The sequence below is a fragment of the Tasmannia lanceolata genome, unplaced genomic scaffold (assembly GCF_043159265.1).
Source record: "Tasmannia lanceolata isolate RefF3 unplaced genomic scaffold, GAP_Taslan_0.1 ptg000013l, whole genome shotgun sequence".
In the NCBI taxonomy this organism is placed as follows: domain Eukaryota; kingdom Viridiplantae; phylum Streptophyta; class Magnoliopsida; order Canellales; family Winteraceae; genus Tasmannia; species Tasmannia lanceolata.
In genome coordinates, this window is record NW_027518690.1 from 9,923,178 (window position 1) to 9,994,109 (window position 70,932).

Sequence of the window (70,932 nt, forward strand, 5' to 3'; positions counted from 1 at the left end):
AGATGAGGGGTCCGGGTTCAAACTTAGTGACCCGTAAATTTTCTGACCTGTTATTTACCCGGCCCGTTTGACCTGGACCCGTACCGGTCGGGTCAAACCTTGCCCGGCCCACCTGTTTGCCAGGTCTAGTCATGTGGAGATGGGCACACATATGACTACGTGATCACATGGACAGTGATCTAGACTGTTCATAAGATGGGTCCCACTATTTTAGAAAAAATCAGAAACTGATATTTTAAGATCTACACTCCCCTCATTAGATTTTTTGGAAAGAAAAGAAGTTACAAAATCAAACCCTCTGGCGGACTTTTGTATTTATTGAAAAAATTATATGGTTAGAGGCCGTGCATGTACGTGCGGCCAAGAAAACAGCTGCTCCAGATTGGTTAGGTGATCAAACCATTCATTTGGTAGGCCTTGACATAGATAGGGTGTGCTCAAAAATATTCACCATTAGACCTGGCAAGAATTGATCCGGACCTGCAGGTCGACCCGGCCTGCCCATAATTTCTGGGTCCGGGTCAACCCGGCCCATCAAAACTGGGCGGGTCCGGGTTAACCCACGGGTGCCGGTAGAAGTGAAACAAAAAGTAGTTTTAAGTAATTGTCATATTTCTATACCTCTTCTTTGTAATTTTTTATGTAATTATCATATAAAGGAACCCTTTTCATTACTTTTTTCCCTAATTTTTCTACTTTATAGCACTTTTTTGATAATTTTCCTCTAAAACTTTAGTACATTATGATTATTATTGCTAGCTTTTTTGGTACTTATTATTGCTAGCCACCTTTCCAGAAAAGTATTTCCTTGCAGTTTTCACCATAGCTAATAAGACAAATACCTATAAAAACAAAAACAAAAGAAAAAGTGAAAATTTACTAAATATGCAGGTGACCCGCGCGTCGACCCAGCCCGTACGAGCCGGGTGAGGGTCCAAGCTAGCAACCCAACCCGGCCAAGCCCGCCAGTTTTCTGGGTCATGTTGACCCGGACCCGTATGGGCCGGGTCAAACCCAACCCGGGCCGGCCCGCCAGTTTGCCAGGTCTATTCACCATAGGATAATCCTAATCCTCTGATTTATCTACGACCTCTAGGTTTAAAATTGACAGTACACTATAAAAATCTCAACAGATCAAAGGGTTGGAATCATCCTGTAGAGAATATTCTCTGTCACACCTATCTATGCCGGGGCCCAACAAATGAATGCTTCAGATCATCTAAACAATTTGGGCCCACTGTATATTTGGGCTGCCGCGCGTGCACGGCCGGTCTACCATATAAAATCTCGTATTTGATTTTCCGCCTCGTGGGTAAACACCAAAAGACACGGCGTCAGAGATTTCCCAGTCAAACCGTCAAACTTCAAATACACAGACCCATTTCCTAAAGATTCTTTCTTCCTTAGTATATTAAAATACACCTGTAGTCCAGTATATTTATATTCACAACCCCTCATTAAACCAAAGCAAACATACAGAACCCCTTCTTTCTCCTTCCCCCTCTCTCTATTCAATCAGAAAAGCAAACCAAGAAACACAAACCTTCAGTTTTCTCATCTGGGTTTCGTTTGTTTTCTGTTTTCCTGACTTGGGAAAAAAATATTTATATGAACTAATGGGACTCAAGTTCATAAGCTTCCACATGATCTCATGGTGCTACCATCTAATGAAGAACAGATTATCCTGCCACCACCACATTCCACAAAACCCCACCTTACAAACAGTAAAGCTAATCAAATCCGATGGACTCATCAAGATCTACGATCGCCCTATCCACGCTTCAGAACTCATGCTAGAATTCCCAAAACATCTAGTCTGTCACTCAGATTCTTTCTTCATTGGACAAAAAATCCCAGCTCTCTCTGCGAAGGACGAGCTTAAGCTCGGTCACAATTACTTCCTCCTCCCTATTCATTTCTTCCAATCTGTCCTCTCCTTCGCCTCCTTAGCTTCTGTTTCTGACTCTCCTTCGAAGGCCGCATTCTTAAAGAAGGTTGCATCTTGTAGGCCATTTTTTGATGTACAAAAAACGCCTGCAGGGACACTACAGATACGAGTCTCTGATGAGTTTATTTCAAAGTTGGTGGAGAATGCAAAGCTAGAAGAAGATGGGGACTCTAACAAATTGGAGGAGGATAAATGTAGAGTGTGTACAACTCCACAGTTGGAGAAGGATTACAAGCAGTTGGTAGGGTGTTATCGGTCTAGGCAATGGAGGCCGAAGCTGGAGACGATAAGGGAGTCGGATAAGAGAATGAGACTTGGAGTTTTGGGGATGAAAAGAAGGAAGAAAGAGCAAATGAAAGGGACCCAGAAGAACAAGAGATTGGAAAAACATATTCATTCTCCTCCTCCTCCCTATCCTACACCTCTTCCAACTTTACTGAATCGAAAGATCATTGGGAGAAAATGCTAAAGAAAAAATAAATCTTTTTTCTTTTGTGGGCTTACCTGAATCTTATGTAATTAATTTTCTTTTCTGTGTTAACCTGAAGGTAATGTATGTGTAAAAATGGTTTTTAAGTTACAGATACAGAATTGATTCAAGCTTTGCTCTCTCTCTCTCTCTCTCTCTCTCTCTCTCTCTCTCTCTCTCTCTCCTGTGATTTTCTGTGCAAAAGGCCTGCACGTGTACTGTTTCTCTCGTTATTGACACTGTGTTTTTGGTCTTTGACTAGTTTTAACAAAATCCCGGATACAAAAATGCACTGAAAGGCGAAAGGCCAGTGTATATGCCATCTGCCACTTCTTATATGATGAATGCAGATATTTGAGCAGATAGAAGTTTAAGTGGGCACATTATTTGAACGATCCAAACCATTTACTGTTAGTCTGTTAGGCCTTGCTATGGATTGACCGTAAAGCAAATTGGAGGGCTATGATTGTCTGATTGCGATCAATTTTGTGCATTGGCAGATCCATAGCAAGGCCTAACAAATAAAGCGCTTGAAGTTTAAAACATTTTTTGCTCCACTTGTAGTTCCACCCGCTGATTCTTTATGCTCATACGTCATATAATTAGGTGGCAAAATTGGCCGAACCGAACAGGAACTGAGCCGAAACCAAACCTTAAATTTGATTTTGGTTTGGTTAAACCAAACCGATTCAAATTTCGGTTTGGTCCCAAAACCGAATATTTCCAATTATTATGAGTAAGGGGTGGCAAATTTGGCGGAACCGAACCAAAAATTCGGTTTCGGTTTGGTAAAACCAAACCGATTCAAATTTCGGTTTGGTTTGGTTTGGGGGTCGAACCGAACCGAAACCGAACCATTGCCACCCCTACATATAATACCTCATATTTTGTAGTTTTGTAAGTTTGTTATATTTGAATCTGACACTAGATCAACTGCCCTGATGATCAGTTGGGATTCAATCCTGATATCAAATTTTGGGTCCTACAAGGCTCAACTGTGATAGGACCGTTGATCTGATGAACTACAACAAAGGAAGTACATATAGAACTAATTTAAGATCTGAGGGCCTCTCTCTTTCACACAAGTTCATTTGTTAATGAGTCTCATTTTGGGAGCTGTGACAGGACCCCATGTTCTTTATAAGAAATTAGCACAACCATGTTTTAATAATAGAACTAACCCATCTTGAATAGATGTCACTTATCATGAAGGTTCCCAAAAACCTATTAGAATTCAATTTGAAAAGAGAAGAGAAGCTGAATTAGTGCAATTAATAAAACATGGTTGTGCTGATAATCATTTTTCTTTTTTTTAATTGTTTTATAGGAGTTTTGACTTTGGTCAAAGTTGGGGGTTGGCGTTTGAGTCAGAGGACAGGTACGGGAAGCGGATATTGGGGAGCTGGCATTCCATTCCGCATTCACAAACGACAAAATAGCGGTCAAGATGCCTCATCGTACAAAAAATCTGGGGAAGACCACGCGCTAAGACCAAACAAAGAACTATAGTCATTCGATCCTAGCCGTTGGATCAAACAGATTTATCTCCTCGAACGGTAAACGCTAATACCAAGACACGAACTAGAACCACATGATCCTAGCCGTTGGATCAATTAGATTTACATCATTTCTGGCTTTTGGTTGGGCCCCACTATGTTTTTACATCACTATTTTCACACTTTTTTAAACTAGTTTTCACGGCTATGCTATCAATGGATAAATAATAAAGTAGGTGAGTGGTGCCATTATCATAATATGGTACCTGGAATATCAGTACGCATTGAAAATTTCCTTGGCCCCACTATAGTTTTACATCACTGGAATGATAGGCTAAAGGGCGGCGTTGCAAAAACCAGTTACAATGGCACCTCCATTTGTCTATCTCAAGACTGTGATACAGAAAAGGCTTTGACAAATACAAAATTAAATGAACAATAAATGCACTTTATTGACATGACTAATAGGGGGTGCCCTTGTAACTAGTTTTTTGCAAGGGCGCCCTTCACTCTATCATTCCTCTCATTGATATTCTAAGTTTTGTTATAGATTGATTATGGGGCGAAATTCAAACACAATTAGATAATTCTAACCCTTTAATTTGTAACTAATCTGTGAAGTCACCTCTACCAAGTAGTCCTATGAAAATCCTCTGCCAAAAGCCTCATCATCGGGCACAACCGGAATAATGGCTGTAAATGCTAAAGTGTCCTGAATAAGAATCTCCTCGGGCTCAGCTGAAACAATCTCTTCAAGCGCAATAACCCCATGATCGGTATGTATAAGAAGCTCCTCTGTGTCGCTAAAATCAGATCAACAGTCGCCCCAAATATCATCTGATGTACTAGAAACCTCTAAATCGGTACCGAGCTCATCGGTCAGGATACTCGCATCCGACTCATAACACACATTTGTCTGCTCTGCTAATGTCTCATCAGGTAGCTCTACTGATGCATCTACCTCATGTAGCTCAACCACAGTATCTGCCTCGACTGTGGAGATATCACTCTGCTCTGTACGCGAGAGTTGAGCTGTCAACAATGCCACTTAAGGGTGTCAATTTTGGATCGGGCTCGGAAGCTCGCTCGGCTCGAATCCTTAACGAGCAGAGCCCGATTTAGGCCAGGCTCGGCTCGGCTAGTTAAGGCTCGTTAAGAAATTAATATATTTAAATATATATATTATATATTAATATATACACTAAAAGGGTTGTCCAGGGAGTGAAAGGGGGAGGCAAAAAATGTCACTTCATTTTTGGAACCTCATTTGTTACTTGGACCAACCCCCATAATGTAAAAAAAGTAGTCAAATTACACTAGATGGGGCTGTCAGGGAAGATGAGGGGTGTGAACTTAATATAACCCGAGCTAGGTAAGGCTCGCAAGCCGCTCACGAGCCTGACCGAGCCGAGCTTTTGAGCTTAATGAGCCGAGCCGAGCCTGGCCAGGCTCGGCTCGGCTCGGCTCGTTTACACCCCTAATGCCACTAGTGCCAATCTCGTCTCCATCTGTATCAGGTACCAAAACAAGGGTCTAAACACCGTTGCCTAGATCGCCATGTGAGTCATCAGAAGAAGAAAGAGAAGATGCGGCTAATTGACTCTGCTGAGCAAACAACTGATGGGACCTCATCTCTAGCCACTTCATACGAGCCTGATAATCGGCCTCTCACTGACGATGCGTGGTCTCCTCACGATACAATCTCTGACGGCACCGATGATAATGCACTGGAGCGTAGGCCCGCATGAACTCATCACGAACCTCCTCTCATCTACTAACACGAGGAAACCTACATCTCAGCGCTCAGTTAACGTACCTAACCAATCGATTTGGCATCTCATACCATGGCCTCCCTGAGTCACCAAAGAGTCGCTAGATGATCGAGTCCGTAGTACTCATGGTATGCGTCGAGTGAGTCAATCCATCGCAAACATGTTTTCTCGTAGTATTCGTAGTGATGAAATCCCTCAAATGTGGTATAAAGGGTGGATCTATCTCAAAAAAATGTCAATAATAGCCAATGTAGCCTGTGTATAAAAGGAGGTGGAAATGAAGTGGAAGCACTGTATGGTCCAAACACTCGATTAAACATGGGAGCCAATATCGCCATCACTCAACAAATAGCAAGGATAAAATCAATATCAAACCAACTAATAGCAGCCACGGTGAGGTCCCTGTCCAATCAAAACATGGTGGTCCACAAACAACCAAACAATGTCGAATCAGATCCCGAGACATCACGAACCGGAGAGCTATCTTCTATTGCCCTATAGCGGGGTGATACCTCAAAGTCTGCCCCCTTTTACAGACTAGAGTCCAAGGCATTAAAGGAATCTTGTCTTCCATGGAGTCTTACTTGATTGGTCGGGTTTCCTAGAATATCTCTTTCTAAGTTTATCCTGCGGTTTTTAGGGTTTCAAGGGTTTGGGTTATGAAATTACCCTTTTGCCTTAACTTCCTTTGAATCTCCAAGTGCTATGTGTGGGACTTTCCATTGATTGCCGAATTTTACCCCAACATGACAAAAATACCATTAATCCTCTCGAGAACTTCGATAATGTCTACAAGCTACCAAGAAACCCCATACTCTCTCATGTCCACCTGATACAAAAAGCAAGTCTCATTCCATATACGATCCATCCTCTAAGAATGATATGTTGAATCTTACTCCTAACCAAAGTGCTAACACTGCCACTTCCGTAGATTTTTTATCAGTAATCAAAGGCAGCTGATATTTGCACTACCATATTTTGATAATGCTACTACTCACTATGTTTCACACTTTTTAATAACATCTTAAAGTATTGTAAGAGACCTCGAAAGCTAATTAAAAGGTGTAAAATAGAGTAGTGCCATTGTCATAATAGGTATGGCGTGGTCAAGTACTCGGTTGACGTGGCGCGGCTGAGTACTCAGTTGACACGGTCATAATTTGGGAGTCAAAGGAGTTTTTATTGACTCTGTCGGGCAAAACGGGGAACACATAGGGCAAAATGTGGAACGCGACCAAGGTAACAGGGAGTCGACTCAAGGGAGTCCACAATAACGCAGGGGAGTTTTAAAACTATGCTCGGCCTGAATTCCTCCAACTTGAATTGTATAACTTCAGTTTTATCAGTCTTCAACAGTTTCCACCTAGGAACAAGTTTTCTTTTCAGAAAAGCGCAATGGAATAAGACAAAAATATCTAACTATGAGGGACTGATACAACTTGAATTCCTAAAACTGACACAAAATTTGGTCTGCACCAAGTCCTCCAAGTTGAATTGTATAACTTCATGCTTGGCCTGAATTCCTAACACTGACACGAAACAACCAAAATATTTTCATCCCCACTGGAATGATCCAAATGCATAAACCAAAATTTTAAGCGTAATAGATTATATTAGTCTGTATTACATAATTATATTTATATAAATTACCTATAAGATGCGGCGCATGTATTATGTATACATATTTATATAAATTACATATGAAATTTGGTATACAGTGAATCATTGGACATGCACGACAACGCATGCCACTAGGCTATGAAGCACGCGTGCGGGGTGCGGGTGCGACACGACACGGGTACGTGGGTACGTGATTTTCCAAAAAACTTGGGTGCGGGTGCGTTCGGGTGCGTTGAATATAATAATATTTTTTATTAAAAAAAAATTTAAAAAATAGGAAAGCAATCAAATAACCATAACATCACCATTCACCAAAATGGAAAAAGGGCTTTTATAATTTAAACCCCCCCACAAAAAAATGTTATTGGCAGCCCTCCTCTTTTTTTCTTTTTTTTTGTTTTAAAACACTTAAAAACGTGTCGGGTGCGTCGGGGTGCGCACCCCAAGCGCACCCGACACGCACCCGACCGTCAAAATTTAAAAAAAAAAAGGGTTTTTGAATCGGGTGCGCACCCGACACGCACCCGAGCGCACCCGTGTCGGGTACGCACCCGATACGGGTACGCGGGCCATTTTGAAGCACCCGTGCTTCATAGCCACTAGGTGCTCGATCTTTTTAATCCATTATGGATGGTTGTCTTACTTATGTGATGGTTTCTAAGTGTTTGTTTGTGTTTATCTAGCATTTTCTGGAGTTTCATATTCAAATTCTATTATTTCATATGTTTTCATAAGTTTTCATGATTTTCCAAGATATCCACCTAAATTTCCAACTAAATGTTTCCCTGAAACCGAAAACCTTCGCTATAAGTGATTGCAATATGAAATTAGATAGAAACACGTGGATAAAGATAACTTGAATACTTTCTTCAGCCAAAAACAAAAAGGACTACATAAAAACGTACCCAAAATTAAGACTCAAGGAAGACCTTTCAAGCACATTGAAAGAGCCGACTCAACCTATTGACTGAAACACAAGGTAGGTGGTGAGGCAAATGGTCATGACGCCCCCATTGCAAAAAGTAATAGTTAGCAAGTCAATATGGGTAATAACTACAAATCAAAGCAATTCTATATCATAAACAAAGCCCCTCCTACTTTCTAGGAGAGGGCTAATTAAAGTGGATTTCATAATTGAACACATTAGAAAAACCTCTTTTCTTCAAGCAGACAAGAATCAGATTTAGAGCACCAAATTATCTCATTTACATTCGAATCCTACTAATTTCAAAAGCTAACATTAAGAGAAAATAACTAGAGAGAACATTTCCTACACACTTGTGTAGGTAAGTTACCTACACACTAGCTTAAAATACAGTGGGGGCCCACATTGTTTGGGTGATCCAAACCATTCATTTGAATGGTCCTCACATAGATAGGGTGTCCACAAAAAATCAGATCCATAAGATCATCCCAACCATTCAAACTATGGAGGCAAAAAATGGACTAATTTGTGAAGGTTTATACACGTCCATTTTACCTCCACAAATCGTAGGGTTGGGGTGATCCTATGGATCTGATTTTTTGTGGACACCCTATCTCTGTGAGGACCATTCAAATGAATGGTTTGGATCACCCAAACAATGTGGGCCCCCACTGTATTTTAAGCTAGTGTGTAGCTAACTTACCTACACAAGTGTGTAGGAAATGTTTTCTCAAATAACTATGAGTTACATAATATCTCACCTAAAAACCTCATGTTCTACTAAACTAAGTTTCCCGTCTAGGCCTCCGTGCTCGAGGAGCAGTGACATCTTCTTTGTCATTTTCGTCTTCCTTTTCACCACTAGTTCCTTCATCAGCCTCAGCAGCAACAGCAGTCTTTGTTTCCCCAGTGGCCTTTGGAACAGCCTACACAGGACTAATAATAGTAAGAGAAAGCTTCAAGTTTTCCAAACAGCATAAAGAGATAAAAGAATAATGTCACCCCATTTTTATCCTCGAGACAACAATTAATAAGATAAAGAGTGGTAAACGATATCCAGAAAACTCACAGCTGGCTTCTTTCCACCAAAAAGAATCCTAAAAAAGACTGTTAGAATCACCACCAGAATAGAGACCAGAATGCCAATTGTGAGATTAGGCTGTTTCTCTCCCTTCTCAATGACATCCTGCACAACAAGATCAAATAACATAAGAAACAACTTCATGGTGTATCACAATTATTATTATTTTTTGAAATGGCAGAAGTATATTATGAAAGGGAAGGGGACCGAGATAGTGTATCACAATTATGTAGTAGAAAAGAACCAAAACAACTAAAAACAGGGACCAAAAAAGGGAGATGAAAAACGGTCAAATGGAGCAATCACTAAATGATGCAAGACGATGAATAAACTGGAGCACTTACAATGATCTTGAGCTTGTAGGCTTCCAAGAAAGGAATGTCAGCTATCTGGTAGAGGACATCAAATATTTTTTTCTGAAACATCCAAATAATAGAGTAGAGTTAACATAAAGAGGATTTATAACCTGAAAAAGGGATAAATAGATGCTGAGAAAAGAAGCATCACCTGGAACCCCGCAAGACCATCTGAAAGTCCACTAGCTGCTTCCTCCACTTTCTGCTTTTCTTTCTCAACCTCGAACTTCGGCTTCCATGTTTTCTCCCTGTATGATTCCGCATCCTTCTCATCACTCGCTATCAAAATATTGTCGAACAAAATTCCATCTTGCATTGTCCAAATCTCAATGCCAATAGCAGCAATAGGCTCAAAGTCAGGCTTCTCAAGCTCAAAGTAGTGAGGATTTGGTATCTGCTGTGGCTTCCAAATGCCCTTGTAGTTCGGGTTATCAATTAATGGAGCGTGCCATTTTCCCTTGTAAGCCGGGTTTCTCTTCATTGGCCTCTTCCATTCTCCACAACCAGGGGCTGCCTCACACTTTGGGTTATCAATTTTCAGCGCCTCCCATTCACCATCCTCCTCGTCATCCCAATCTTCAGGCTTAGTGGCTTCAGGGTCATCAACTTCCTCAGGCTCGTCATCTAACCATCCTTCTGGCTTCTCAGCTTCCTCGTCTTCAATTTCCATAGGTGCATCTTCATCCCAATCATCAGGCTTTACTGCAACTGGGTCTGGAATTTTAGCCCTCTCATCCCAGTCCTCAGGCTTCTTATCATCTGGGTCTGGAATTGTCTTGGCGGGGATAAGTGGCGGCTCAAAATCGTCAGCAGAAAGAAAACTCGTCTTTTTCTTCTCCTCTCCGTCAATCAATATCCGTAACTCATTATCGGGTGTCAGTATAGCGGTATACAGATGAGTCAGTTTGTCTGACGGGACAGAAGGTGGGTACTTGAGATGATGCTCAACATACTCCCCAGTTTTGGGGTTTTTATGCTTGAAAATGAAATGAACCTTGTTCACAGATCCACATTTATCAGGTCCAAACATGATGGAGTAAGGAGATTCATTGTCAAATTCCTTTGATTTCCATCCAGCTTCCTGGGGTCGAAGGTATTTCAGATATGCGCCTCCGCATTCAAGCCCATTCTGAAGACGAGTCTCAAATTGCAGGACAACTGTTCCATCCCTGAGATCCACAGCCTCATCAATCTCTTTTACTATTGCATACTTCCTAGCCTTCTCACCCACGAGAAGCCCATAATCTTCATGTCCCTCACTTTTTGAATACTTCCATACACCTAAAATCAAAACATATCTCAAACCATTGTACTATTTATAAGAGATTATACGATGAGTGGGCGTATTACCACCCTTGATATTTGACCCAACAGCAGCTTCTTAAAAAGTGAAGTGTTTTTTAATCAAATATCAAGAATGGGATGATGAGTATGTGTTTATACGCCCATACACCATATAACTTTTCCTATTTATAATCCAGATTGCAGGAGCAAGCCTCATGTTCTAGGTATTAGGATGCAAAAGTAACACCAATAAGATCACAGGCCCAATCCCACCTTACAGATGCATATGCAAATGAAAAAGAAAAACATAACATATATTTTCAAGCCCTGATAAGCTGAGTATCCCATCAAACATCTACCAAAGTAGAATTGCCAATCCAGGCAACCTAGCAATTCAAGCTGAGTCAACCAATCAAAGAACAAGATTTTCCTTTGCACTTTTCCTACTGAGGAAGTTGCCTATGAGTTCAAGGGCTCTATAGCAGAGTTTCACATGGACACAAACACAGACCTAGTAAAAGACATGTGCATAGCTTCAAAACCTGGAAATTTTAGTAGACAACAAAAAAGCCAACCAAATCCAAACAGTGCCTGAATAAACGACGGGCAACAAATGCTAAGTAAATGGAGAAAAAGCATCAGTTCTTCTCATCAAGCTGCTTTACAATTTAAAAAAGTAGATTACTCCGTAATCAAGATGCAATCCCAAGCCTCACAACCATGATCAAGGTTGAAGGGAAGCTAAATCATAAAAAGGACCGAACGAACCTCGTATCTACTTTGCAAGAACCGATCTACTAAAAAGCAATTATAAGATGAGAGCTTCAGAGCACTGATCTATGTTCAAAGAGACTTAGATTCTTACAATAGCATAAAATATACAAATACAATCTACTGCAAACCTAATTCAATTAAAAGAACCATGAACTCGAATAATTAAATTCAATTTCACACATTTTCTATGACTTTAGGTTCAATCTAACAAGTCGAAAGCTGTGCTCTCTAAGAATTTAAAAGATAAAATCTCTAATTTCCTTCAAAAATCAAAGAATTGATATTTTCTGAAAACGTCTAAGAACTAGATCTACCAAACAAAATACAAACATAAAATTCAGATCTGAAATCGTACCTTGATAATCAGCTTTCTCCGACACGATCCATCTCCCCTCGAACGATTCCTCAAAAGGCTCGTAAAACAGCTGAAAAACGACCGATTTGCATATTCAATACCGAAAAATCAACGAAAAATTATTCAAAACAGTAAAATCTAACAAGAAAATAAAAAAACTCACTGGATCCGAAGCGCAGAGCTTAAATGTGAGGCCCGCAATCAACAGCAGAAGAAATTTCAGCTGAATTCGTTCCCGATCCATCGGAAATATCTCCAAAATCCTAACCCTAACCCTCACTACGGGAACTGTGATTTCAAGAGCAGTGGTGTGAAAGGGCTTTTTTGAATGGTCTTCTACGTTGTAATTAATAGGGCTGCAAATGAACCGAGCCGGCTCGCAAATATGTTTGGGCTCGGCTCGTTAAAAGCTCGGCTCGAACTCGTTCGTTTACTAAACGAGCCGAACCTTAGCCCAAAAATTAGGCTCACTAAATAAACGAGCTGAACTTGAGCTTTGTATAGTTCGGCTCGAAAAACCTCGCGAGTTTTTTAGGCTTGGTTCATAAACGAGCCAAGCCGAGCCGAGCTTTAAAGCTTGGATTATATTTGTTTTTTATACATAAAATAAAAGAATGTTGGTTGTTTATCACAAATGAAAGTTTGGCTGAATGGATGAGGTGTTGGATTTAAAGGAGGCTTGAGTTCAAATCCCACATATGTATGTTTTTATCATTCTTGAGATGAGCCGAGCTTATGCTCAGTTGTTCCTTACTCGCTCGAGTAATTAAAAATCCTAGGCGATTATCAAGCAAGAGTAAGTAATTGATTTTTGCAATCAATGGTTGAGATGCCCTAATGGTAGACTAGAGAATGGCATACTAGATCAATGGCCCTAATGAACATACACACGTTAGTGAGTTAGGAAATTCTTTTCCATGATAAATGAGTTTTCCATAGGTTGGTTAGCTCATTTTATGTGGATTTTTTTTTTCCAGAGTCAAATTTTTTATATTTTTTTTATCTAAATAAAAAATTTCCCTTTCTTTTCATGGAATTTCTTTAACATCGGTAGAAAAAATCGTCATAACTTATTTAGCCTTCATCCAAATAGGGATAGAACAAGGAAAAGAAGTTGAAGGGAAGAGAAGGATATTTGAAGGAAAAAAGAGTAAAATCTACGCAACCAAATGCAAAATTCTACTACTCTTTTACATGCAACCAAATGCAACATCTCCCACTTTTTCTATACATTCTACTAGTCCTTTACCAAACAACTAAGCAACCCTTTTGAACCCTAACTATAGAAGACATGTTTCATTGTTGGGGGGATTTGCTAGCGTCCATCGCAGAAGGAATTTCGCGGATGGTCTGTTGCATCTGACAGCAGCCGCCTATTGAATGAAGACAAAACATACTGAAAAGTGAGCAGATGCAGTAGACCATCAACGAAATGCCTTCTGCGATGGACGCTAGCAAATCCCTTCATTGTTTTACTTGTATCCCCGTTGAGTAGTGGTCAAGTGGTCTCCGGGTGAAACAATAGTTAAGTTGTCTTTAAGTAGTCTTAGTTCGAAAAACTTGTTTAGTTGTCTAGTAAAGAGTTAGTAGAATATAGGAAAAGTGGAATATGTTGTGTTTAGTTGCATGTAAAGGTTAATAGAATAGCTATAATAAATTTATATTAAAAGCTATTTAATAGTTGAAGGGAAATTTATGTTTATAAAGTTCTGGGAGTAGGTCAAACTTACCTAACAAAAAAGAGAAAGCAATTATTCTAATTTCTAAATTTGAATTCATAGCTTTATGGCATACATCTAGAAAAAGAACATTGTGTTCCTCATATTATTATTAAAATTTGAGAAATGGTCCTCCCCTTTTTTCATTAATGACACTCCAATCTTTGGTTTAAATTTTCTAAATTGCGTTTAATTGTTGTTATAATTTGTAAGATGCTCTCAATAACCAATCAAAAAAATTTATTTTGCAAAGTATCCAGTGCCATTATCAAATAGGGAGTGTGGATATCATTTTTCTGATTGTTGAGGAAGATTCTTGTGGGATTATTTGTACGCATGACGTGACATTAAGGGGTCGTTCGGATACGCAGATTTTAGAATCTAGGTTTTAGTTTAAAAACAGTGTAAAAGAGGATTCATGATCAAGCTATTGTGTGCTGTCCTGACAGCGTTTCTTGGATTTTAAGTAAGAAATCCAGGTTTTAGAGTTCTCTCCCCCATCGTGAGATTTCTAAAACCTGGAAACATGGGATGATCTCCTCCTCTCTTGATGTTGGAAAGAAGGGTGAGAAATCAAAAAATCGCGGCTAGACTCTTTCTTCTCCCATCTACAATTTTGAGGAAATCCAAGATTCAAAAATCCACATATCCAAACAACTATAGATAGGGCTGTCAACATATCCAATTAGGAGCGGACCCACGTATGCCTATGTCATGATTCATTTGAATCCCATCTTCGTTTAGGTCCTACCTGATCGGATAAAAAACAATGATGTGTTGCCAAATTATTGCATGGTACAACAATCCCTTTCTTCACCTTGGTTGGGCCTACCTATAATATGGCCAAGAAAACTTTGAGTCATACAAAGTCTTTCTGGGCCCACCCCATAAGATGGCTTGTAAAACTTCTCATAATATTCTCTAGCCTATTTAGACCCCAATAGTGAGTTAGCAATGCATGTCTCTTAGAGGGATTTAAGGCCAAAGCATCTTCAAAGGAAGACAAATGCCACGTTAGAGATGTTCTCAGCGCCATTGCTATGTAGAGTGTGGACCAACATGAGTATTTTCCAGTTGTTCTCTTTAAGATTTAATAGTGATAACAAAGCTAGCCCAAAGCACAATTCACCATGTTAGATTGTTAGCTTTGGAGCTCAAATTGCATTATCACTACTGATTAAAGCTAACCATTTAAAAAAGCTTCTTTACCAATTGAAATTTGAAACTCCAAACTTTGGAGCTTCTTTCGAAACCTCCAAGCTGTATCTGCATCAAAATCAGTTTAGAAATCATTTTGAAAGTTAAATATGATTATTTTCAAATAATGATTATAATAGTTTTTGAAATAATATAGTTGATGGCTTGGAATCAACCCAATGGAGTTGAGATTTTGCTTAAAAAATGAATAGGAATCAACTCAAACCAGACCTGATTTTATGTTAAAAGCTGAACCCAAACTCCCAAAATTCGACCCAACAAATGGTGTTAAGGGATTCACCTTCTATCCAAATTAAAAATCCCTTGCTCAAATACAAGCTTAACCCCATTCCACAAGGCCATCACTTCGGCGCCCACTGCAAGCTCATCCCTGCAAGGACCTACATAGGATAATGGGCGTTCCTCTTCAATTTGCTAATTAACCTTTATCATGATTCCAAGTAATTGATTATTGCAAAGAGTGATATAACTTTTCCTTTTTCTTTTCTTTTTAGTTTAATGATTGTAAATGGTTGTCTAATTGTCAAAGGAGCTCATTCATGTCCATGTTGCTTCAAATTTAAGATTCGATGAAAACCTACATGTACATAGCCACATGCCTTTATGTTGAATCCACCCACTAACCCACAAACGCAAGCTAGAAATGATTGTTATCTTCTTTTGTAAAGGTTACTTGTGCCATCTCTCGAGGGGGGTGCCCAAAAGAACAATATGAATTTAAGCAATTGATATAGGATGATAAGAGAAGAAGGATATGACCCATGAAACTACTCAAAAAGAAAAAAAAGAAAAACTCCCCACCTTGAAAGAGGGAATACAATTTTCACATTTAAGGGCAGGAAAAATTTTCAACAGAGAAAATTTTTTTTTTTTTAAAGAAGAGTTTCATAGTCCTCTAATCTCATGTTGATTTGAAATGGCTCTAGATTTGCAGGGTTTGAAAAGTTGAAACTCAGACTTGGACATGATGAGCCAAGTCGAGTCAACTTGAAACTCAGCGGAGTATTCGATCGAGTTTATCAAGTTTAAAAGGCTTAACATGTTGCCTGAGTTCCCAAGTTCTATAGTAAATATTGAGTTTTCTCAGGTTGTATGAAACTCGAGTTAGAGACCTTAACTCAACCAGAGTCTTGACTGAGTTGAATAAGTATGCAAGTTTTTCAAGCATCCAAAAGAGTTGCTATGGTACAAAAAGGACATGGGGCTTGCCTCAACTGAACAGACATGATTAGATTCTTAAACTCAAACCTGATCAAGTACTCAGTAATGGTCAAGAAATCTGAGTAACCTCTTAACTCACCCTTATCATGTAGGAGATGAGTCAATTTGGCGAGTTTTAAAGTACACGGACCGACATTTTGGAATTTGAGATGAGGTTTGCCTCAGCTAAAGAAACACATGACTTCTACACAGAGGCATGACCTGTTTTTTTTTGTTGTGAACATAAGCTAATTGAAACAAAAAACAAACTCATAAGACTGACGAGGAAAATTGGTATTTAATGCAACATTTATTGCTCAGTAGTAGTCAAGGCTTTTTACAAGAAAACACTACACATGCATCCTTCATCTTCTTAATGGTTTGCATGTTCTCTCTACCAAAATCTATAGAACTTGATTCAAGCAAGTTAAGCAGACTTTCAAGCAAGAAAGTCGATTAATCTAGCTGAAAAGCTGAGAATGAAATAGATGGCCAGGTAATCCTTACTGTTTAGAAGCTATAGGCAGCTGCTTATGTCTTGAACTACGCGACTCCCCTTTGGTTTCTACTAATCTTGCCTTAAAACTGCCATCCCTCATTCCTTTCACCACCTCTGCAACATTTGATCTTTCGCCAACTGCATCAACTGGGTCTTGTAATGAATATCGTTGAGTCCGATGTTTTGTCGGACTAGCAAAACCTTGAGCAGGTGACATCCTTGAACTGGACAATATGCGGTCCCTAAGATCCTTAACAGAATTATATCTCATCACTCTGTCATCATAATCCTCTTTCTGAGCCTGCTTTTCCACAAGGCCATTGCTCTCAGACAATCTTCCTCTATCAGACCCATCTCCTCCACGACATTGATAATTTTCACTATTAAAGTCCCACTCAATTCCTTCGGACGAGCTTCTATTAAGAGAGATGCTGCTGCCCCTTGGATATTTTTCAGATATGGACTTCCTCCCCTTTATCTCTTCCTCAATAGAAGCTCTCTTTGGATTGTCTTCTCCAGCTCCAGTAGCGCAACTCCAGTTGTAGCTTTTTCTCTCATTGTCCATGTTTAATTCAATCGAATGGAGATCACTTTCAGCCGAGTCATCTTCCTCTTCTACTTCTTTGCCCTCTTCCCCATTTTCTGTGTCCCCTTCTTCTAATTCCGCACCTCGATCAATGCCCAAATAGGTTTTGCTTAAACCCGAAAGTTGCCTTTGCAACTCAGCCTCCACCATGCCCCCATGATTCTTATACAGCCCTCGGGTTTCTTTTGTCCTTTTGGTTCGCAAGAAAGCTTCAAGCTCGCTCCTCAACTTGTCAACGGCCGCATTTTTCTCCTCTAACTGAAACTTGGCTTCCGAGAGCTTCATTTGAACTCGTTCCTCTCGCCACACATCCGCAAGCTGCAGCATTTCCCTCTCCTTCTCAACCTCTTCTTGAACCTTTGCACATTCCATTTTCAATTCTTCCACCTCCGCCTTGTCGTCTCCAATTCCCCTAGCTAATTCATCACACACTTGTTCCATTATCCCTCTTGCTCGCCTTTCACTCTCGAGTTCTTTCATTGCCTTTGAGAGAGATGCCTTTGTCTCAGCTAACTCTTTGCTAAGCTTCACATTCATGTTCTCTGTTCGCCTCCTCAACTTCCTCTCTACCTCCAAGTCTCCTGCAATGGTTTGAATAGTAGCTCTGATTTTCTCTTGCTCCTTGCCCTTCCATGCCGCCTTCTCTTCAGAGAATCGTTTCATTAGGTAATTTATTTCGTCCCTCTCGGACTTTTGTTCTTGGATTAGCTGATCAACCTGTATGCGGACTCGCTCAAGCTCACCACGAAGAGCTGAAATAAGTGGCACGCTAGATGAGTGCTTCTCCTCGAGACCCCAAACGCGATTCAGAATTTTCAAAAGCTCCTTAGATGTTGTTAAACCATTACTAACATCCCTTAACCGGTTTTTTGCACCAACAACAGATCCCGATGGAGTAAGGCCTCGAGAACGTGTTTCGATCTGCAACATATTCAAGCGATTGTAACATGATTTTCCTAGCAAAAAAATCCCATACAAAAACCAATAATAGATACAGTTTTATAGTTCTTTTTTATTTCAATCCAACAAAGCATCAACCATGAGAATTAGCAAAAGAAATTATTTTGAAAGTATCAAGATATAGGGGCCTTGTTAAATACTCAGAAGTCTAAAGGTGATATGGAAACTTTCAAGATGTAATGCTTAAATTTTCAAAATTTCAAGTTCACCTGGTGATACTTTATGCTTATGAGCAATTAAATTATCCAACTACTCCAAATATCCAAAATCTTCAGATTAAAGATATCCTATAAAGATCAAATTCTCAAAATCTACCACATACTCATGAACAAACAAATGGAAATTAAAGGAGATATATAGGGGCACAACAAAATAATCGGTCTGGTACCTCCATTAAACTGGCATTGCTTATAGAATCTAGGCCTCCACCGTTGTGTTCATGAGACCCAATTCTCTGAGAAATAGCTGACACTCTTCTCCTAAGCTGACTGACTCCTGATCGATCCTAAGAATAAAATATAAAACAAGAGAATTAGAAGCTTCCCAAGTATCTCTTACATAAACAAACTTAAAGATAAGCAAAAAATATTGAACTCAACATAACCTCAAAATTCTAGAACTGGTGAACCCAAATTATCAAAGAAACACTAAAAGAAGAAAAACCCACCTCTGAGACAGGGCTATGTGATGGATCTGATAGATGTGTTGGAATCCTCTCTCTTCCTCTCACGTCTTTCTTATTCCTTTTCTCCTTCAAATCCTCTTTCGCTCGTGGTGATAGGAAATCATTCAACTCCCACAATGTGGCAGCGAGCTTTCGAGCAGAAACTGGGGCTTCCTGCATTTTACTGCCTGTCTGTGATGGCGGGTACTTCAGAGATTCATCAATATTTGCCATTGAAGCTGGTGATCTTGAGCTCATCTTCCATGTGGGGACTGGTGTGCTTGATCCTCCTCTTTTCCCAATCAAAATCGCACGTTTAAATCGATAATTATGTAACACTGAAGATGAAGATGATGTTGAAGAACACCCACGCTTGCGGATCTTGCAACCTCCCCCAATTAGATCCTCGATCGCAAGATTCTGCCTTGGCATTTTGTAGTTGGGTTTTTTCAATTCTCCCTAAAATGAAAGAATAAGGTGCTTTGAGAGAAGGGTTTTGTTAATATTTGAAAGATGGAATGCTTAGACCCTAGACAGAGAGTTGAAGGATTTTGTGGAAAAGCCTACGACTAAAAATCACTTCTGAATTTCTCTGAAGATAAAAAAATCTGGCCTTTGATCAAAATGGCTTTTGATTGGAAAATTCTGATGAATATTTCAAATCCATTAAAGTGATCATTTTAGCTTTGATTGAAATGTGATTTGCAACCTTAGAAAGATTAAAGCATACATGCAAAGAAGATCCTAAAGTAATTCAGTAGATTAGAAAAATAAAAAACAGAGATTCCACACAGTTCTTTGAAAAATTATGAATGTAGAGCCTAAAATAAAAATCAAAGAATCAGAGAAAGATCATACCTACTTATCGGAAATGAGAAAAATCTGATCTTTAATCGAAATAGGTTGTGTAATCCTCAAAAAGACAAGAAGCTCAAACCCTAACAAAAGGGCATAAAACCCATTCCAGGAAATTCTAAAAAATCATAGTAATGACTGAGATGGTTCTCGAAACATTACATAATCAAAGCCTTAAATCCATAAAAATCCCAACAAAATCGGATTCCTGATTCTCCTAAAATGAAAAAAAAAAAGCCAAAAAGAAGAAACAACATTATCTCCTCTTCCTTTTCCTCTTCCTTTTCCTCTTCCTCTTCCTCTTTCCTTTCTTATGAAACGTATAATGTGGAACACTGCAGAGAATAGTAGAGCAGAAGAGCCTTCTTAAATGGAAAGGTTCAGAGTCTTCACACGGGGGGGGCGATTTTCTTTAGAAACTTTACATCTGTAACATCACGGAATCTCGAGGTTTATCATTTATGCAACAAAATTACTAAAATACAATTTAATGTCCTTTAATTTTACATAAATAACCAACGTACAGCGATTTTTTCCACTACGCCTTTGTTTGACTGGACATGGGGCTGAGGGCATTATCGTTATTAAGTTAGATTTGAAACCGGTTTTCGTTAGCATAATTGCAAGAGAAAAGGGTTCCTTCAAACGTGTGCACTTAAGCTTACGATAGGGACACAGGGTGTGGCCCAAAAACATGGTGGTGTCCACTTTTTTGGGGTCCAAAGCATTCATTTGAAAGGCCATTCCATGGATACATAGGGTGTGTCCCAAAAATCAGCCCCATTGGATCATCCTAACTCTGCCATTTGTGGAGGGGGAAAATGGGCAGAAACATTGACACATAGTGTCTGTCCATTGCCCCCCTGATTGGGTTAGGACAATCCAATGGGGCTGAGTTTTGAGCCACACCTTATCCATAGAAGGGCCTTCCAAATGAATGGTTTTGATCCCCCAAAAAATATGGGCCCCATCCTGTTTTTGCAAACGTGTGCATGTTTGCAAGAACCCTTTCCTCTAATTGCAAATATAGTAAAACAATAGGGGCCAGAAAGAAGGAAAAATACCAACTTGGTGTAAGCTCTTATAGTCACGTATTTTTCAAAAGGTACTCTACGGACCACACTACTGGATGATCTAAACCGTCCATGTGATGGACAAAAATGTAAATAGGTTGTGCCCAAAAAAAAGATTTCTATAGGACAATCCCAACCCTCCGATCTATAGAGGAACTCCATATTATAGAGACCTCTATGGATCAGAGGGCTAGGCTCATCCTATGGAAATGATTTTTGGGGCACAACCTATTTACGTTGTGTTCCTTCACATGACGGTTTGGATCATCCTATAGTGTGGTCCGCAGTACTTGTTGAAAAATACCGGACTATGAGGGCTTACACCATATAAAATCTCGTGTCCCGCTTACCATGTAATTTTTAAATGGTGGGACCCACATTATTTGATGATGCAAAGGAAAATGATATATTCACCCCCATTTCTTCCGTGGGCCAACCCCTTGTAGCGTGAAAACTGAAAAGCATAGTCATACTCATTACTCATAAGTCATAAATACACTAGATGTGATGGCCCGGGGAAGGAAAGGGGGCGAACGTATCTCCTCATTCATTTGTTGTAAATAGGTCCAGCCTCAAAAATCATCACCTTAGGATGATCCTAGTGCTACTAGGGGTGGGCATTATTAGGTTAAAATCTAATTAACCGACTGAACCGAAATAGTTCGGTCATCAGGTTAATCGGTTCGGTTTCGGTTTTCACATTTTACAAAATCTGGTTTTCAGTTTCGGTTTATGTTTTCCCAAAAATTATTTTGGTTTCACCGAAAACCGAAGTTCTATAGTCCCATTCTTTCTTAGGAAAGGTAAAGAGAGAGGTTGTGCTACCAGGTAGAAAAAGGGGCGAACATATAATTTCCAGCTTTTAATGCATAGTTGAAAAATCATTGACTAGCAACCTGTGAGAGTCAAAAGTGCTGCAAGGAGTTACATCACATTAATTGTCCATTACTTTTCAATTTATGGAAAAGTGATATCTCCACCCCTTTTGTTTGCAAAAAAAACATGAAAATACTTAAAAGGGAGTGGAAATATCACTTCCTTTGAGAATGCCTAAACTTCCGTTGCAGGAGCTTTGATTAAAGTTTATTTTCTTTATTTGCACTATACACAAACATCTGGTTTGTTCTTGGGATTTTCTTCTTTACATGAGGAGAAGATATGGCAGAAATAGCACAAGTATTTGTATCCCATCTTCTTGATGCAGTGTTTGGCAAAGAATCGGCATTACAAGACATTACATCCATATAGAGTTTTGAGGAGGAGCTCTTGAACGTTATAAAAAAAGGGGTAACAAAAAACTAGAAGGTATTCTCATGCTCTCTCTGACTCGATTTAGTTAAGAAGAAAGAGGAGAAGAGGCTTGTCATCTCTCTCAGATCCTTCACCTCTACAATCACTGTAAGTCTCTCTCTCTCTCTCTCTCTCTCTCTCTCTCTCTCTCTCTCTCCATCAATTTGGTCTTTTGCTTAGGAAAATTGCTGTGTTGTGGTTAGGTTGTTCAATTCGGTTTTACCCGAACTAACCGAACAACCAAAAATTTTATTCGGTTTTGGTTCGGTTCGGTTTCAACTAAATTCGGTTTCGGTTTCGGTTCCAATTTTGGATAGCCAAAATAATTTTGGTTTCACGATTTCGATTTTTTCGGTTCGGTTATAACCGAATACACACCCCCAAGTCCTACATGGCATGAAATGCATGATAGAGAGAAAACAATCAAAAGCCAATTGATCGAACGGTTAGGATCATAAAACAAATATAATAAACGGGCTACTAGTGGGCCCTACCACATAAGTTAGGCCAATCAGTTTACGATAGAGAATAGGACGGACTACCACCTTTGGTAGTCCAAGGTCTTCTCTTATTTCGAGTTTTTATATGGTGTAAATAGTCCCTTATTTTTCAAAAATACTGTACATACCACATCATAGGATGATCCAAGCCATCCATAAGATGGAACACAATGTAGATAGGTTGTTCCCCAAAAATCATTTCCATAGGATAATCCTAGCCCTTCAATTATAGAGGTTTCCATAATATGCAGTTCTCTATAGATCGGAGAGTTGGGACCATCCTATTGAAATGATTTTTTGGGAACCACCTATTTACGTTGTGTTCCATTTTATTGACGGTTTGGATCATCCTATGATGTGGTCCGTAAAATACTTTTTGAAAAATAAGGGCCTAAAGTGCTTACACCATATAAAATCTCATCTTCCTCTTATTTCATTCCTCTTGGGGAGATTTTAATGTGTAAATGGATATTCGAAAATTCGATTACCGTTCGCATCCGAATCCGTTTAAAGCGAATATTATCCGGATCCGTTTCAAACGGATATTATCCGTTTATGAGATATCCGGCTCTTGGCGGATGCGAATCTGGTAAATGGTATATCCGATCCGTTTAACATCCGAATCCAAAAAAAAATCATTTTTATTTATTATTAATAATATCATTAGTATTTATTTTTAGTAATGACACACTATCTTTTGTTTCTAAAAGAAAAGTGAATTTTATTTTTAGAAAAAAATAAAAACAAAAGGTGTTTTCGGTAGGAAATGAAGTAATCTCTCATTTTAAGGGCATTCTTGGAGTTTGACATGGCTTCTTTATGAAGCAACAAATGTAGGCTGTATGATGAAAGAAACAAATGGATGATGGTGATTGAAAGAAGATGTTATAGTTTCTAGAAAATTCTAGAGCAAAAAAGCCATAGTCATTGATGGTAAATGGACGGCTCAGATCAATTTTTCGACTTAAGATTATATAAAAACCCAAAATGCAATTAAAAGAGGGGACTTCTAAGGTCTGCAAGGAGAAGTAAGAGAGAGGAGAAGGGAGGAGGCTGAGACACCATCTTCGGCCTTTTTTGGTGCCTCCAACCTCACCAAAATCCACCACCGCCCCTCGCCACCTTGTCACAGCCACCTCCATCACCGCCAGTCATCTCCATCTCTAACCCAATCCTCATCTCAATTCCCATTTATCTTCATCTTCCACAATCAGCACTCACACTTCCCCTGTTCAAAATAGCCCAAACCCATTCCATCATATACATAAAAAAAAAAAAAAAAAAAAAAAAAAAAAAAAAAACCCAAAGACCGTACCAAGACCATCATCCATCCCCACCGCCTCTCTCTTTCTCTCTCTGCCTTTGTTTTAAAAGGAAGAAGATGATCTCATATACTTTAGGGTTGGAGAGTTAATTTTGTGAAGAGAATGTAGAGGTCTGGTTTTAGGGTTTGAAAATTTTAGTCGAGTAAGAAGGAGAAGAAAGATAAAGTGCTGCCATAAAATGTTCGAATTTATCGGATAAACGAATACGGATAATATCTGAATTTGAATAATATCCGACAGATACGAATTCAATAATAGATATTAAATATCTGTCAAACTGTACTCGAATTCGGATATAGCCATATCCGATTCGAATTCGATCCAATTACACCCCTTATATGATGTATGCCGTTATAAAAAGAAATGCATGCAGAAACTTCATGTAGAAAACACTATGGACAAAAACGTACAGAATTTTGGAATATCGGACAAAAATAAAATATCGGCCCCGAAATTTCAAACCCGTTCCCCCCGTTTTCCTCTGTCGTACAGCGGACAAGATAGTCGGACAGATTGACTTGATCTACGTTGGAATTATTGAAGAGAAGTGACACTTATGTCACGTCAATATAAACAATTATTCTATTTAATATTATTTTAATAGCTTCGAAATTCTAAATTATTATTTTATTTTTAATGCGAACAACGCTACCGACTCGAACAATAATAAGCAGTTGCTTGCCGAAACAGCCCATTAGTTTTCACTCTACACTTAACACCTCCATTTTAAATTGGCCAAATTTACACGTGTACATAATAAGGATCGTTCATCTCAAGCTCCACATTGTGATTGGATCATGACCGAACAATTATCAACTATCTGTTTCACGATCCTACAATATATAGCTAGGATCTTCTAAGAGAAGATTTTGGTGCATGGCCTATCCGTGGGGAGGACAAACAGATCAACGATTTAGATCCCAAGGGGTGACGGAATACTCTATCGTATTTTGAATAGAGTTAAGGGAGATGATATTTCAGTACTCCCCTTGCATTACGCGTGCGCTCCCCTTATAACCTGATTTGACATGAACAGTCGGCAACTTTAACGCTTTTTTACATCAAATCATGATATAAGGGTGGCCGTGCCTACTGTAGGGGTGAAAATATCAATCCCTTTTTTGTTGGGTGATGATATTTTCATCCCCTACAGTACTTACGCACCCCCTTATAACGTGATTTGACATAAAGTTGTGCACTTTTTACGTCAAATCAGATTATAAGGGTGGTGTGCACGTAATGCAGGGGTGAAAATATCATCTCCCTTTTTGTTTCGTGATTTTTAGTTGGTGAATCCAAGGGAATTCTGTCTCCCGGCATGCATTCCCATTTCCAAGTAGTGGGATTTTGAATGTGACAGAAAGATCCTCAGAAGAGTATTTTCATACATTAGAACTTTCTATTCGGATCTAAGACGCTCCATTGGATTTTGTATTTGTAGTTGGTTTGGGTCATGATCTAAAATGAGGCCCTGTCAGGATGGCAAGAAAAATATTTCTTGTGAAAAAAAATTCTTAGGAATTTATTATCATCCCGAAGATTTAAATCGAAAAGCAAGAATTTTCTTTTACAAACTTCTCTACAAAATTCCTTCAATCTAAACAGGGCCTTATTTCAGGCCCTAGGATATGGATCCATTAGACACCGGCTGTAATGCCCAATTTCGGTTCATTAAAGGTTCGGATCCCTGGGATCCATTGGGCCGTCCGGTCCATTGAAACCCTGGGGCAATAAATATCAACGACTACTAAACATTAAGCCGTTACTGGGACCCATACGCTGGTTGACACGTGTCAGTGTCCCATTCCCTTGTGGAAGGAAAATTTCACTCTGATTTCTGGCAGCGAGTGGTTGTCTGGCAATTAATATTGGGAAATGGTAAATTCGCACCCGCTGTAGAATAATTCGCACCCCTTAGTCTGTCAATTGACGTTAAAAAACGTTCCTTCAAATATCCTGCAGGGGGTGCGAATTATCCTACAATGGGTGCGAATTTATCATTGCTCATATTGGTTACTCTACTTTTCCATTTTCCAGAAAATCATGCCAAATTAACCAGCTGTTTGAGGACACGTGTCGATATTATAGTACTTGTAAGTGAATTTGTTCCGAAGCAAAGCTTAAAAATCAAGACGCCCCTATTGATAAATACACCCACGCCAGCTGTTGCAAGCATAGTTATAAACTCCTCCCCGTAGTTGTGGACACCCAGAGTTGAATACCTTTTACATTGGCCGCGTTCTTATCAGAGTTTGCATTTTGGCCTACAAAGTCGATCAAAATTGCTTTGACTCTCCTGAGCTATGATCGTGTGAACCTAATTCTTTAGCAGCATCATGCCTGAGTCAACTAGGATTTTCTTTGACATCCGCGTTTTGAAACACTGGTCGCAACTTTGTACTTGTTTGATATGTGTGTGGGCTCAATGGGGATTGACCATAAAAGCACACCACTTATGATGTTAATATTCAAATCAGTTGCTGGAAAATTGACAATAAAATTTGTTAAAATAAGCTTTGAAAACTTGCAAATCATGCCCTACATCATTTCTGGGATCTAGGAGCTGGATGGATATAGGGGGGGAAATTCTCAAAAAAAGTTCAATGGAAAGCAAGTTTTCCTGTGGTTGGCTAACTCATTTTTCCATAGAAAATTTTCTAAAATATCAAAATTTCCATATTTTTATGATAATTTCATTCCTACAAGATCCCCAAAAATCGCGAAATTTCTCTTTCTATAGAATATTTTGTTTCATGGAAATTTTATAGTTCAAAGATATGTTTTTCTTAGGGCTACTGTTATTACTGGCACCACCATGTTTTAATAGTTGCACTGACTCGTCGTGTCTTTTGTTATTTAAACAACTGTCAAAGGTTATTACACTTGTGGGATTGAGCCTCTAGGCTTTGCTCTTTAACCTACCCCCCAAAAAAATTATTACAGTTCCCAAAAAGCTCCCACAAGGTAATTACAAAAGAAAAGACAAGTTGAGTTCATCTAATTATTAAGTTCCCAAAACACTCTCACTAGGTAATTACAACAGAAAAGACAAGTTGAGTTCATCTAATTATTAAAACAAGGTAGTGCAAATATCAGTAACCTTTTCTTAGTAATGACTAATTGAATACTTTAATGTATTTATAAATAGAAAAATAGGGAATAAGCCCTTAATCTAGAAACTAACCTCTGCGTAGATACCCGACAGCTTAAACTCATTGATTTAGGCTTCATGGTAAAAAAAGAATTCGAGAAATCAATCAATTAGGATTGACCAATTAGAATCCGAAAGAAATGGTTGGTATTGGGAGGAGACATATGGCTGAGTTTTAAGAGGTCTTGTTTTCCTCCGGTCGACTTCTGACCATTGGTGGCATTTCTACTTTCTCTTATAACTAAGCTTCCCATCGGGAGTGCCAAAAAGAAGGTGTTGGTGTAAAAATTCTGCATTCTACTTATGAAAAATATAGAAAATATCCGTGCAGGGAATCTAACCGGGTAGAACTCGCCCCTAAAAACTAGCTGTTAGAGGGAGGGTGCCCATTCCCTTATAACCCATCCACATCCATTTCACATTTCCGATGTGGGACTATTGCTTTTGCGTGGAACCCCAACAGATTGCTTTATGAACAAGTATTTTAAGTTTTAACAATTCGTTCAGTGGAAAGAAAAAGAAATTCAGCAAAGAATAGGAGCAGAGAATACTTTCTTTGAGGCAATATCCATTGATGCCTTCAACGTGCACAGTCAAATTGCAGAAAGAAAAAAAAATGAAAGGAAGCAGAAGATCTAACTTACAAACTACTCCTAAATAAAAGAAGATACATGTTTTACGTTGATGTGTGATGAAAGTCCTTGAAATTCTTCTCCTCCTTTATTTATAAACGTTGGCTCGGATAATTGTTGATTAACCATTTTGTAATTGCTCTACCTTTTGTAACCACCATGTGATCTATCTTTCAAACTTTTAGTGTTAGCCTTTAGCAGTTAACATGTGCCCCATCTTTTAAATTTTGAATTTTGAGGGTGTAAGTAGTAGGACTTATCAGGATACTCTAATGGATGATTGGATTCGAAATAGATCGTGACCCTGACACCAGGAAGTACGATCCGAAGAACACTCCGAATCTGATTCCAACCGATAAGGGATTTGAATGGATTGTGACTGAGACATAGATGGATCCGTTAACACCCATATAGTCATCCCATTAGTGGCACACAAATGCATTACTGTTGAAAAAAAATGACTACCAATCCATGCTTAATGAGAGGTGTATTTATCAAACAATAACTGTCCGATCAAGATTTTTGATATAGCAAGCCATCCATAGTTTTTACATTACATTACTTGCAACAAAAGTTGAAAGAAATATACAATAGAGCGGGTGTATCTATCAAAACAGGTCTGGTACAAATATAACCTGCGGTTTAATCATAGAAATTCAAGGTCGGTTTGTGAGAAAAAAAAAGAAGTAAACCTACCAGTCAACGACCTTATTCCAGGGCATCAGATTCACGAGAAAGAGTCCGATTCCGGTAGTCCACAACCATCTCTCTCACCACCTGCGTTCCAAATAACCAGCTGAGCCTCTATTTCGCACATCCCACCGCCACATGTCATGATTGTACGGCTGTGATTGCTCCATAATAGGGTACCCGTACACCGGATAACCATACCCCCCTTCCTGGAAACCGTACGGATCCGGTGGTGGATGCGGTGGTGCCGGAGGAAAATACATTATTTTCGCCGGCGGCGGGAAATAACCGATCGCCGGCGGAGTTTCCGGCCCCATATCATGAATTGTAGGGTAAAATCCCCCCCACGGTTTCTGCTCTTCCGCCGGAAAATAAACCGGCGGATAAATCGCCGGTACCGATTTTTCCGGCACCTTTGCCGGAGCTGTATAAGTCGCCCTCGACACATCACTTACAGCTGTCCCCTTCAAATTAACCTTATAAGAGAAATTCAAAACGCCGTTAGCTTTTCCGTCAGAACTCCTGATCTCATAACTGACAAACCTAACAGCACCGTTAGACTCCGCAACCAGATCTGAGATCGGAACTTTAACTTCTCCTACAGTCTTGTCTGATAAGATTCCGTCACAGAGGAGATCGAATTCAAGAAAGAGTTGATCTGAAGAGGATGAGATCTGATCGTCAAAATCAAACTTCATATCGTGATTCCACTCCGGATTCGCTCCTCCGTCGCGATTTACCGGAGTTTTCTGCTTCTGTTTCCGATTTTTCTTGTCCCGATCTCCGGTTCCGATTCCGGCCGATACGTAAGCGGAAAGTTTCTGGAAGAAATTGCAGGATTTCAAGCCCTTGCATGACATCACCTTCAGCTCGATTGAGTTTAAATCCATAAGATTTCTCGACATGATTTGAAAATCGCTAGGGTTTTGAAGGGTTTTGAACCAGAGAAGAAAGCCTAGTTCTTGGTTTTATCCTTTTTAGCACGAAAGGAGGAGAGAAAATGGAGAGGAGTTTATATTAATACCTAGTAACTTCCACCCATCGGGCACGAAGAAGGCGAATTTTTGGGAAGGTATTTCGCGTCTGACTTTTGCATGAGAGAACAGCCACCTCATATGAATAAAGTTAAAAAAAGGCGAAGCATGTTTGCTCTTAAGTCTAAATGCAAAAGTCAGCCGCGAAATGCCTTTCCCCAAATTACACTAACAAATCGCTATTATATTTGACGCCATTTTCAATTTCTGAGCCCGTGAGCCGTCGTTCTTGACGGAGACGTCTTCCAACCATGCTGGAATTAGTTATATAAATTACGCTCCGTGCGTAATACGCACCCAGGGGCTATCAATACTACTGTCACTCGCGCATTTAAGTGACACCTTAATCCTCACGAGTCACGTTCATTGGGTTTTTGTCTGGTGTAAGCCCTTACAGTCCCGTATTTTTTCAAAAAGCACTGTACGGACCACACTATAGGATGATCCAAACTGTCGTGGGCCACAACTTAAATAGGTTGTGCCCAAAAAATCATTTCTATAGGACGATCTCAATCCTCCGATCTATAGAGGAACTGCATATCATGGAAACCTCTATAAATCTGAGGGCTAGGATCATCCTATGGAAATGATTTTTTGGGTACAACTTATTTACGTTGTGGCCCATCAAATGGACGGTTTGGATCATCCTATAGTGTGGTCCGTACATTTTAAAAAATAGGTGCCAGTGCCCACAGTGATCACGTGGCTATAGTGGTGGGGACGCTCAGGTAAAATAGATGATGGCGTGGTAAAGTAATGTTAGATCCTGATAAGAAAAAAAGAAGAGGGTGCGCTTTGTGCATCACGCGTGGATTAGGACATGACTCTCGTTATTAGCTATAGAATACTGGTTGTTTGTTTGCACATCACGTGTCCGTATATTCCGAACACATGAAGAAGGTTCCCCCACCAACCTATGTAAAACCGCCAAGAGAAAGTTTTGAATACTACCCCAATCTAAGGGTTAGGATCATCCTATGTAAGAATGTTAATGGATAGGGTTCGGGCACAACAGTATTGGATCCACATAAGGTTCGAAATTATTTGGGATTGTAACTAAGACGAGCTACAAAATCCGATGGAGCATCTTAGATCCAATTGGAACATGGACGGCTTATCTTCGACAAAGACCAACAAATGAACGGCTTAGATCATCCAAATATGTGAACCCCCACTCTACTTTCTATCTAAGTACAAAAATGAATGCGCTGCCACCCTATAATTCACCTCGAATGTGAAAATAAGGGCCTGTTTGGATACCAACATGATTTAGATTTGGATTTAGTTTATATTTTTAACTCGATCAGATCCTTAAATTTCCAAATCAGCCACGACAGTGCAAAAAATTCCGATTTTCAAATCTTTCCTGCGAGACGTTATTTGGAAATCAATATTTGTGGCAACTTCCTTCACCATCGCTCCTCCTCGACATTGCTCCGGCAGCAGCGAGACATCCTTCCCTCCTTTCCTCTCTCTCTTAAAACATGATCATGAAGATGATTGATGTGTTTTAAATCCAAAACTCAAATACAAATCAAAATACAAATGCATGAGGTATCCAAACGGACCCTAAGTCACATTTCTAAGTAATCCCTTCCTTAGTGGTAGAAGCTAATGATGCTTCTTACCGTCCATCAATAACTAAGTAGGAAAATTAATTGTTAATCTAAGCACAAAACACGGGGTTTCCACTTTCTAGTAAAAAAAGAAGTCATGTTTTGGGTAGAAAAAATGCTAAAACGATTGGAGTTTCAAGTTACAAGTTAAGTAGTGATTAGGAAAAGGGAAATGATTTCAGTAGGACTACCCTTAAGAGCTTTTTGGGGACAGTAAAAAGCATTTTACAGCTCTTCAATCTTTTATAACAGCCACTTTTGTGGCCCCGCTTTTGGTGATCGGAATCCGTTGATCCAACTGGCCCCCACAAGCATTGGGTTATCCATTCGGCATGGGACCAAGGCAATATGGGTGCTCTCATAGTGATCTACAAGATCAACGGTATTAACTAGATACATGTCCACATGTGGGGCCCGAGAAATTGATCATTAGGACCGATCACAATGGGGACTGATGTTCACAGACACACATTCACACTTATTTTGGGCCCATTATTTCTACGGTGTGGATAATTCATGGGCATTATCATGCAAAGGTACAGGCGGGCCCACCTATTTATATGATTCAGATCATGGGCTAAGCTCAACCATTAATGGGTATACTTTTGTTACTTCATGACTTTTTATCAGCAACATGTAGATATACTTTTCAAGCTTAAACACAGTCAATTGGTGCTACGCGCCTAGGAACGAATCAAAGAAATGAAAGAAGTCTCACCAGAATGAGATGGGTGTAAATATCATTTCTATAGACAGGAAAGGTCTGAAGTCTCACATTCCGGGTCAATGAACACAGAGACCCAGTAACATCATTTCTCCTCCATTGACCTAGTTAGAAGTCCCCTCGTTTGCCTTTCTAGGTTTGGTAAGGATCCCTGCTCTTTCTTCTTTCTTTCTTTTTAATATTAAATGATAACCTGACTCCGCGTTAATTTGCCTGAGTCAACAACTATTAATTATGATTAGGAAATGTCAAATCTATAGAGATTAATTGCATGAACTATAACTATCGCCGAGATACTCAAATGATTTGAAAGGGATTCTTTAAATGTTTTTTCTTGGGTTCCAAGCACGAGCATTGGTCCACGTAGATTAGCTAAGTTTTTGGATGAGATTAGTTTTATGCTAATTATAGTTTCCTCTCTTCTGTTCATGTCCCTAGGATTGCCAACGATCTGGTGGATCGTTTTGGTAAATTTGGGGCATTGAATGACTTTCACTCTGTGGCTATCTCGCCATTAATGTGAATCTGTAATCTCTTATTTATACTGTGAATATAGTTCTCTTTTCATAAAAAATAACCAGAGTTGCTTTAAAAACTCTTTTTAAGCCATTGTATCGGTTTCTTGATGTGCAAGACAGGGGACTTGGAATTGCCATTGTCATCATTTGTTATTGTAATTTGTCTTGTTTCCTGTTTAAATAGGAAAAGGAGACCCGGCTCGTTTGATTATACTTCCTAGTATGACTAGGATGGAGAAATAAGGGAGGGTTACATTTCCTATGCTAGGCTAGGTGTCCTAGGTATTTTCTAGTTGGATTAGGGGTGAGAGAGATCTAGCTTTATTTAAGGTATTAGAATATACGAAGAGTGAAATTGAGAGAAGCCTTGCAACCAAGTGTGTGTGTGTGAGAGAGAGAGAGAGAGAGTTTCTTAGGATTTCTCATGTGAAAATTTTAGAGGAGGCCTTTTGTTCTCTTTGCTTTTTGTGTATGATCTTGATTGAGAAAGAAGGGGGTTTCGGGGTAATAAGCTGTGATGATGCTCAAATCTGTCTGGGTGATCGAACGGTCCTGATTGCGTCAGGTCCTGCCTTTTGCGTAGTTCCGACAACAGAAAGGGAGAGAGATCGCCTCGACCTATGATCTGCGCTCACAGACAAAAGGTTAAGGACCATTCGGAGTTGGAACTCCGGAGAACCCTTCGACGCTCAAGTCAGGCGAAGGCACCATAATGTGTGTGTGTGTGTGTGAGAGAGAGAGAGAGAGAGAGAGAGAGAGAGAGAGAGAGAGAGAGAGAGAGAGAGAGACGCACCTGGGGGGTGGTGTTTGATGTGCGCTCTGGTAGTGCCTTATGGTGAGGGAAGCTGGCCCCTTAAGCCCTCCCTTAGAGGAGGTTCAGATCAAAAGCTTAGGACGTATATGTAGACACCCCCATTTTGCTCCGCCTTAATCAGCAAAGAAGTTAGTGTTCTTGTTATCAGTCTTTTTTTCAGTGTTTTCCATTCCCGTGTCCGTCCCTTATGCTTTCTCAATCTTTCCGATCATTTTCGCAATGTTCCGCATTTTCTTTTCGCTAAGTGTTGAGAATGGTTATTCAGAAGATTCCAGGCGAGAGAGAGTTTGTACCCACTAAGTGGGCCCACCTTGAACATGTTGATGAGCGCATTTATGTGTGAATTGTAGGTAAGAAAAGCATGTATTTTTCTCATTTAAAGCCGTACTACTAAGGGATTTTCTTTGTTTCTGGTATTTCAGGTTTATATTGGGGAATTCCGAGGAAAATATGCTAAGAGGATGAAATTTTACGAAAAAATTGCAATTTTGGAACAATCTAAGTAGAAAATTGTGTGTGGGTTCCAACTTGGATGGTCAAGATCAAAGAAGAAAATCAATTATTCCAAAAAGAAGTTAAAAAAAATAAAAATAAAAAAATAAAAAAATAAAAACGTGGGACCCACTTAGAATTGCAAGCTTGTTCTCTACACAACAGCAGCCCACGTGTTCTCATATGGAAAATAGTAATTTCTAATTATTATTATTACAACCATATACATGCAATATAAGTGGGACCCACCATGGAAGAAAATATATTGTTTCCAAAGCTTCCATTCATGTTCCCACACCAAAGTCAAAAAATAAAAAATAAAATAAAAAAAATTAACCTTTTTTGGAGGCCTCTCTCTCTCTCTCCCTTCTTTCCTTGGTCATCAATGATGGCTGGTCATGGTCATCTATGGTGGTTGGTCATGGTCATCCATGGTGGCTACCAATACCACACATGTTTAAATTTTAGTCATTTGTGATGGCTATTAAAAATGTATTTTTATCTCAAATAGTATTCCTATATGTAGCTATAAATATAGCTTGTATTCTGAAAAACAAAAGGAGAAGAGGGAGGGAGAGAAAAAAAGAAGAACCAAGGTGGCTCATCTAATAAAAATTCTTCTTCCAATCACTCCCTCTATCAACAGTGAGAGAAACAAAAATAAAAAAGAAAAAAGAAAGAGAAAGCGAAAGACGGCGGAGCAGATCGGTGGCGGCGGGATTTTTTGTTTTCAGATTTGTTTTTTTGACTCTTGGATTGGGCGGAGATCTTTACCACAGGTAGGTACACTGTTCCGATTTTTTCCGAATTTTTCCGAAAATTGTGTTTTAAAAATAGAAAACTCTTCAAAAACATCTTTTTGACGAAGAAAAATAAATTATATACTAAATAGATTCCAAAATTAATGAAATTTCGTGGGAAAATAATATGGTACTGATTCATTTTACCATGAATTTGTAAAGATTTTTGGAGTTTATTTGGTATATTATTTAATGCTTTCTTCGAAAATAATCAGATTTTGTGAGAATTTGTAATAACATCAGATCACCATTAAAATTCTCCCCATTTTTGTATTATACTTAAATTTCATCTTTCTTGTTTCTGTAAAATTTTCAAATGATTTCGATCTTGTTTTATATGGGATGTAGTGTTAACTTATAATCTGGTCTGAAACTTGACAAATTCGAAATTGGTGGTAAATAATCTTTAAAATTCATGACATTCTTACAGCATGCTATTTTTATTCATATCTTATTTCTGTAGAAATTTCATGGAATTTAAATTTCTATTTCTTGTAGTTTCTGTGTTAATTTTGCAATCTGGTCATTTAATTGTTAAATCAAGATTAAATATGAATTTAACGTAAAAATATGCAAAACTCATCCAGTAAGCTACATACATTCCCATCTTGCTGCTGTAGAAATTTCAACTCATTTCGAATTCGTTTGCAATAATTTCACCTGTAAAATCACTCATATGCTTAAAATTGATAAAATCCATTGAAAATTCGAAATTAATTAAAAATCATTGTGAAAATTTCCAAAGAACCTTAAATTCTGTCACATGTTCACTCCTTAATCTATTGAAACAGAAATTTTAGGATCTTTAGATTTCCCTGAAAAAATGGCCAGTGCATCCATAATCGTATCCCAAATGCAACCGATTTTTGACAATTTGAATATTTAAGCTATAGCATGCTATTGGCTCCGAGGTTACTGTCCACGGAAATCCTGAGATTTGCCAGGAAATAAAATGCTATAACCTAAGTACTAAATTGCACAAGGAAAGAACGCACGATTCCCTCCCTTGGATGCCATTCTGGGCCGAAATTGGTGAACCCTAGAACCGTTGGTATTCCTTAAATGTCCAGAAAATGAAAATTCTCAAAATCTGAAATTCGTTAACTCCAAGAACTGAAATCGATTCATCTTGTGTCTCTCGGAACTGTTAGATCACGGTTTCCGTCATAAGAACCATTAGAGCCCAATTTAGGAACACCGGTGTCGTGCCGTGTCCTAGGTTTTAGGGAGTCCTAGAGTTAGGAGTCCAGCCTCATCACGGACGCTTGCTATGAATAGCAACCGTGCCATAAGTCTAGTTACACTAGTCGCCCAATCCTTCCTTAAGACAAGCCCAGTAAACTAGGATGTAGGCTAACATGCATTAGTCTAAGGAACAACTTGCATTTAGATAAGATTCATATAGCATCTTAAATGAAATCCTAGGATAATAAAATCTTCAACTTGAATTAAATAACTTCTCCTAAAACTGTTGAAACAGTCAATCCCGTCTAGGTCGGTGTCTTAGTTGAGTTAGGCATAAGTAGCTTAGCTTAGGTTCACCGAACTACGTCGACTCTGATCCCAGTGAGGCTTGGGTACGTAGGCAGCTTGGATGTCTGATGGCATACCACCCGCGAGTCGGCACCACAATAAATTGTGGTGTTTTGTATATTAATTTTCTTGTAAATGCTTAATTAAATCACTTAGGATTTTCCATGAAATTAGAATTCTAGGAGAACTTTCACTTAGAATGAATCCAGACAAATTAATAAATCAAGATACACATCTAGGATTCACATTGAAATTAGATCATAGGATGCATGTCACTTAGTTCGCACATTAACATAGAGTTGAATGAGCCATTTAAAATAAATTTAAAAGAGTTAGCTTTTGGAATCGAAGACCGATTATCGGGCAGGAATGGTGCATGTGGCGGATAACTCCCCATACCTTCCATTCTCGTAACCAGGTAGCGAGTCTAGATTTCTGGTTAATTTCGGGTCCTAGATCCCACATCTAGGTGGCGACTCTGTCAGTCTCTTTCGTGTGGAATTCGGATTGCCTTAGTGATCCCAAGTTCACATGAAAGACGAATTCAAATCAATAATTAAATGCACACGCCAATCGCGTGGATACGGGAGACCAAGAGAGAGAGCGCGGCGGCTCGCGCCCCACCCCTCTCGCGGGATCAGGGTACCACAGTATAGTGGAGGGTTTCCTTTTATAGGTAGAGTTCCGTGTTCCTTGGCGTGATGTTTCAGTGAAGTGATATTGTGATAATTGCAGGAGACGCAGCTCATGTGTGTACGATTCTGAAGGGTGACGTGACAACACATGTCGTTTCAGGTGGTGACAAACGGCAGCTAGCAGATACAGGATCTTGTAGGGCTATTGGTAATAGCAACACCGGAGAGCGACAAGACATTGCGTGGTCTCCTAGGGAGGCATGAATGATTCCCGAGGCGGTGACGTCGTGAAGGGAAAACTTGTGGGAGGACAGGCCTTGTGAGGCACCACCCGAGTGCGGCTCCAAGGGGGTTTTGTCCATATGGCCGCTCGGCCCTGCCAAACACCAAGTGTGGCGGCTGACTGAGTAGTGTGTGTGCCTTATCTACGTGAGAGTTGCTACGTGGCGCTTAATCCGACGCGATACGATTTTACCCCTAGCACATAATCATCATCTTTTTATCGTGATCTTAGATGTGGATACGAGCATCTTGGCCGAACCACATCAAATTCAGAGTATGCATCTTGTGGTTCGTTTCTTTGAGGGTAATCAGATGGAATTTGCATCTCAGACTTCTCAACAGATATAGTCCATCTAGATGCAACCTAAGCTCCTCTATTACCGAGCGCTCCGAGGTAGTATAGCATTACAAATTGTTGGTATTTTAATACAAAATAGCCCTTGTTGTTTTAATACAAAATAACCCTTGCTGGATCGAACCCAAAAACGGATAGGAATGGGTTTGCTCACTTCTTTCACAAAAGCGAATAGTCCCGTATTAGAAAGTGAAGAAAAGCTTCATGTGTTTATATAGCTTTTCATTTCCTTAGCTTTGTGAATGAGAAGAGGAAAAAGGGGGCCTATGCACATGAACCACCAAGTGGACCCGGTGGGCTTTTGGCTATACCACACACGTGTCGCCCGGCCCGACTCGGCTCGGTCAGCCGCGCGTGTGAGCAAAGATTTTTACATCCTCTACATTTTAATTTTGGTTTTTGTCCGTTTAACTTCACTGTTACCTTCGCAGTTTAAGACGACGTACTTGAAGTAAGCTGGCTTACTGGAATGTCATTAACTGGGTAAATAACGGCGCAGTTCCTGAATAGCGCTGGCGTACCTGAATAGCGCTGGCGTACTTGAATAGAGGCGGCGTACCTAAGCGTTGTGACTGTTGGGAAATTGTCTCTTCGCATCTGTATCGCTTTTTAACTGCTCTTTTCTCTTAAAGGGCGTCTTTACTCTATTAAAGGATGTGTTGAACGTACATGTTTGGCTTTATAATAGAGGACGTTCTCTGTGTTTTTTCTATTGAATAACAGAACGAAAAACTACTGTTTTCTTCTTGCTTTTTTACTTTACTGTAAACAGTGTTTTCTTTCTTCCTCTATTTATTTTACATATTTTGTTGGGTTACTCGAGTGTTCGTGTAGTTCGAATCTCTGAGATCGTGCAGTTCTTGGAGATCGACGGTGCGTCGGGCTGTTGTATCCTGCAGGTGATTGCAGCCAGTAATCTGCTGCATCGGAATTAGTTTCCGCAGAGGCGCAAATTCACCTTAAAGAGAGCGACAAAGTTCGTACCTCATCTCGCCGCATCGGAAAAGGTTTCACTAACATCGTTTGTTTGATTGTTTATGTTTCTCAACAGAAGTCTAGTAAGCTGTATTATTCCCTAAATTCTCAACACAAACTACTTTGTGACTTAAAAATGCTCATTAGAACCCATCCGTGTCAGTTTGGTAATGATAGAAAGAGCTATAAGAGCCACCATAACCACCATCCATTACATGGAGAGAGAAGTTCACAATTAATCCCCACAAGAACAGGCCTCTCCTTTGGAAAGGCAAAACATATGAGCTTTTCTAACAATAATTCCCCCCTGTAACCTATGAAGTTATCATTCCTCATAAACCTTCCTGTTTCTTTTAGATTTTTAGCACAAACCTTGCCCTGTTTCTTTTAGATTTTTAGAACCGATTGTGAGTCCAAAACTAATTATTTGACTCAAATTTAAATGTGACACCCTTGTCCCCTTCCTATGAAATCTAAGCCAAATCTCACTCTTCTTTCTATATTGGTAATGACACCCTCAACCAGTCGATGTTGGCAACCAAACACTACTCGCCACTATTTTAAGAGAGAAGTTTAGGTAAATCCAATGCTGTGCTACTCTCTATTGTCGGCAGTCTTATACTCTTATTCACCTTTTGTTAGGATTTGGGAAAATTGCCAATGTCACACTTTTGAAAATTTGTAAGAGAGGGATGAAATGGGGGTTATCAAGTCCTAAAATGGTGTTGTCAACCCTCTAAATGGGGTTATCAAACTCTCAAAAGGAATTTATCAACCCTTTTAACAATTTTTCAAAAGTGTGTCTCCCTTGGCCACAAATAGGAGTATTTTTGTCATTCTCACGAAAACAAAGTAAGTGTTTTCATTTGCCCTCTATCTTTCCAATCCGCCTCTTTTTAAATGAAATAGGCAAATAGCTGTACATACACCTGATTGGGGTGGGCGAGGGAAGAAAATGGGTACGAATATATCATCATCCACGAGCGAAAGAGGAATGAATAAAGAAAGAAGAGGCTTTCCTTGTTCCTTCGCCGTAACAATCCTCGTCTGAAAGCAGAATCTCGCAGCGGCGAAACCGGATCTAGACGTCTACAAAAGCCGCCCCCCCTTTTTTCAAGTTTCACCCCTCTTCTCTTCTGTTCTCTACACGAAGAAGTAGAAAACGAAAATGGCAGACCACCCTTACGTTCCAAGAGATCTTCATCTGCCGGATTACGTCCCCATTTCCCTCTCTCAGTCTTCCATTCTCGGTGTCTATGGAGGATTTTCATTGCTCGTTATCTTTCTCACATGGGTCTTCTCAGGTACGTTTCTTCTTCTTCTTCTTCTTCCTATCCTCCTCTTTGCAACACATGGGTTTTAATTTAGTAAACAAACTTTCTTCATTTCTCATGAGCTCTTGCAAAAACGAGATGAAAGGGCTCTCCCATTGCTTCACATCACTAAAGTGCATTTTAACACTTGTTGACTTCTACATTTTTAGAGTGATGTGCCCCCAATGAGGGATCCCTTTCATCTCATTTTTGCAAGGGCTCCCTTGAGTCTAGTATTCCTCTTCTCATTCATTTGCTTTCCATTGCTTAGATGTTGTTTGGCTGCATTTTATATGTGGGCCCCACGCCCGCTCGCTTACAATCTCTAGAGAATCTTGAAAAGGTAGGAGTGACGTGTAGGAAAAAAAGTAAGAGAGAGGAGCTAGAAAAACAGAGGTTCTTTTGTGTTTTGCTTTGGGCTGTTTGGTTGGCTAGGAGAGTAGTGGAAGTAGTAGTCAACAAGGAGGTGACAAGGATGGGAGATGTGTAGAGTTGTCTAGTGGAGAATAGGGGAAGAGCGGTAGTGTGTTTGGTTGGGTGTAAAACCGTGTGGAAAATGTAAGGGTGTCATTACCAAAATAGTTAGTAGAAGAAAGAGAAAGGAAAGAGAGAAAGAGAGAAAAATGTAATTATTACACGAGACAAGACATATTCTACTCTTCTCCCTTCTAAAATCCACCAAAATGGAGGTTTTTGGTTGGAAGATTAGTAGAGTGGACAATTTCGCCTCGTACGCGCCATCTAGGAGAAAAAGCTAATAATGATGTCACCTCCATGTCTTGTAGTCAAATGGAATTTGAACTCAAATTTGACAACCAAACGACATACGGCGTTCCGTATTCCGGGAAATGCCTAGCCCTCTTCCACGGTTTTTGCTACTAAACAGGGCCAAAGGGATTTGGAAACCGCAATACAATTAGAGATTAAAGTCTTTGCAAAAGGGCAAGAAAGAAGAGTAAAGAATAAGTTATAACCTAGGTTTTTGAAGGTGTTCTTGGAGAAGATCTTTTATGCTAAGGTTTTAGAGGTAAGAAGAGTTCACTTGTAAGGGGTTTGTGAGGTAAACCTGTACTTCTTCTAAGATTTCATTGTTATTCTTTTATTCTTATTGTAAGCCTCAAGTTTTATAAAAACTTGAGAAGAAAGGTATTGTATCCCTCTTATCCTTTTATTAAATTTTTTTCGGAGTTTGTCTCGTTGTTTTTTCTTAGCGTTGGAGTGTTTTCCAATGTTAAATCGTGCCTTCTTGATTGTGCTTGGTGGATTGCTACTGTTAGCTTTGTGGTTTCTTATTCTTGGCTAGTTACTTAATTCACAAATAGAGGCAAAGATTTATTCCGTTGCGGTCTGTCCGTGTTTTCTCCAACAATTGATATCAGAGCTTGTGGTTGGATTTTTTTTCCTTTTGTAAATCACAGATGGGGGCAAGTATCCTATCAATGATGATTAGCTTAAACAGAGAAATTAGTTAATATAGAAAGCTTATTGGAAGATTTGCTTTATTCAAGAGACCTCTGTTTGCTGATTGAGGGAATAGAGAAAAAGCCAAAGTCGCTAACTATTGATGATTGGAAGAAGCTGGATCGGAAAGCTATCGCTTGCATTCGACAATGGCCAGATGATGTTGTGTTCCACCATGTAGTAATAGAGACCGGTGCAAGTTCCTTATTGAAGAAATTGCACAACCTATATGAGAGAAACACAACCGGCAATAAGGTGTTCTTAATCAGAAAACTTGTAATTTTGAAGTTCAAGGAGAATGGATCAGTTGCAGAGCACCTAAATGAGATGCAAAGCATCGTGATTTAGCTGACAGCTATTAAGATAGTACTGGATGATGAGTTACAAGCACTATTATTGCTAAGCTCATTGCATTATGGTTGGGAGACTCTTGTTGTATCCCTAAGCAACCCAGCACCCGATGACATCATTAACATGAGCCTAGTTACAAGCAAGGTTTAAAATTTCGGTTGAAATTTTGAAATTTCGGTCGAAATCTGGTACAAAAATCGAAACCAATATTTTATTCAATATTAAATTTCGGCCGAAATTACCGAAATTTCGGTAATTTCAGTTGAAATTTTGGTGAAATATTAAATAAATTAAAAAAAACAGATTTTTTGGGTCAAATTTCTGGAAAACCAAAATTTCGACTGAAATTCCGAAATTTCGGATTTCGGTCGAAATTTAAAACCATGGTTACAAGCAATTTATTGAATGAAGAAGTTAAAAGAAAATCTTCAGATTACTCCCACTGGGTCATTAGTCAGTGAAGGACGGGGGGATCAAAAGACAGTAAATTACAGCCAAAGCATATCGAGAGGAAGATCCAAGTCAAAAAGTTGATTGACTTGTTTTCATTGCAAGAAGCCTTGACATATGAAGAGGGTTTGCTGAAAGTTCAAAAAGGAGCCAAAAGAAGGAAAAAAGTGGTGAAGAGAGTATAGAAGCTCAAGAAACCACCACAGTGGCATTAAGTGGAGTTGTGATCTTGATATGTGGTGAACGCGGCATTAGTGCAATAACTGATGGGTCGAATTAGGTGATTGACTCAGGAGCCTCCTTCCATGCCACCTCAATTAAAGATTTCTTTGCCGGATACAAGCCGGGTGACTTTGGATCGGTAAGGATGAGAAATGATGGTGTATCAAAGATTGTTGGCATTGTGATGTTGTCATTACCACCAATGCTAGTTGTGAGCTGATACTCAAAGATGTGAGGCATATTCCTGACCTTAGCATCTCAACGGGAAAGCTTGATGATGAAGGATATGTTTCACAGTTTGGCAATGGATAGTGGAAGTTGAGGAAGGGCTCTCTTATTGTGGCAAGAGGTAAAAAGTGCTGTTCCCTGTATAAGACAGAAGGTCAGATATTTAAGGGTGAGATAAATGCTCTTAAAGAACCTCCACCAGACTTGTGGCATCGGCTACTCGGGCACATGAGTGACAAATGATTGGAGATCTTGGTGAAGAAGATTTTCCTTCCAAGTCTCAAAGGTGCGTCTTTAACCCCTTGTAATCTTTGTTTCATTGGAAAATATCACAAGGTTTCTTTTTCACATTCTAAAGCTAATCAAAATACTAAAATTCTTAATTTAGTTCATTCTCTATGGCCCTATGGTTATGAAAACTCTTGGTGGTGCATTGTATTTTGTCTCTTTTATTGATGATGCATCTAGGAAAGCTTGGTGCTTTGACATGAAGAGTAAAGAAGAAGTTTTCGAAATCTTTATGAGATTTCATGCAATGGTTGAAAGGCAAGTTAAAAGCGTTGAAATCCCTTTGTCCGGACAATGACAGAGAGTACATCTCAAGAAGATTCAAGGATTATTGAGGAAGCATGACATCAGGCATGAGAAGACCGTCCCTTTCACGATGCAACGAAGTGGTGTTGTAGAAATGACGTACCACACAATTCGAAAGCGTTAGAAGCATGCTTTCATCAGCAAGGTTACCTAATGAGTTTTGGAGTGAAGCCATGGGCACAACGTGCTATTTAATAAATTAATCTCTTTCAACGCCATTGGAAGGAGAGGTGCCAAAAAGAGTGTGACCGGCCAAGACCCGTCCTACTTGCACTTAAAGAGTGTTTGAATGCAAGGCCTTTATGTGCTTACCTAAAGAGCATCAAAGCAAGCTCGATAATAAAGTGTATTCCTAGGTTATGGTGAGGATGAATTTGGGTACAAGTTGTGGGATCCTAAAGCCAAGAGTTGCATAAAAGCCGAGATGTGGTTTTTCATGAAGATCATACGATTTCTAATTTTGGTAAGGAAGTAACACCAAAAGAGCCTGTAGATGAGCTACTAAAAGTTGAAGACCACTTACCCACATATGATGATGATGAACAACAAGCTGAAGATGAAGAAAATCAAGCTTTGGATAGTGAAGCCCCTCAAATAGATGAAGATGATGTGCATGAGAATATGCACACTGATATTAAGCAAGGGGAGCAACCCACCCTCTCGCGGCAAACCATTTATGTTGATAAGATAAAAAAGGGAACAAAAGGCTTCGACAAGACATCCATCATCAGAGTATATGACACTCATGGAAGGTGAACCTGAAAGCTTCAAAGAAGCTATGACACATGAACACTAACAAAAGTGGCAGAAAGCTATGTAAGAGGAACTTGAATCCTTGCATAAGAACATGACACATGAGTTGGTTGAGCTGGCGAATGGTCAAAAAGCTCTAAAGATAAAGTAGATATTCAGAGTGAAGAATGAAGATGCCAAGAAAATGGTGAAGTGCAAAGCAAGGCTAGTTGTGAAAGGATTCGGACAAAAAAAAGGCATTGGCTTCAAAGAAGCTATTACACATGAGCACTAACAAAAGTGGCAGAAAGCTATGCAAGAGGAACTTGAATCCTTGCATAAGAACAAGACACATGAGTTGGTTGAGTTGGCAAAGGGTCAAAAAACTCTAAAGATTAAGTGGATATTCAAAGTGAAGAATGAAAATGCCAAGAAAAATGTGAAGTACAAAGCAAAGCTAGTTGTGAAAGGATTCGGACAAAAAAAAGGCCTTGGCTTTGATGAAATCTTTTCTCTTGGGTGAAGATGTCCTCTATTTGCACTATCTTAAGTTAGCTATTTGCCTAGACCTGGAGGTTCAACAACTAGATGTCAAGAAAACTTTCTTGCATGGAGACTTGAATGAAGGATTCTACATGGAGCAATTAGAATGTTTCCATGCAAAGGGCAATGAATACTTAGTGTGTAGGATGAGGAAGAGCTTGTATGAACTGAAGCAAGCTCCAAGATAGAGGTACGAGAAGTTCAATTCATTCATGGTGGGTCATGAGTACAAAAGAACAACTATGTATCACTATATATATATAGAGGAATAAGATTGTACGCTCGACCGTACCTAAAGTTAGGTACGGTAGAGTGCCAAATCACATGGGTCCCCCATTTTTGGTGGGCATCTAAACCATTCATTTGCAAGGCCCCATCATAGATAGGGTGCATACCAAAAATCAGCACCATTGAATCATCCTAACCCCTCCAAAACTGGAGGCCAAAATTGGCAGATTTGTGGACAAACACTGTCTATCCATTTTGGCCTCCACAAATGGATGGGTTAGGATGATCCTATGGAGCTGATTTTTGGTATGCACCCTATCTATGATGGGGCCTTGCAAATGAATAGTTTAGATGCTCACCAAAAATGTGGGACCCATGTGATTTGGCACTCTACCGTACCTAACTTTAGGTACGGTCGAGCGTACAATCCTTTTCCTCATATATATATATATATATATATATATATATATATATATATAATGTCAGAAAGTTTCTTGATGATAGTTTCATTATTCTCTTTTTGTTTGTTGATGATATACTCATTGTTGATCAAGATGCTAACCTGATTGACAAGTTAAAGAAATAGTTGAATCGATTCTTTGACATGAATGACCTAGGGCCTGTAAAATAAATCTTGAGCAAAGTCTAGTATGGTAGGCGGAACAAGAAGCTATGCCTATCACATAGGAAAAGTACATTCAGAAAGTACCTACAAGGTTTAATATGAAGAATGTCCAGCCCGTGAGTACACAATTAGCTGGTCACTTTAAGATGAGTTCAAAGTATCCCCAACCAGCATTGAAGGGAAGAAAGAAATGGTGAAGATCCCTATGTGTCAGCCATAGGGAGCTTAATGTATGCTATAATTTGTTCAATGCCCGATATAGCATATGCGACTAGTCTAGTAAGCAGACATCTAGCATCTCCAGCATCGGAAAGCTGTAAAGTGTATCCTGAGATATCTAAGAGACACTTCGAAACAATGCTTGTGCTTTGGAAATACATCACCCAAGGTGGACGGCTGTATAGATTTAAATATGACAGGAGATATAGACAAAAGAAAGTCTACATCTAGATACGTGTTCACTTTTGCAGGTGGAGCTATCTCGTGGTAATCAAAGTTGTAAAAATGTAATGTACTTTTGTCTACAGAGGTAGAGTACATTGCTACCGCAGAAGTCTGTAAAGAGATATTATGGCTAAAGATTTTTCTTATGAAGTTTGGTCTAGAATAGAAAGAATATGTGGTCACATGTGACAGCAAGAATGCAACCTACCACTTTCGGACGAAATACATTAAAGTGCAGTACTATTAGATTCAAGATGTCTTAGAGAATGAGTTGATGGAGATCACCAAGATTCACACAGATTGAAATTCGTCAGATATGATGATGAAGACAGTGCTAAAGAAGCATGAGCTATGCAAGACTTTCGTGGGCATGGGTGCCACATGAGCATCCAATTTAGAGATCCTTTTTCATGGGGCTGGAGGGGGAGATTGGTATGAGGTCCATCCCATGATGTGGGCCCCACACCCACTTTCACTAATGTCCTAATGGAAAAGAGAACGGGAAAGAATCGTGCCAGGTGTGTTGGACGAGTGAAAAAAAGGAAAGAGAGGAGAGAAAGGAAAACGAGGGTTCTTTTGTGGTCTTCTAGATTTTGATTTGGGACTAAAAAACCGAAAAGGGTTGGAAACCCTAATACCATTGGATATTGAAGTCTTTGTAAAAGGACAAGAAAGAAGAGGGAAGAAGAAGCCAAAACGTAAGGTTATGAGAGTGTTCTTGGGGAAGAACGTAAGGTTTTGAAGGTGTTCTTATGGAAGAAGATCTCTCATGCTTGGGTTTTAAAGGTCAGAAGAGTTCTCTTGCAAGGGGTTTGTGAGGTAAACCTATATTTCCTCCAAGATTTCATTGTTATTCTTCAATTTTTTCTGTAAGTCGCAAGTTTTGGGAAAACTTGAGAAGAAAGATACTTTATCCCTCTTGTCCTTTTAGTGGACTTCTCTCGGAGTTTGTCCCGTGATTTCTCCCTTCACGTTGTAGGGTTTTCCATGTTTTTTGAGGAAATGATAAATGCGCCCCTTTTCATCACTTGGGACACCTAGCAGCAGTGTATCAATGACTGCAGAGGGGCTGATGTACTTTACATCATAAGGATTCAACGGATTTGATTGCCACGTACACTGCTGCTGGGTGTCCCATGTGATGAAAAGGGGCGCATTTATCATTTCCCTTTTTTATTGTACTTAGTGGATTGCTATTGTTTGATTTATGGTTTCTTGTTCTTGGTTAATTACTTGATTCACAGATAGAAGGGGAATGATTTATTCTGCTGCGGTCCGTTCATGTTTTCTCCAACAGATATTACCACTATTGGAGAATTCGATGCTTCTCTATTGAGTATAATAAGCAATGGAGCTGACCTGCGAACAAGTCTTTTTGCAAAAATCATTATGTTGCATGCCTAATTGGCCGTAATACAAACAAAGAAAAAGATTGGAAAGGAATCTTTTTCAATCTTTTTCGGAATCTTTTTCAATCTTTTTCAAAAATCATTATGTTGCATGCCTAATTGCCTAATTTGAAATCCTAACTGTTCATTTCGAAAGGAATCACGACTCTCCTAAAACTTAAGTTTCTGTTTTGCTTGCAAATTCCTTGCATTTTAATCAGAATATACTTCTTAAATACGAGCAAAAGGTAGTGCCACATCACAAGCCCACCTGCCCACTTACAAGACACATCACCGATAACTTATCCCCACAAGCCTAAACTACGCAACTGTAATCACATAAAAACTACACTCTAAATGCCCTATATACAACACAATAACATGCACATATCTGTCTCATAGTTTTTGTTGCTTTGTGTAATTGATGATCTAAAGGTGCGTTTGGATGTTCACCCACATTGCAGTTGGTCCTTTCTATTTTGCAATCTTTACATTTAAACAACGATTTGAGAGGGTTAAAATCGCACTCAAACTGCATTTGGGTTTAATGCATGCTATATGTAAGTACTTCTGATGATGAAATTATTTGAAAAGTCTGAACTGGGTGCACAACAAGTTGGGCTTGTAATTTTTTTTTTCTAACAAAATATTCAGGAGAATGTGACCTAGTTTTTGGATTTTCTGTTTGGAATTATATACTTATGAACCAGTTCAAAAAGAAATTATATACTAATAAATCCTGCCCAATTTATAGCAAATTACTCTACATTACAATTGTTATTTGTCTGACTTGTTGATTTTCACTTATGCTAGGGTGTTCTCCCAAGATATCCAAGATTGATAGAATTCTCATGTGCTGGTGGGCATTTACTGGCCTGACTCACACTGTGGTTGAGGGTTATTTTGTTTTCTCACCAGAGTTCTACAAGGATAAATCTTGCTTTTTTCTCGCAGAAGTTTGTAAGATCTTTATTCTCTTTCAGCTTTTCTCTTTGACTTAAAAAGTTTTTAATTAGGAATCAAAGAGCTGAGTTTTTTCATTGTTGAGTTTTTGAGTGGATAATTCATGGAATGAATAAATTGGCAGGGAAAGAATACAGCAAAGGTGACTCAAGATATGTGGCTAGAGATCCTTCAGTTGTCACTGTGGAAGGGATCACTGCAGTGCTTGAGGGTTTGGCTAGCCTTCTAGCTGTGTAAGCCTCAGTTTGAAAAGCATTTAATGATATTTGTTTACCATTTGACCTGTTGGTTCTTTTGTATTTGTTTCTAGTCTTTTTGAAACTATTATATCACACTAACTTGGGTGCTAACGTTGTTTGATTTCATCCATTAAAAAAACTTTGTTTGATTTTAAGATTACCATAGTTTAACCATACAGAAAAATTACCTGCATGCCTCATCTACTGGTAAAATTTATTGATGAGGCTCATGATAATTGTTTTAGATAAATATTACCATTTAGGGTATGATTTATTTTCTTTTTTAAAAAAGGAAATGATTTATTTCTTTGGTTTTAAAAATTCGTGTCTTTTAATTTTCTTGAACCACATGGACCTTGATTATAATCTTCTTGCAATCGTGATTGACTTGAGACAATACTTAAGTAGACTGAGTCTGTTGAGGCAAGGCAAAGTTTTATGAAATGCTCACGTTAAAGTATAAAAGATTAAATACCGCCTTCTCTAAAAGCTTTTGACATGGTATCAGAGCAAAGTCCTTGGTTCAAACCTCCTTGATAGTAAAAATTCACATGCAATGGCCAAAATTACCGAAATTTTGGTAATTTCGGCTGAAATTTCGGGATAATAATAAAGAATGATAAAAAAACATGATTTTTGGGTGAAATCCCTTAAATTTAGGACGAAATTTCGGGGTAAACGAAATTTCAAAATTTCGGCCCAAGTAACGTTTCGGGTATTGCCGATTTCGGTTTCGTTCTCTACCGAAACCCGAAATTTCGGATTTCGGTCGAAATTTAAAACCATGCTCCATCATTTAGGCTTAAACCAAGAGCCACAAGTGAGATGGCTGACACATTGGCAAAGGAAGGAGTAGAAAGAGAGTACCTACTTTTCAATGGATTCCCTCTTAGTGTATATTCTCCTTTTTATCTTTGAATTAGTTTTAATGGAAGGGGACAACTCGTCCCTCATCTTTGTATTTTCTGGTTTTGACAGAATAAAATTACTGTTACTGCTCAAAAAAAAAAGAAAAAAAAGGATGAGTGTAAAGCACTAACTAAGGTAACTCGGTAGCGCCTATGTGTTTCTTTGCCAAGAGCTGTGGAGGAAACCAAAAGGCCCTTTCTGCCATGCTATTACTCAAACCAATCTAGGCTAGCTGTCCATAGAGGCGAGCGTGTAAAAGATTGCTTAACTAGGCGAGGGAAGGGTGGTTTGGGATTGTTCTCAGAGAAATTGCAAAGTTGTACGTCTGTCCAATCCTTGTTTAGAGTCTTTAGATAGCTTGGTTATATCTACATCTCCACGGATGAACGTGATATGAGAGTTTGGAGTTGGGAAGTCGATGGATCCTTCTCCCTAAAAATTTTCTTACCTTTTTAGGGACTAAGGTTATTGTTCTGGATGTAGTGTTGTTTGGGAACACCGATTCTAGCTAGAGTTGAGGGTTTTTTGTTGGTGATAGACTGTATAAACCATAGTTCCAAAACTCCCCCGCGTCATCGTGGACTCCCCCGAGTCGACTCCCTTTTGCTTTGGCCGTGTTCTGCGTTTTGTCTTGGTTGCATTCCTTGTTTTGCCATACAAAGTCAATAAAAACTCCTTTGACTCTCCCGAGTTATGACCACATCAACCGAGTACTCAGCTGCATCAACCGAGTACTCGACCTCCTCGTGTCGAGTTGACTAGGATTTTCTTCAGCCGCGTTTTGACCCACATCTGCATTTTTAAACAACGGTATAAACACTTATCACATCTGAAAAAGGAAAAAAAATTGTGGACTTGTTAACATGTGTTTCATTTGTATTGAAAAAGAAGAATCTACCAAATATCTCTTCCTCCATTGCAAAGTGCAAAGTCTGTGTAGAACCGTATTCTCAAATGCTTCGAGGTTGATAATTGGATATGTATGGGGATAAATAAAAGATTCTATAGAACATCTCTCTGCTTGTGGTGCATGGGAATTACGGGACACAAGGAATAAAATGAATTTTGAGAACAAAATTTCCATTCCATGATGGTTGATGAGTGACAAATTTCTACATAAGCCTTGTCAAGGAAACTAAACTGGGGAGTGCCGATTAGTGAAATATTTCCCAAATGAAAGGAAGTTGATGATAGTTCAAGAGGCAACTTGGGTCCCATCAATATTCGAGGAAGTTTCAAGAAAACTTTTAAACTTTTAATAATTGACCCACTTCAATTTGCATGGAAGGAGGAAGGGAGTGAGAGAAGAGATAAGGACGGAAGAATAGAGGTGAGAGATTCTGTGGAGGTTGAAATCCATTCTTAAAACTTGCTTTATAACATAATTGTAATTACAAAAGATGTCTCTATACACATATATGGCCCCATCCTACTAATGTAACTAAAATAAAGACATTACTCAAAAAATATGATGTGAATCAACATTCAACTAACATAATTCTTAATGCTCGTCCCTCAAGTTGGAGGATGGGTATTATCCTTGCCAGCTTGGTATACATGCTACCAAATTGATTTCAAGCAAGTGCCTTTGTAAATATGTCCACTAACTGATCTTCTAACATCACACACGGAGTAGCTATTAGTTTTATTGTGATTTTTTCTTCTTAAATGTCCTTAATTTGCATATGTTTTCGTACATTTCTGTAAATTTACAGTATTTTTACCAAAATTTTCATTCGAAATTGGCTTGTTTTCATTTCCATCACGAACAAGACATATACCAAAACCGAAATACAAAACCTTGGCAGCTACACAGCAAGAGTGTACCACAATCAACAATAAGATTGCACACCAATCGACTAAAAAACTGCACAACTGCTACACAAAGGCTCTACACCAGCCTACACCAAGGCTACACTACATCCGACCCTAAGCCCATATATTAGCTCACAAAAAGAAGCTCCACAATCCACAGGGGACAACACAACAGTCCAATCAACACAAATAGGTCAGACACCATCACAGATTAGGGCATCACACTAGCTACTCCATGCAAAGGCAACATAGTCACAGATTATAGCAGCACTGTGCACACGGAAATATAGAAGTCCTCACAAGCCACAACAACCATATGAATGCACAACAATCCTGAATCCATACAGATGCACAACAAGCCACAAACTGGTATACCAACCTCCCCACCAAGGTAGTGCTGCTATAAGAAGGAATGAAGGATACAACAGCCTAGACAAGGGCAATGTAGTTCACTCCCACATTCGAGACAAAGGCAGCAGACTCTATACAAAGACACTACAGTCCATACAAAGGCATCGATCTTCAAGAAAACACAACAATCTATAAGGAGGTACAACTGTTCCTACGAAGGGAAGTAACCTTCTCATAAAGTCACCAAGTCCATAATTAGGCACATGAATTCACACAAAGGGATAGTAGAGTTCCAAAACTCCCTCGAGTCATCGTCGACTCACCCGAGTTGACTCCCTTTTCCCATGGCTGAGTTCTTGTCCGTGTCCATGTTTTGCCTTCCAAAGTCAATCAAAATTCCTTTTACTCTCCTTAGTTATGACCATGTCAAATGAGTACTCGGTTGCATCAATTCCATACTCAATCACACTGCGCCATGCCTTGCCAAACCAATTAGGATTTCCTCTGGCTGCATTTTGGCCACCATCCACATTTTGAAACACTGGTCTATACCAAGACAGGTAGCCATCCTAGCAAGCAAACATGAGTTGAGTTTTTCGTATCATGCATCCATTGGTTGCTCCATACATACCTGATGCACGATTATCCATGTAGAAAAGCATTGGTTCCATCCATAGGAATTATAAGTAACCAATAATTCTTCATATAAGAGCCAATTTTTTTTAAGGTGTGGTTGCACATACTTGTGAACTTGACTGGGTTGGAACCATCTTAGCCTGCATCTTTCCACCCATTCACCAACGTTGTACCATAAGCTTCCTAATTGGATGAGAAGCTCCCATTGGAAGCTAAGTTCATCTCGCTTCCCTAATTTATGGGAAGTAACCTTCCCTCATGCTTCCTACATGTTCCTCTTAATGAAGGGTACACTTCCTATTCAGGCGATTATTCTTTCCTAAAAGTGAGTTTTCTCCTTTTGATAATGCCGAAGGATATTTTTTTTGAAAGATAATGCCGAAGGATATTTAAAACTTAAAAACCCGTCTTAAGTTTCAAATAAAACTCATGTGGATCTTTTTTCAAAACCGTTTAACAATAAATCTACATGAATAAAACATGTGAAACTATAAACTCCTGAAACTTGTAATTCTAGTCAACCGTGGAGTCCTCTTTAATACTTTTTTTTATGACATAGGGTATCCTCACCCCATTTAGGGCAGGACTAATCCCTACGGATTCATGCAATAACCCGTGAACCACGTGCATCGGGTAAGCCGTGGGGGATTCGAACTCGCATCTATGGGGAGCAAACCAACGATGCCAGCCAACGTCCTCTTTAATACTTGTAACGCTTACTTGTATTAATCCTTCCTGACTATAACTCTACTCTTTCTATTCACTTCTTGTTTGCTTGCAATGAGGCTTATTACACGTTTCATGTTAAATTTCAATGACACTTTCCATAAATTTCTTCTTTTACTTTCTTTATGGTCCGTTTGGATGATGAAATATAGAAGTAGATGGAATGGAACATAGATTCCCATTTCTTTACTTTCCTTTTTCTCTTGATTTGAGAGGAAAGTCATACAGTGCAAACTGGCTTGCATTTTCAAAATTTACAGCCGACAAAAACTGCCATGTGAACAGTAAATGGCACCCAAACAATATAAGGAAATGGAAAATGTGTCCTTTTATGTGCTAGAAATATCCTTGCAATTTAAATCCCACTTCTCGCAGTTTCTCTTTTCTAGATCCCTCGCTTTCCACTTCCGAATACTGGAAGCAGATGAGGGCATTAAATGTTTGCATTCCAAGGGATGGATTCCTGATACTGGATATTCTCTGGTTTGTTTGTTGAGGCTCCCCAGCTATTTATTGCTATTCTGTAGCTAGCTTGGTACAATGGATATTGTAGGGGCAAATGAGCATGTGACACTGTCTGACTGCATCTTTGGTGTTGGGGATTGATTTGGTGAAGGACATGTTAATTCCACTGAGTGGTTGTTTAGGTAAACTAGGAGGTTAGATTATATGCTTCTTATGGGTTTTATTACTTCCATGTATGTTTTGCCCTGTGAAATGGTCACAAGAATAATTGATCTGTCAAACTTATTGGGCACAACAGAAAAACACTTATCGACCATTAAATAAAACAAATAACACTCATCCATGTCTATGGAACAACACTTTTTGTTTTTTTTTGTTTGTTTGAAAAGGATATGCAACAACACTATTATAGGCACATTTACAGTCGAAACCAGATAATGTGATGTCAATGGACTTTTTTTGGTGTATGGATCCCGCTATCCTGCTTTAAGCACCCAATCAGTGTGCATCCTTTTCAGGGTTAAATACTCAGCATATTATTTCCCCATTCTAACATAAATATAACTATATATCAGTTCATAAAAACATTATCAGAAAAACTAGGAATACAGTTCTGTCGGAATCAATACCGATGATCGATTTTAGGGTTGCATGCCATTGGGACATGTATGTGCAGAACGTCATGAGGCAGCCCACAAGGTCCCATCCCAAACGAATTTCCAATGCGTAATATAAAGCTCTACAAAATTTGAATGCTTGGCTTTTCTGGGATGAACCCTAAATGAGGCTTAATGAATCAAGGGCCTAGAAACATATCACCAAGGTGTTCTTCACAGCTTGTGGCTGGACTTATGGTCACCAGTCCTTTCAATGGATTTGATCACGTACATCTGGAACAAGCGGGCCCAAAAACTGCGTTAAGAGGATCCTTACGGCCCGTCGTTTTTATAAATTTCCTAACACTATACACACAAAAAAACATACCTAGATAAACTGAAATGCATTACAACTGTGTAAATAGTACATCTTAGTACCAAAATCCATGAGAAAACATAAAGTTTTTCTTCGGATCTGTGCCAATATGTGCTATAAAACAATATACATTGATTAATTGCTTACTAGAAATTCCTGTGGGTAAATTGCAAGTATTGATTTTTCATGTCTGCAAGACTGAAATGTTTCTTTCTATGAGTTGATCAATCTTTTGTAACTCCCCTCAAGCTGATCACTATACACATGGTCGGTTTGCAGGTATGCTATAGCCTCAAGAAGGCCGTACAGGTACATTCTCCAGTTCTCCGTGTGTCTGGGCCAACTCTACGGCTGCCTAGTGTATTTCATCACTGCATACTTGCAAGGCGACAACTTTTCGACCAGCCCATTTTATTATTGGGCTTACTATATTGGAGCAAACAGTTCTTGGGTTGTTTTACCAACTCTCATTGCTATCAGGTGTTGGAAGAAAATAAGCGCCGCTTTTGAAGTTCAGAAGAAGAGCAAAACTCGTTGAAATGCTATTCTTGTTGAGACTTGAAGATTTACGAGCCATCTCTTTGTTACTGTCCATGATTCTTGTTGATTTTAGAAATGGGATAACTTAATTCTGGGTTGATGATTATTACCATGCCATAACTAATCTTTCTGGTTTCATTTTCCAATCTGAGTTTAGTGATGTTACTTAACATGGTCATATTTTTCAAAAAGAAAGGAAAAAGGAGGGGAGGGGATGATGCCAATCCTCCCAATTACCAGCTATGTTTGGTTGTGGGGAATTTACCTCGGAGAGCAATGGCAAAGGTAGTCAACATGGAGGAGACAAGCATTGGGCTTAACTGGAATCCTGGAGAATAGTGGTATGTAGTGATCATAAAAAAAGAAAAATAGTGGAATGTAGTGTTTGGTTGTCAACCTTGCAGAATTGTGGTAGGGGGTGTCATTACCAATATAGAGAGATGAGAAGGGAAAGAGAGAAAGAAAGAAAAGGCATCATTCCCTAAGAAATTTAAGCAAAATTACTTGACAGCCAAACGAAATCCCTAAGCTTCCCTGGCAACCAAACACGCTCGGATTGGCTCAGTATGGTAAGGACCAGAAGTGATTGGATGATCCTAGGTCCTTTGCCCATCAAATCCGAAATCAGGAGTCGGAATCGGAATCGGCATCATAATCTTGTTCATATTCTTAACCTTGGAAACTGAATGGAAAGAACTAAAATAAATATTTAATTAAATTTTTTTTAATAAAAATTTCATTCTAACCAGGGCAGAATCAAGATACCACCTATTCCGACTAGGCTTGTTTGTTTAAGATTAATACAACCGATTGTGAGTGCCAAACCAGTCCAATAATCGTTTTACCACTCACAATCGGTTGCCATAATCTTAAATTCACTCATCCATCACATAACATAGGCTTTTAAGGGTGGCAACGGGGCGGGTCGGGGCCGGATGTTGGGGTCCCCTTCCCCTTCCCCTCTGCGGGGAATTTTCCCCCTCCCCTTCCCCTTCCCCTCTGCGGGGATGGTGGGGAATCCCCCTCCCCTCCCCGCGGGGAATATCTAATCCCCTTCCCCTTCCCGCATCCTTCGGGGACAAAATCCCCACCCCGCCCCCTCTTTGGAACCCAACCAAACCAGCAAACAGAGCTTCTTTCTTCTACGTCCATTACAGACAATATTGTGATGAATGCTATGATTCTATTCATGTGATCAACAAACAGATAGACAAAATAAGAAATGCATGGATGAGACAACAAACATAAATAACAACAAGACCTCATCTTTCAGCAATTTTCAGCATAAATTATGGAATGATAAATAGGAAATGAGCACCAGGATTACCTTCATTAACAGGCAGCCAATGTGCAAAAAGTAACTATCTCAGTAGTCACAATGAACTTTAAAAGTCCATAAGTGGGCGCTCACACACGCAAAATAATGTTCATTAGTTCATTCTGTATAGCATGTTAACCCCCAGATGAGCATGAGAAATGAGAATGGAGAAGAGAACAAAATCAACAAATGACTTATTTCTTTAACTGCAATTCAGTCTAGTGCTGACATGAAACAAATTTCTAGTAGCTAAATTTTTCTTGTTGAAAATTAAAACCTGCAATCCAACCCTAAAATTCTGTTGGCACTACGATTTTTTGATAATTGCATACACTCAGCGTCTCAGGCTCTCAGCTTGTCTTTATTATTTCAACATCTGTGAAAAGGTTATTATAGTTCCCAAAATGCTCTCAGAAGCTAATTAAAAGGAAAAGACAAGCTAAGTTTATGTTTGGGGGAATCTTGTAGCCGATCCACAGAGTTTCTAGTAGTTTTCCTTAAAAAAAACACTTAAAAATTTACAAAAAATGGCATGATTAGCGGGGCGGGGCGGGGCGGGGACAACTCCATCCCCTTCCCCTTCCCCTCCCCGCACCGGGGAATTTTTATATTCCCCTTCCCCCTTCCCCTTTCAAATAGGGGAATCCCCTCCCCAAACGGGGCGGGGCGAGGCGGATCCCCGCTTTTTCGGGTGAAATTGCCAGCCCTATAGGCTTTCCCCCGATTCATCATATTTTTTCCCGCGGGCCAATTTCAAGTTTCAGAGGGTACAAAAAGACGTCATTTTACACAGCTTCTAATCCTATGGAAATTTTAACAGACGATGATCTCTCCATTTCCGAGAATCTCGACGAGAACGGACTTCCGTTCTCCTCTCTTTCAGAAGATGAGAATAACGGAGAATGTGACGGAAGAGATCTCTCGATCGGATCGAGCTTCTCGTCCGATTTCTTCAGTTCTGGAACAGATTGGTCGTGCTTAAAAGAGAAATCTCCGAATAGAAAGCTGGTACAAAGGGATCTATTCCAGATCTGGGGTTTTAAAAAGCCTGAAACATCAATATCTAGGGTTTCTTCTTTCCCTTCGAAGAGAAAGTTCTCAATTAGCGATGATTTGCGCGTTGATCGGTCAAAACAGAAGGTTGCTAGGCGTGTTTGCCCTTTCTATAAGAAAATTCCTGGTGAGTTTTTTTTTTTTTTTTTTTTTCTGATTTGAATTTGCGATTTTTCTTCCTTTTTTCTGTCTTGAAGAATATATGAGAATATTTGGGAATTTGATTCTGAGATGCTGATTCGATATGGAGAAGAGGGAATTTTTGAAGAATTTTAGTTCATAATTTAAAGATGAGGGAAGAATTGCGCATCTTTTGAGCATCTGGTTTTGGAATTTATGTTTGAATAGTAAATGAATGATACAATTTATTGTGTAATGAATTCTAAGTTGTGAATGTATGGGATCTGGAAAAAGGAGGAAACTTTTCAAAGAATTTGTTTTTCTCCATAACGATTGATCCCACGTTTGCAGTAATCAAATTTCGTAATTTTTGAATTCTGATGCTGTGTAATTTCTCTTCATATAGTGCTCAATTTGCTTTATAAATGATGAAAATTGATGTGAAACATATTAAATTGGTAGAAAATAAGTGGTTTTGAGGAGTAGTGTTTCATTTCTTCAAGGCTTAATAACTACGGATTTTCTCTCCAACTGGTACTGCAATACCTACTTCGTGAACAAGCTCAAATGAGAGAACAGATTGAACTTCTTGAACGGTGCTCTGGAATGGAATCTTTAATAGGTGGGTAGCTCTTGAGTAGGTGGTTGAGAAGGGTGCATTGGTGAAATGCAGTATATATGGTCTGGTGCATCGTCATGAAGAACATACTGTCTGCAAGGAAAAACAATGGGGATGGTGTGGTTGTATATGATATACCGAGCAACAAGCCCGTTGCTAGATGATCAGTGCAGAGTGCATTGGTTTGGAACTTGGTTGCAAGAATCTTCTAAGCAAGGTGCATGGCCTACTTTGGGACCTTGTTTATGCACTTTCTCCAATTTTTGCTGGAACTGTAACATTCCAAAGCTGGAGAACCTTATTAGAGAATACTCATGCAACTTTACAATAGAGGAACTGAACCATAAATATTATTCCTAAATTAATGCTTTCCCAGTTAGGTCCACTGCGGATAAATAGATTGAAAAGCAAGGTATGAGTTCAGTCCAATGTTGTATTGCCAATTGCTAGGCAAGCCTCCTTGTGGCACCTGGATTTTGTCAGCCATTTTCAATACTCAACTCAACTCAACTCAACTCAACTAAGCCTTTGTCCCAAATTAGTTGGGGTCGGCTAATGAATCCTTTAGAAAATTTTCATGAAGAAGGTGAAAGGATCTACCCGGCTCAAATTGACTAAGTCTAATCCTGACACTAGTAGGGTTCGTCTACATGGATCATTTTCTTCCATTCTATCCTATCCAGGGTCATGTTCTCTGTTATGTTCCTAGCCTTCAAGTCAATCCTCACTGTTCTACCCAAGTTGTTGTTCAGTCTGCCCCTATCTCTTTTTGCTGCATCAACTTGGCATGAGTCACTTCTTCTCACTAGAGCATCCAAAGGCCTACATTGGATATTCCCAAACCAATATGCACAACAAATGTCTTACTAATACTTGATTGCTTATTCTACTGTCTAAACTCTAAACATTTTGGTTGTTTATCCATTTATAAGTTTAATCTGTTGGTTTGATTTCTCTGTTGGAGTTTCAGATCTTTATGCCTTTGATCAATTTTGTATGAAGCGTGTCTGGTATGCCTGCAGGGACACCCTTCACTGTAGATGCTTTCCGTTATGGTCTCATTGAGGGGTGCAAAGCATATTTCCTCAGCCACTTCCACTATGATCATTATGGTGGCTTGAGCAAGGGATGGTCTCATGGCCCCATCTATTGCACCCCGCTCACCGCTCGCTTGGTAAAAATGTGTCTCTCAATTAACCCACTGTAAGTAAGGACTCTTTATCTCACGTCTTTTCCCTATGTGAAAAGCCTGTTTACTTATCATTTATTTATATATATATATTTTTTTACTTTTATTATCTGGACTTGCTTATTCAGCTGCCATCCTATCCACAGAGGATTACCCATACGGTTTGCCTGATTGCAGATTCATCTTCCCTTTGGAATTAGACACCGAGCATGTTATTGAAGGAGTCAAAGTGACATTTCTGGAAGCAAATCACTGTCCCGGCGCAGCTCTGATTCATTTTTGTCTGGGTGATGGACAATGTTATTTGCACACAGGAGATTTCAGAGCATCTAAACTGATGAAGTCCTACCCTCTTCTTGTAAATCACCACATCAATGTGCTTTACCTGGATACAACATATTGCAACCCAAAATACAGGTAGAGAACTGTTAGACCCCTAAACTCGATTTTATCCCGTGACAAGAACTACTCTGTTTAGGTTTTGTTAGTTTTTCATTCATTTATTGTTACTAGTATTTCAAATTTGCAAACTGTTTAGTGGGCCTGATTTGATTACTCAGGTTCCCATCCAAAGAAGATGTTGTGGGTTTTGTTGTGAGAATTGCCAGAAACAGTCTAGCTAAGCAGCCAAAAACCCTCATTGTCGTTGGTGCATACAGTATCGGAAAAGAACATGTTTATCTTGCCATTTCTGAGGCATTAGGGGTATGCATATTTCATTTATTTTGTCTCTTTTGAGCTTCTATCAAATGAGAAAATTTCCTTGTAGTGAAAGTTTCATTTGTATTTTCGCCAAAACGGTCCTGGATCTTCATGATATGCATTATAGGATTTGCATACTGGAGAGAGTATCAAAATAAGGATAGATAGACAAGCACAGATGATGATTTTTTTCTTGGTGTTTGACATATCTATCCAGGTTTACAAGTTTGAAACTTGAAGAGGGACCAGGTATGAGTCAATTTGAAACTACTGTATCGGATTTCCTGAGTCCAAAAAGTTAATAATACTGGAATCTTATTTTGAAATTATTTTCGAGTACTTGAGAGTTTTGGATTTAAACTATTCAAGTTTTTTAGATTATTGAACAAGTTTTTGGTTTCAAAGAAACTGAGTTGCACAGTTTAACTTCACCTGAGTTTTCATCTAAACTTGTTTGAGTTCTCATTCCAGTTTTTAAGCACTACTTTAGTAGTCAACAAGTCCTTTTACTCCTGGGAGTATTCAAATGATTATTTTCTCAAATTCTAAGAAAACAAATCAATCAGTTAACGTGATCATATTCTGCTCGAGTTGATAATTTTTTGAATACGTAATTGAGTCTTTAAAAAATGCTGCAAATCGCTAAATGGTATTGCTCGAGTTTTTGGAGCACCCAAACAAGTTTTTAGGTTTACAAGAAAACAATCTTACCCCTTTTACGGAAATCTTGATTGAGTAGTAATCAAGTTTTTGAACACTTAATTAAATAGACACTGAGCACTTTCTCACTTCTCTGCCTGAATGCAATTTCAGGTGTAAGCTAGTCTCATGGAATGCGTGCATGTAATGGGTTTTGAGATTGTTGCATCTATTTTGTACTACTAGTAGCACTTCTAATTTTGTTTCTAGAAATTTCAAACTCATGTGAACCGAGGTCTAAGGTGTAGGAACTTAGCATCAATGGTGCAACTAGTGTAGGTCCAGATATATGCTAATGCTTCAAGGAGGCGGATTCTGCAGTCCTTTGGTTGGCCTCAACTGGCTGGGAAGCTCAGTTCACATGCCCACAGCACACCACTGCATGTTCTACCAATATCTTCCTTGCGTCCTGAGGTTTCAATTCCAACCATCCTTCTGTTGAATTTGGAAGATCTATTGACATTTTCTTACCAATTAACACCAGTTTTGTTTTGTTTTGTTTTGTAGAGTCTAAAGCAGTACATGAAGACATGCGGCCACCAATTTACAGCTGTTTTGGCATTTCGGCCAACCGGTAAACCATATCTGCTTCGCCTAGTGAATTTTGTTATGTGCATTTTCTCACTTTCATGAAAGTGGATGACAAATTGGCAGGGTATAGCTAACTATGTCGCTCTTTTTCATTTTAAGTATTTTTTTCTTTTTTTTCGTTTTCTCTAGGCTGGACTTACTCTGAGAATGTCGGAAACCAACTGGATCTAATTAGACCCATTTCTAAAGGAAATGTCACAATCTATGGTAAGCTATCCTCAATCTTGCAATTTGCTTGTTCTTCACCTGTATGTAGTATTGAAAATCTTTACATTAGGTACCACAATGTCATTTGTCTTATTTAATTTGCTTTAGATTTTTTTGTACTTTATACAAGCAACAAAACTGACATGGTGGTGTGCCTAGTTTTTAAGAGGTTAATACAATGTCCCGTTCTTTTACCGTTTTACTGTTAGCTTGTTCTCTGACTCTTATCTGTTCACAAATGTAAAAGGTTTGCATGAAGTGTTGACCATAAAATCAGTTAGAATCTTATAACAACTACTCCGTTACTGTTATCATACATAAGTTTCCTTCTCTGCGAACTCGAGAACAACTTTAAATGATTTTATTTTTCCAATTTATGCAGGCATTTTAATGAAACTTTAAAAAATCTTATAGCGTCATGACTTTACGGCAGGGAGTTTAGTATGTTTTCCATCATGTTAGCTTGCCTTTTGTTTGGGTTTTGTATGCCTACCATGCATGCCTCGTGCATTTTGCAGCTAAAGAACATTTAGTTCAAGACACATTTCTGATGCATATCTATTTGAGAGTGATGAATTCTGACTGTTTGATAGCAGTTTTCTATATATGTTCTGCTCGTTACATCTCTGAAATGAAATTTCTTACTAAGAAGACAAACCATGACATGCCTGCTGCATTTTCTGCAGGTGTACCTTACAGCGAGCACTCTAGTTTCTTGGAACTCGAAGAATTTGTCCAGGTCTTTTGCTAATCCTGTTCTGTTACCTTATCACACGTTCAATTTAGCTCCTGCCTTAAACTAAAACATATAGTTAAACACAGTTCAAAATACTGGTCATTACACAACATTTTTGGCTTCATTAGTATCAGAATTTGAGCTGGCTGTTACAAACCAATGCTGCCAAAGCAATGGTTATCAATATCAATGACTAGGCAGGCAAGTCAATGCTGGGATCAGTACTAATGATCAATTCTAGGACATCTATGTTCAATTGAGACCGTTGATCTTGTAGAACATCATGAGGCAACCTAACTAGTCTTGGTCTCATGCCCAACAGACATTCTATGGATAAGACAAATAATTAGAACAATCTATGGTTTAGCTTTTCTTGGTGGAACACTAAACTAGCTTGACGGGTCCAGGGCCTATGATCATCGGGTCCTGGTGTTCTCGAGTGCATTTGGCTTGACTTGTGGTTTCAATTCGAATCAAAGGACCCAATCATGTAAATGTGGCACAAGCTGGACCCAAAAAGTGTATGCTAGGTAGGAGCCTAACAGTCACTCTTTATAGAATTTTTCATTATTAATTAATAGGATGTCACTTTAAAATTGAAAGAAACTCCCCCTTTCTCAGACCCTACCTGCTTTTCTCCTCCCTCAAAACTTATCTGCAGACAGACAATGTTTGGATCAAAGGTAAGGATCAATGCCAGGGCACCCCATGCGGGGACGTATGTGTGCAATGGAGAGTGTAAATCTTGTACAGAACAGTGAGGGGACCTACATGGTCTTGGTCCCATGCTGAACAGGCATCCCATGTGTAAGATAGAACACTGCAAAAATCAAAGATTTAGCTCTTCTTGGCTGAACCCTAAGCGACGCTTAATGGATCATGATCTGAGATTATCCGATCAAGGTGTTCTCAGTGGCCTTTGGCGGGTTTATGGTTTCCGATTGGATCAAACAATCCGATCATGTACATGTGGCACAAGTTGGGCCCAGTAAGGATCGCCCTTCACCAGAAATTGTATTCTTCATTGTTATCTTTTGCACTCTTACTGTAGAATTCCTTTTTTTTTTGGTTGGTAAGCTGGGATTGAACCCCCGACCTCTAGGCTGAAGAACAAAGCCTTGACCATTGAGCTAGTAACTCAATCACAAAATTGTATTCTTCTTTGTTATCTTTTAGGCTTTGCACTCATCCTGTTTTTCTTCTTAGACCTGCAATTTATTTCCTCTTTGATTGAAGTGGTCAGCTTTCCTTTAACTGTCGACTGATTTATCATCCTCCCATCTTCTTTCCAAGTTTACCTTCCCATCGCCAAATCTTTTCGAGTTAGTTCCATTTTCTTTCTTTCTTTCTTGAATTTCATTGAATTAAATAACAAGAACGATGATGTAACATGATGGCATTTCCTTATTGAAATTCTTTTGAGTTAGTTCCATTTTCTATCTTCTTTTTCTTGAACTACGTTGAATTAAATGACAAGAACAAGAATATAACCTGTTAGCATTACATAGTGCCAATAAATTTGTGCAGCATATCGACGGGTTGCTGTTTCGTTACATATAATATAACACATTCTTTCTGAACTATGGTTGCAATATCATTTACTTACACCACTCTTCTTATGAAATCTCACAATTACTATGTGCTTTGGCTTTTGAAAAAGCTTATTGTTTTCCAGTTTTGGTTGCCACTCTACCCTTCAGCTACTATTGTTTCTTCGGCTTCTTGTAACTAACACATTGCCCTTTAGCAGTTCCTTAGACCCGACAAGATCATTCCCACTGTCAACATAGGGAATGCTGTGAACCGTGATAAGATGCAGTCCTACTTCAGGGAATGGCTGAAAGCCTAAGGCTTATACCAATTTGATAATTCCCATTCAGATTCCTGACATTTTTTACAGCTCAAGAAACTTCCTTCTGCTCCCATCAATGAAGGCCTTAAACCCCATTCTAGCTTCCTAAGTCTTTGAATTCTTACATCTGCAAGTACATTTCCCTGTCAGATGTCCAATCCTAATTGCTCCAAAGACGACCTTCGTGGGTGGATTTACTTACTGAATTGCACCCTGAATTGGAGATTAAGGAGTAGATAAGTTACATTCTAAGTGGGTTCATATGACGACACGGGAGCCTTGTTGTTGAGATTGTAACAAATATTCACTGGATCAGTTTTCAAGCTTTTCTCGATCTACAGAAGAGCTTTGCTACCATTTTCAGTACGGGTCATCATGCGATAGAGCTTCGGGATGGCTGTGAATCATTGTTCTGATTTGTTGTATAACTGTATTATTATGGCTGATTTGATTATTATTTGACACTGTCAATGAACTCTGATCATATATGTGTGAGAAAATTGACATAAGCATACTTCAAAAGTCCTACCTCCATACTTTTTTTTGACTTCTTCAAATCCTATTATAGCTCTACTAACTACTAAAATAACATATCAGGTTACCTGGTCCTGGTGGTGATTCTTTTAAGCCTTTCCATAATGTGCAATCCCTTTATAGATCGGAGGGTCAGGATCATCCAATTGAATGATTTTTAGGGCACAAGTGCACAACCTATTTACTTTGAGTTCCGACAAATGAACGGTTTGGATATTCCTATGAAGTGGGCCATACAGTACTTTAAAAAAAAAAAGGAACTATACCCCAACACGCCATATAAAATCTCCACTTTTAGAAAGTGAAGAAATTCTAGTGAAGAGATTGAAAAAAGATTATACGATTTTATTCTACAATGGGGTTAGATAAGGGATTTGCAAAATTCAATAAGGGCTCGTTTGGATACCTCCCATTTTGTATTTGTATTTGGAATTGAGTTTTGAATACAAAATGAATAGATCCGGCAGCTCATGTAGAGGGAGACAGAGAGGAAAGGGGGGTACTTCCTAGTAGAAGGGAGAGGTTGAGGAGCAAAGAGGGTGAAGGAAACTGCCAGATCTGTGGATTTTCAATTTCTTATTTCCACAGCAAATTTAGAAATCTGATTTTTTTCACTATCAGCTGCTGAATTAGAAGTCCAAGAATTTGATCCGATCTAAATTACAATGCAAAAAGGGCTTCAAATGTGAGAAATCCAAATCAAAATCTTCTCGGCATCCAAACGGGCCCTAATTTATTCAATCGGGATTGTCCAATTGGTGGGAATATCATGGATCTCTTATCTTTGGTTAAACTGGATCATCCAATTGGTGGGTCTATCGTGGAAGTACACGTAAGGTTTAAATCTTGTTGATCCAATCCGTTCATCTGTTAATCCGGACAATGGAGGGCTCATATACCAAAACTCTATTGCAATGGATAATCCTAACCCTTTGATCTGCGGAGAATTCGATTTGTTGTTCTTTTACTTTAAAAAGGGAAAAAAAGCAAGTTCCATGCATATAACAAAACATGGTTGTGCTGATATCATTTCCCTAAAATAATTTTGGAATCTGGCCTGCCCATGTGGGCCCAACAAATTAATGGCTTGGATCATTCAACCAATTGGACCCAACATAGTTTTCCCCTTGCATTAGGTAAATCATAACCCATATATATTGTGAAAAAACTTTAAAATCAAAGGGTTAAAATCGTCCAGTGAAAAAGATTGGACACCATGGCATAAAGAGCCCATAGAGTGCACTTTTGTTTCCTTTCTTGAAGGCTAATCTCCGAAATTTCCGAGTCAACTCAAGATAATTAGTATCCTAGTGAAAACAGGTATTCTTTCAAGTTTCAACACCGTCTCAAATTTCCCCAAGACCGGTCTTCAAATCGTATCCTACTTGGTTACTGTAACCAATATTACAAAAGTCCCCAACCCACATAGAGCTTTGCCTTTTTCTCTTGCTTCTCTTTTCTTCTTTCAAAACAAACTTCTACAAAGAAATATCAATAGCCATATGGCCTTGATTTTCCTTGAAACAATCCCTTCCATACATTACCACTGCCATGATCTTTCCCATATATTTAGCAATACAAGAGAGGAGCCAATACTCAAGGTTGTAATTCATCTTAAAAAGAAACAGAAGGTGATGATTGGCACGAAAAAAGTGGTTAACACCATCATCTGTAATGGTCGACCGAGTCGTGAAGATACGTCTTCTGTCACTAATTTTGACTCGGCGCTTTCGCTTGAGGGATCAGAAGAGTTTATTTCAGAGTTGCTTTCTACTTTGGAGATTAGTAAAGAGATCAATGAAGACTTGAGACGAATGATTGCTCGTTACACACACGAAGCGACAAGTAAGGCTATGTCCACGAGGCCAAGTATGCTAGGGATCTTTGTGGACGTAGAGATTTTGAAGATTTCATGGATTGAGTCATTAAAGATGGAAACATTTGAAGTGGATGAGTCTTGTAGGGCTTGTGTGGTTTGTCAGGAAGAGTTTACAATTGGGATGGAGGTTGCTCACTTGCCTTGCTCGCATGTTTTCCATGGAAGATGTATTGTCGAGTGGCTGGAACAGAAGAATTCATGCCCGGTTTGCCGACATGAGATGTCGGGCTGATTACAATATTTCTTCTTCTTGTTGTTGATATTTTTTCACAACAAAAAAAGGGGCGGCCTAGTGCACAGGCACCCACCATTGCGGGGTCTAGGGAGGGCTAGATGTACGCATTCTTACCCCTGCTTTGCAGAGAGACTGTTTCCGTGACTCGAACCCGTGACCACCAGGTCACAATGGTGCAACCTTACTGTTGCGCCAAGGCTCGCCCTCTTTTCTTCATATTTTTTTTTTTTATATTTGTCTTTTTTTTCATTTGTTTGTAAAGTGTGACGTTAAGCGTATCCACAATATTATTTTTCACTTGGTTGACTTACAAGCATGATTTTAAATTTCGGTTAGGAAAAAAATGTAATATTTTATTATATCCCAAATTTTGGAATAATACTATGTTTTAAAAAAAAAAATTCCCAAAAATTAGACCAAAATTAAGTTTCGGTTTCGGCTTCAACCGAAATCTGAAATTGAAAACCATGTGTACTTCTTGTGCTCTTCTCTTCTTCTTCACTTCTTGGGAGAACCAGCTAGCTCTAGGTTCGAGTGTACATATCAGCCAAAGAGGAATCCTTCCATCCAATTACATAGAACTCCTCATAAAGACTTTTGGATAAACTTAGGTAACATATAAGGATGAAAGGACACCCCCATTGGATCCTTTCATCCCATTTTTGCAAGGGGGAGTCTAGTAATCCTCAACATATAAAGCCTTTTCCACTTTGAATCAAGGTTTTAAATTTCGGTTTCGGGGTCAATTTTGGTCCTCACCGAAACCGAAATTTCAGCCGAAATTTTGTATTGGGCCTCGAAATTTCATTTTTGGGCCGAAATTTCGGTAATTTCGGCTGAAATTTGGTAAATGATTAAAAAATTAGTAGTTTTCCTGAAATTTCGGCCGAAATTTGGTGAATTTCGGTCAAAATTTGGTACGTTTCGAAGATTTCGGGTTTCATTCGTTTCGAAGATTTCGGGTTTCATTCGTTTCGATTTCGGTGTTGACCGAAATCCGAAATTTCGGGTTTCGGTCGAAATTTAAAACCTTGCTCTGAATACATCATAAATAACCTAAAATACTAAAATAATACTTCACTTTAGTGACACACTAATTTTGATTTACTAAATCCCAACGCCTCTCTCACTTTTTAAGGAAATATCTATATTTTAATAGAAAAATGAGGTTAGATAAGGGATTTGCACAATTCAACAATTTAGTCAATCTGGATAGTCCAATTGGTGGGTCTAACATGGATCTCTTCTTTTTGGTCAATCTGGATCGTCCAATTGGTGGACCAATCATGGATCTCAGAATTCGCATTGTTGTTTTTTTTACTTTACAAATCGTCGACATTTGATTGGATTAAATATTGTTTTAATGTGGCTTCCCATCCGAGCCCCACAAATGAATGGCTTCGATCATTCACCAAGAGGACCCAACATACTTTTCCACTTGCATTGGGTAACCTACCCCTTTTTATTATGTGAAAATAGTGTACTGTTGCTTAGTTTACAAAACACCCATGTTAAATGGGAAAGGTGCAACTTGGATTTGCATTTCCTCCGTTGGATTCTTGGGAAAAGCCAACCCGATTTAATTGTGGCTAGGGTTAGGGTTGAGTCCTTGGCAACCTGACCCGATCCCAAACCTGTCCTCTAATTTTAGCATGAGCCGTTTGGATACGCGGATTTTAGAATCCGTGATTTCTTCAAAATTGTAGAAAAGAGACGAGCAGACTGGCCGTCGTTTTCTGACTTCTCGCCCTTCTTTCCGCCAGCAAGAGAGTAGCACATCATCCCATGTTTCCAGGTTTTAGAAATCTCAAGATGTGGGAGAGATTTCTAAAACCTGAATTTCTCACATAAAATCCAAGAAACACTGTCTGGACAGCATATAGCAGCCTGATCATGAACCCTCTTTTACAACACTCTTTTACATTGTTTTCAAACAAAAAACCTGGATTCTAAAATCCGTGTATCCAAACGGCCCCTTAGGGTTATGTTTTTGTCATGTGTTTTTCTTTTTGGCCGTAGGTGAACCCGAACCCAACCTGACTCAACCCGACTTGATCTGGGTAAAAACAGGTTAGATTGGTTGGGTTAGGCTTGAGAGATTTAGAGGCGGGTTGGGTTTGGGTTCATCATCCTCGACCCGAAGCTCAGGTTGGGTCGGAATTGAGGGAATGCTATCTTGGGTTAGGCTAGGGCCGGCCTTAACCTATGGTCCAGAGCCAAACCCACCCAAGTTGCACCCCTACATATTAAGCCCACAAAGTGGACATTCCTCGGTAACAGAGTCCTCTTGTTTTATCCTTCTTGAAGGTCAATCTCCGATATTCATAGCGTATCCTATTTGGTTACTGTAACCTTACAAAAATCCCATAAACCCTATTATTAACTGTCTTTTTTCTTGTTGCTCTCTTCTTTCTAAACAACTTCAACAAAGAAATAGCCCTAGCAATGGCCTTGACCATTCATGAAATAATTTCTTCAATAAATTACTACTGCCTGGAGGTTTCCCATAGATTCAACACAGCAGAGGAGCAAATTGTCAAGATTATAATTCATCTTGAAAAGCAATGAACAAGGATTATTAGCACAGAACAAGGGGTTAACACAGTCATCTATAATGCCCGAGTGACTTTTCAAATTACTTCTCGTGTCACTAATTTTGACTCCGTTATTTCAATTGATGGATCAGAAGAGTTTATTTCAAATTTGCTTTCGAATTTGGAGATTAGTAGAGAGACCAATGAAGATTTGAGACCACTGATTGGTCGTTACACCCACGATGCAACAACTAAGGCTATGTCCACAAGGCCATGCATGTTAGTGATCATTGTGAAGGTAGAGATTGTAAAGACATGGGTGTATGATTCATGGATTGAGTTATTACATATGGAAGCATTTGAAGGGAGTACTGATTTGGGTGAGGCTTGCATGGTGTGTCTCGATGAGTTTTCGATTGGGATGGACGTTGCTCGCTTGCCTTGCTTGCATGTTTTCCATGAAAGATGTATTATTGATTGGCTGGAACAGAAGAATCCGTGCCCGATTTGCCGACATTATTTCTTCTTCTTCTTTCTATTATTTTTTATATTTATTTTTCATTTGTTTGTCACCTTTTTTTTTCTGTGGGTAAGCTGGCGTTGGGCGGAAACCGCCCTACCGTTTTATTAGATAAAGAAAAAGATGTTACATTCATGAGCACAATACGCCATCCCCAACTCGGAACAGATGAGAGAGGAAGGTCAAGAACTCGGGATAGACAAACACTAAACCTAAGAGCTCGTCTATCTTAATATTTATCTTTATTTTTCGTTTGTGTAACCCGTGACATTGGGCGTATGGACAATAATATTTTACAAGATACCTCTGTACCACTTGTCTTTTTTTTCTTCTTCTTCACTTGATCTTTACACTATTTTTTCTCCTTTTCTCCACACAAATCGACTAGATAATTAACTTTAGGCAGCATAAGGGCACGTTTGGCTACCATGAATTTTTTTTTTTCCCTGGAATATTAGTTTACCCAATGGTGAGGGATGGTTGGAGAGAGATAGATACGTGTGGGACTGAGTGAGAAGACAAGAAAAGCCTTAAAAACCAAGAAACAAAAAACTCAACTCAAAATATGATCGAATTTTTCCTTATTTTGTAGCCACTTCTCACCCTCAAATCATTTGTGCCCTCTCAAGTCTCTCCTTCTCCCACCCATCCGTACCTCTCACCACTAGGAGACACTGATTTATCATGAAAAAATTTCCCTGCCCTAAAAGACTATAATAATACTTCACTCTTCAAGACACAGTAATTTTGATTTACCAAATTCTAACACCTATCTCTAGCTACCCACTCTGCCTCTGCTTCTATCTGTCCCGCCCCTGCTATTGCACCTCTCTCAATCTTTTCTTTTTTCGGTCTATCAACAAAACAATTTTCCTGATTGTTTTCTTTTTCTTTTCTTTATGCCACGTCACCTCCGCATGCTTTTCTACAAATGGAATGCAACTTAACAAAGCCTTAGGCAGTGTTTGGTTGCACATTATCTCAGCAGCCACCGGGATTTTGAAGGAATTGCATTGAATTCCCAAGAAACTCCTTAACATGTTTCCTAGGTAATTTGTTGCATGTTTGCCCATGTGGCTTTCATATCCCTTCTAACTTTAAAGCCAAATTCTACTAAAAAAAAGGTAGAATTTCGGTTGGAAAATCATAGGAATTGTTCTGTTTTCTCCCTTTCTCTTTCTTTCCTCACTCTTTATGTTGGTAATGACATCCCTAGTTGCCATGCAACCAAACGCTACTTACCACTATTCTTGGACGTAATTATAGACAAATCCAATGCTTGTCTCCTCTCTATTGACTTTTTATTCCACTACTCTCCGAGCCTATGCCACGCATCCAAACATAAGGATTTAACTAATAGGAGGCTGTAATTTCTTATGTGTTTTTTTTTTCCTACTCATGGAACTGAAGGATTTGACTAAACAGGAGTCTCAAATTTCTATTCGAAGAACTGCTTATCTTGTGACTGCTGCCCCACACATCAGGTTGGAATGTATCCTATAGCCACAAATTTTATGATGTGATTGGGTCCTATCACTTAGGCCCCACATTCTTTGCTTCATCACACCCTTAAAATCACTCTTCATTAATGTGAACTGGAGCCATAATCTAGTGATCTCTTTTTCTTTCTTTTTTGATGGATAAGCTGGGGTTAGGCATGACCCTGGCGTGCACAATTTGGTAGAATGGTTAATAATCTTAGGTCCTCTTAGTGGTCAAATCAGTTTACT

The 70,932-nt window shown here is 39.1% G+C and overlaps 5 protein-coding genes across 8 annotated transcripts; 2 read left to right on the forward strand and 3 right to left on the reverse strand.

Annotated features, from left to right (window-relative positions):
• Positions 1-8,350: 8,350 nt before the first annotated feature.
• On the reverse strand, positions 8,351-12,409 carry LOC143889735 (calnexin homolog). Of its 2 annotated transcripts, XR_013254922.1 has the most exons (7): positions 12,244-12,409; positions 12,081-12,150; positions 9,819-10,948; positions 9,656-9,727; positions 9,300-9,416; positions 8,963-9,156; positions 8,351-8,553 (listed from the first exon to the last, which is right to left on the reverse strand). XR_013254922.1 is itself a non-coding variant. In XM_077394053.1 (6 exons), exons 1-6 carry the CDS (start codon positions 12,322-12,324, stop codon positions 9,016-9,018), a joined length of 1,611 nt encoding a protein of 536 aa, XP_077250168.1. In that variant the 5' UTR covers positions 12,325-12,409; the 3' UTR covers positions 8,462-9,015. The 2 variants fall into 2 exon arrangements, 1 of the variants encoding a protein (XP_077250168.1); XM_077394053.1 differs by having other exon boundaries at positions 8,462-9,156.
• A 4,102-nt stretch (positions 12,410-16,511) lies between these two features.
• On the reverse strand, positions 16,512-20,144 carry LOC143889736 (uncharacterized). Of its 2 annotated transcripts, XM_077394055.1 has the most exons (4): positions 19,784-20,144; positions 18,929-19,384; positions 18,650-18,766; positions 16,512-18,222 (listed from the first exon to the last, which is right to left on the reverse strand). In XM_077394055.1, the coding sequence occupies exons 2-4, from the start codon at positions 19,355-19,357 to the stop codon at positions 16,720-16,722; spliced, it is 2,049 nt and encodes a 682-aa protein (XP_077250170.1). In that variant the 5' UTR covers positions 19,358-19,384; positions 19,784-20,144; the 3' UTR covers positions 16,512-16,719. The 2 variants fall into 2 exon arrangements, with proteins under 2 accessions (XP_077250170.1, XP_077250169.1); XM_077394054.1 differs by having other exon boundaries at positions 18,929-20,144.
• An 8,097-nt stretch (positions 20,145-28,241) lies between these two features.
• Positions 28,242-29,440, reverse strand: LOC143890790 (protein SRC2-like). Its single transcript, XM_077395470.1, has one exon. It carries the CDS (start codon positions 29,344-29,346, stop codon positions 28,522-28,524), a length of 825 nt encoding a protein of 274 aa, XP_077251585.1. The 5' UTR covers positions 29,347-29,440; the 3' UTR covers positions 28,242-28,521.
• Positions 29,441-38,991: 9,551 nt separating this feature from the next.
• LOC143890791 (putative 3-beta-hydroxysteroid-Delta(8),Delta(7)-isomerase) lies at positions 38,992-54,550 on the forward strand. Its single transcript, XM_077395471.1, has 4 exons — positions 38,992-39,523; positions 47,612-47,758; positions 47,886-47,994; positions 54,154-54,550. The coding sequence occupies exons 1-4, from the start codon at positions 39,388-39,390 to the stop codon at positions 54,410-54,412; spliced, it is 651 nt and encodes a 216-aa protein (XP_077251586.1). The 5' UTR covers positions 38,992-39,387; the 3' UTR covers positions 54,413-54,550.
• Positions 54,551-56,415: 1,865 nt separating this feature from the next.
• On the forward strand, positions 56,416-64,028 carry SNM1 (DNA repair metallo-beta-lactamase family protein). Of its 2 annotated transcripts, none has more exons than XM_077394056.1 (9): positions 56,416-56,912; positions 58,547-58,727; positions 58,891-59,130; positions 59,274-59,418; positions 60,394-60,528; positions 60,622-60,688; positions 60,835-60,912; positions 61,599-61,651; positions 63,396-64,028. In XM_077394056.1, exons 1-9 carry the CDS (start codon positions 56,537-56,539, stop codon positions 63,495-63,497), a joined length of 1,377 nt encoding a protein of 458 aa, XP_077250171.1. In that variant the 5' UTR covers positions 56,416-56,536; the 3' UTR covers positions 63,498-64,028. The 2 variants fall into 2 exon arrangements, with proteins under 2 accessions (XP_077250171.1, XP_077250172.1); XM_077394057.1 differs by having other exon boundaries at positions 56,419-56,912; positions 63,399-64,028.
• Positions 64,029-70,932: the final 6,904 nt, after the last annotated feature.

What these genes read in the sequence shown, in the direction of transcription:
- LOC143890791 (XM_077395471.1), top strand. Translation starts at nt 39,388, where the DNA reads ATGGCAGACCACCCTTACGTTCCAAGAGATCTTCATCTGCCGGATTAC. An exon ending in CTTTTTTCTCGCAGAAGTTT is followed by an intron (nt 47,759 to 47,885) that starts GTAAGATCTTTA and finishes ATAAATTGGCAG; the next exon opens with GGAAAGAATACAGCAAAGGT. An exon ending in TTGGCTAGCCTTCTAGCTGT is followed by an intron (nt 47,995 to 54,153) that starts GTAAGCCTCAGT and finishes GTCGGTTTGCAG; the next exon opens with GTATGCTATAGCCTCAAGAA.
- LOC143890790 (XM_077395470.1), bottom strand. Translation starts at nt 29,346, where the DNA reads ATGTCGAGAAATCTTATGGATTTAAACTCAATCGAGCTGAAGGTGATG.
- LOC143889735 (XM_077394053.1), bottom strand. Translation starts at nt 12,324, where the DNA reads ATGGATCGGGAACGAATTCAGCTGAAATTTCTTCTGCTGTTGATTGCG. An exon ending in AGCTCTGCGCTTCGGATCCA is followed by an intron (nt 12,151 to 12,243) that starts GTGAGTTTTTTT and finishes GTCGTTTTTCAG; the next exon opens with CTGTTTTACGAGCCTTTTGA. An exon ending in CCTACAAGCTCAAGATCATT is followed by an intron (nt 9,417 to 9,655) that starts GTAAGTGCTCCA and finishes CTTGTTGTGCAG; the next exon opens with GATGTCATTGAGAAGGGAGA.
- LOC143889736 (XM_077394055.1), bottom strand. Translation starts at nt 19,357, where the DNA reads ATGCCAAGGCAGAATCTTGCGATCGAGGATCTAATTGGGGGAGGTTGC. An exon ending in CACATAGCCCTGTCTCAGAG is followed by an intron (nt 18,767 to 18,928) that starts GTGGGTTTTTCT and finishes TTTTATTCTTAG; the next exon opens with GATCGATCAGGAGTCAGTCA. An exon ending in GCAATGCCAGTTTAATGGAG is followed by an intron (nt 18,223 to 18,649) that starts GTACCAGACCGA and finishes AATATGTTGCAG; the next exon opens with ATCGAAACACGTTCTCGAGG.
- SNM1 (XM_077394056.1), top strand. Translation starts at nt 56,537, where the DNA reads ATGGAAATTTTAACAGACGATGATCTCTCCATTTCCGAGAATCTCGAC. An exon ending in TTTCTATAAGAAAATTCCTG is followed by an intron (nt 56,913 to 58,546) that starts GTGAGTTTTTTT and finishes GTATGCCTGCAG; the next exon opens with GGACACCCTTCACTGTAGAT. An exon ending in TGTCTCTCAATTAACCCACT is followed by an intron (nt 58,728 to 58,890) that starts GTAAGTAAGGAC and finishes GCCTGATTGCAG; the next exon opens with ATTCATCTTCCCTTTGGAAT.